Here is a 59,119-nt window from a genome sequence, read left to right on the forward strand (position 1 = left end):
AGAGGGATCAGACCCTATTAATATCTGAGATAGTAGGGACCAGACCCTAATAATATCTGAGATTGTGATAGAGAGATCAGACCCTAATAATATATTAGATTGTGATAGAGGGATCAGACCCTAATAATATCTACGATAGTAGGGACCAGACCCTAATAATATCTGAGATTAGAGGGACCGGACCCTATTAATATCTGGGATAGAAGGGACCAGACCCTTTCAAATATCTGAGATTGAGGGACCAGGCCCTAATAATATCCGAGATAGTAGAAGTAGCATATGAATGGGTTATAGCAAGTAAAGTACGAAATACGTATCCTCGGACGCGTATAAGTATGGACGTGAATGTATTGTCTGTTAATTGATTAACTAGAACTCACTCAGCGTAGCTGACTTTTAGTATGCACGCAGATGAGTAGGATGAGACAGTTGGCTTGAGGGAGACACGTGGCGAATAAAGGAAGACTGGCATCGAAGGAAAGAAGAGACATGTGTTATTTATATTTTATGTTTAAGACTTCTGTTATTTCTGTTTAAGACAAGTACTTATGTTATGTAAGAATGATTGACGTTTATGTTCCGCGAAATGTTTTAATTAACTCTGATTTTATGAATTATGTGATTGAGTAAATCCAACCTGAAAGAAAGTAGGGCACCCGGGTCGGGGGCCTTACATCAAGCTAGTCAATTCTTACAAATCCTACTACCTCTCATTTTCAGCTTGTAAAACGAATACTCCGTTATGTTAAAGGTATCCTCTCACATGGTCTCATGTTTGATCGTCCACTCCAAACAACATTAATTGGTTATTCTAATGCAGATTGGGTAAGATGCATTGAAACAAGACGCTCCACGTATGGTAATTCTATCTATCTTGGAGGAAACTTAGTCTCTTGGAGTGCCAAAAAGTAACCTACAATTTCACACGCAAGTTGTGAGTCAGAATATAGAGCCATGGCAAACATCGCAGCTGAAATCATGTGGATCACTCACCTACTTCGGGAACTACACGCTGTACCACTGAATCGTCCCACATTATTGTGTGACAACAAAAGTGCTCTTTTCTTAAGTCAAAATCCCGTACCCATAAAAGCGCAAAACATATTGACATAGACTATCACTTTGTTCGGGAATTGGTGTCTTCCGGTCGATTAACCACTAAATTTGTTCCCACCAAGCTCCAAGTGGCCGACATTTTCACAAAAAGTCTACCGCGACCATTATTTGAATGCTCTCGCACTATGCTAAGAGTCGCCTCCCCCCCACCTGTTTGCTTGACGGGGTGTAATAATCATTAAATATTAATTCAAGATTCAAAATATATTTTATTTTTGGTTAGTCAACATTGTTATCTTTTGTATTTAAGTGAGGAGTAAATCACTCAATAATTGTAGGTTGTAATCCTTGTATTTAAATTTGTATTGTATTGTAATTCATTCAAGGGAAATCAATTCTCTCAATAAACATTATCATCCCTTAATCGACAATTTTATTCTAATAATGTCAACAAAGCACAAGTTATGTTTTTGTAAGTTAAAACAAAACTTTATAACGTTTAATACCCTTCTGTCTTTAAATGCTCTTAAAATTGCATAAAATTAACCCATCTTCTGTCTTTCACTCTATTTCAAAAATACATATGTCTAACTATGAATCTACACAATCATACAAATGAAAATAACAATGTACCGTGACCCAATAGCTATATAAGAAGATAGGTGTGTGTTAAACTTGAGTTTTAGAATTAACATGTAGTGCAATATAATATGAGCTTTAGGTACACAAGTTACCATAAATATTTCTTCCCAACTTTTACCTGTGAATTACAATTGATTCTCATATGTTAGTTTGGGTGAAACCGAGTTAGTTTACAAGAAAGAAACCGGGTTAGAGGTTGAGAAATTGTAATTGGGCCTTTTTGAGTTATATTTATCAATTATAATACTAGAGGGTTATTCGAAATCGTATGTGTGTTCTTGTTTATTAATTCTTGGACTTTAATTGGTATTAGAGCCAAGTTCAAGAACCCTAAATCGACTAAGCAGCCGACGACGGAACCCGCCGCCGCTCTCCTATGCCGTCAACACCAAGCAACAAGGGGAAGGAATCATGACCAATGGCTATGTTCAAAGGGTCGCCACAGCCACTCACGTCACAAGCTTCTTGTCATTGGCTTCTCCTTCGCGATGGAACAAGGAAAGAGGTTCAATTGATGTGAGTTATGATCGCACGCTGGGCATCTTGTTTTGTGATAAAACAAAGAAAAATAAAGGAAGGTGTTTTTTTTCCTCTCATAAAGCTTTTGAAGATTATAAAGAAATATAAAAATTTGTTTTCTTTACTATTGGTTGAACAAAACGTGGTTTGACTACTATTTCTTTATTTTATTTGGGTTGAAAAAACGTGCCTAATTTGTTTAGATAGTCCTTGGTGCTTAATAATGAACATTTGCATCCAAATGGTTTCAAGAATTTCACATAAGGTTTTCTTTTGAATAAAATTTCATAAGGAGTTTTATTGTGATGCTTGTTCAGAAGGACCCTATTCTGTATATAACAAGCAATGTTTATGGCTTCTGCCCAGAAAGTAACAGGCAGTCATGAATCAGCAATCATGGTTCTAGTTCTAGTAGCTTCAGTGGGAGTCCTATTTCTTTTTTCAGCTACACCATTTTGTTTTTGAGTTCTTGGAGCACTAAACTGCTGTAGAATTCCCTCTTCATTGCAGAAATCATACACAACCCCATTTTTAAACTAAATACCGTTATCACTTCTCATGGTCTTCACCTTCTTATCTAGTTGTTTTTCAGTCCTCAGCACACAACTTTTGATTAACTCAGCAGTTTCATCTTTAGTAGCAAGAAAATATACCCATGTAACCTTGAGTAATCATCAATAATCACATGACAATAATGCTTTTTTGCTACGCTTGGAACACTTACTGGTCCAAACAAATCCATTTATAGCATTTCAAGAACTTGATCAATTGAGTTCACAAGTTTTGTCGTATGAGATGATTTGTGCTATTTTTCCTTGAGACATGAACATTTTTCTTCAATGAATAATTCTTATGTAGGCCAACCAATAACATGTTCACCCTTGACCAATTTGTTCATATTTTTCAAATTGACATGACACAATCCTCAAATTTCGAACAACAGATTTTTACCGTAAGGTGTGTGACATACCAGGATTTAGCTCACTTGTTATACCAAACCACATTTGAAAATAATTAAAACACCACTTAAGTCTCATCTAAACATGAGAAAATGAAAACCAACTAAATAGTTTAAATTTTTGCATAGTCATGAAACTGGGCCTACCTCTTGCATCTACTCTTTATAGGAAAAAAGGATACCAATCCGACAAATCATTTGATAAACGCATAAATAGTTGTCTACTCATTCGAAACCATCGCCTAAAATGATGTTCGCCATAAAGGGGATCAGGGCTAAAAATAGTGATGCACCAAGGTTTCGTTAGCGTCAACTCGATCTTGAAGAAGAGGTGATTGTCTTGTTAGCCTTTTTCGCCCTTGAAACCGTTCAACCAACAAGTTAACCGCTATTCTCTCTGCTTCAAAATAAGGTCGTCTTCTTCTGAAGAATCAGCAAACGAATTCTATTCAATTTTTGGTTGATAATTGGGTGTATTGGAGAAAAATGAGTAGAAGATAGAGAGATTTTTTTATAATTTTTTTTTTGTGTGTAAAAGTATGTGTGACTTTTGGTTAATATAGGAAGTAATTTTTTTATGCCCAAAGAGTCAAAATAAGCCAATGCCTCTTTATCTAAAGCAAGCATGCTCGCGATGAGTGACGAAGCTGGTCCGTTGTGGTGTGCGCCAGCCTCATGACTCACGGTGCCTACTTGCGCCAGCCGATGGCTGGCCACAATACAAAGCCTAAGACTACTTTCATTGGCAACCTCATGTTGATGTTGTGACACTATTCAAATAAAAACAATTAAAAACTTTGAAAATTTGTGCAACCTAGTGGTGAAATCAACCCAAGTTGCAACATGGGTCATTGCCATGTATCATTACATCAATGGGCGTATTTTTTTAATTTCTTCTTCTTTTCTTTTTTACAAGTTTTAGCTCTAATCTTGAATCTTAATAATAACTTCTCATAATTAAGTTTTTTAATAAATCTAAAAACATATTTTTTTCCAGTTTTTTTAACACACTGATATAAATTTTATTAAAAAAGTTTGATTTAAAAAAATATATTTTTAATATAAAAAAATATTAATCATCAATTATTTTAAATTAAAACTTTTATTTATTTTTGAAATAAAATTAATTTTTTTATTTTCTAAGCATTTTTAATTAAAAAATATTAATTATAGTTTATACTAATTTAATAAATAATAATAATAATAATAATAACAAGAATTGGGTTACTAATAAGTGTGAAATGTTTGGTTTGGTTAGTTTGAGCAGGAGAAAGAGAGAAATTGATTTTATAATAAAAAGTTAGGTTGGTTTGAATTGTGAATAAAGATAGGGGTGTTCAAAACCGAATATCCGAACTTCGGATATCCAAACCTTTCGGATAGTGGATTTCACTATCCGAATCCGAATCCGAAATTTCAGATATCCAAACTTCGGATACCCAAAATTTCGGATATCCGATCGGATAGTGATTCGGATATCCAAAAGAAAATCTGAAAATAAAAAAAATGTGAGAAAGAAACCACACACAATCTTTTTTGCTCTAACAACCTAACAAGAAAATAACATCAAGATATTCCAATCCAAGCAAATAACAAACAAGCAAATCCAATACAAGCAAACAACATCTGGTTCGAAATTCAAACAAACAAGGGATTCTTGAACAATCCATTGTAGACGGAATAGGGAAAGCAGCGGACGGAGGTGTTAACCGGTGATGGAAGAGTGGAGATGGTGACCGGATCCATGGAGATGGTGACCCCAGTCGTAGAGATGGTGACCGGAGCCGTGCAGATGGACAGGAAAGTTAGAGCAAAGATGGAGATGAGAGAGGAAGGAACTGATGAATGAAAGAGGGGTGTTTTGTTTTGAAATCAGGGTATTAAGGTTAATAATATATATATATATATTAAATTTATATTTCAGATAGTTTGGATATCCGAACTATTCGAAAAATCCCAAAAGTTCTATCCGAATCCGAATTTTCGGATATCTGGGGTTCGGATATCCGAATTTTCGAATATCCGAAATTTCGGATGGTTCGGATACGGATAATTCGGATACGGATTCAGATTCGGATATTTTTGAACACCCCTAAATAAAGATAGTCTAACAAACACAAAATGCTTATGTTTATAAGTTTATTTGCATTAAAATTATCAAATAAATTTCTTTTTCTGTTTTTTTTCCTTTATTTTTTAATCGCTTGCCTAGATGTAGGTTATGTACATGTATGTTTCTTTTAAATGAACCTTAATTTGAATGTTTCATATTGTTTCTTCAGCAACAATCTTACAAATCAAATAATCGGGCATCCATCGACCACAATACCTTTAGCAGTAGGACAAGAAGCCAATGAACAACCATCCGGTTTACTCCCCCACCAATCTAGACTAATACCTTCCATATCCAAACTAACATACAACAACACCCCCATAAATGCCAACCCCGCATCTAACGCACCCGACAACACATAGTTATGGCGTCCCCACCAATCATAGTGATATCTATAAGCCACAAAACCGGACAAAAATCCAATAACAATCCAAGTATTATAGTTTACAGAAGTGGCTGGAGGCATGTAGGTTGTTGCACCCAAAAGAACTGGTGTTGTTATCATTGCAATCCAATTTTTGCTCGGAAAAGCTTTGTGTAAGAACCACACGAAAATAGGAGCCAATGCACCAACTAAAAAGGACCAGTTGATGGACTTATAGTAGCCTAGATCACCAAAGATCAATCGCGGACCGATTAGACCGTATATGACTGAGGCGTCATAGAAAACATGGTCACTCGGGCAAGTCCATGGACTGCCTGGGGGAAGCAAGGCTCGGTCACATATGTTTGGGACTGTGTCCATTAACCACCACGCGGTTCCTAAGTGCGTTAATGCTGATATAAGTGTACCGCACACCTGCATATAAGATGATACAAAATGGTGGAATTATATGAACTTGAGTACCTCCATATTGTCATTACTAGTGAAAGAAATCAAATGCTCCAAAACTAGAGACTAGAATTGTCATTACTTTTATCATAAAATATAATGACAGATTGGATTTTAAGAACCTAGCTATTACTTATATTGACAGATATTAATCGTACCTATATACAACGTAACTAGTGACACCCTAACTTTCACTTTTTACTAAGCACAATGACACTTCAACGGAAACGTAATTTCGTATGACCCTGATTGTGCATTATATTGATCCAAAACAAGGTAAACACTCTGATCGGGATAAAAATCAGTTAACAGTTTATTGAGGGCATGCTAAGTTACTTTTCTGTTAGACCGTGATTACCCTTGATAGCGTAAGTAAACTTAGGAGTGCCACTAGTTATTTTGTCAATACCGATTATTAAATATTAATGAGGTAATGGTTCTCATTATTAAAATATAATTTGTCTAAAATAACTAAGCGGTAAAAGCGGCGGTAAGTTTTTTAAAAAAGTTACAAATGAAAGAAATAAACTTGTCAAGAAATCGGTCATAAAGTATTCAAAAAGAGTAAAAAATAAAACTAAAAAAAATGTGATCACTAAAATATCACAAGCTCACGAACCAAATTTAGCAACTATAATGTAACGGTCGCAAAAATAATTACAAAGAATCAATCACGCCAACTTACTTGAGCTATAAACATCGATCTTGGAGGAATCTTCATGTAATGCCCGAGTTTAAAGTCTTGTAAAAACACAATACTTTGTTTCACACTTATGTATCCATAAACCTTAAAACACATGTTGGCCATCGGGTATCCTGGGTACAAATATCCTATGATGTATTCAGTGATCACATTCAAGCCCGGTGTCTTTTTGGTGAATAACAAAATTACCATGTTAGAACTCCGTAACATCCTTAATCTAGCTCTTCTAATATCGAGTTGAAGATACCTGGTTTGTTGTCGCGGTGATAACCGCAACAGGAAGTGTGAAAAAGAATGCAAGACAACAGGCTAACAAGAATGCCCACCATGGTAGTTGAAGTTGGCTTTTATAGTATACAATCACAAACAACGTTGCTACAATGTTGGTCAACAAAATGAAAGTGAACCACCACTCGGGAACCTGGCTGTATCGTCTCATAAGCTTGGTATGCACATCCGTGTTCTTTTCTTCAAAAGCCGATTTGCTTAGTGCCCATAGTTCTCTAAAACAACATTAATGCTTTGCATAAAACGTGACAAATATAGTATCAATTTTTTCATATCTTCGTACCGGTTAATTGATTAGATTAATTATAAAAAGACAGAATTACAAATTTTATCCTTTAAATAGTTAATTATAAATTAAGTCCTTTAAAATGTTTAGTTTCACTCGATTTTCTTTAAATGAACATTTGCTTTTCTTTTATTCCTTTACACAAACGAACGTTAAGTTTTATGTTAAATCATCTTTTGCATGGGTATTTTAGTCTTTTTACCCACATTTATTATGATTAAAACTAAAAATTAAAGGGACCATCTCCTTCTTTCTCCAACCCTCATTATAACGTATGAACACACAGCCACCAGTCCACCACCACTGACCACACCACGGTGGCGATTCACGACCCCCACCACCACGTCGGCACTCCACCACCTTAACCTTCCCACACCGTCACCTCTGCAACTAACGTCGGAAACACCGTCATCTTTGCCTCATCCTCCGTCTAAGGGTTCAATACTTCAATAGAGGTAATTTGGATTGAAATACTGATCCATGTAGCGCCGACTATTGAAGAAACACTAGATCAAGCTGGATAGTCTGATCCGATGAATCTCCGACTGTGAGTATTATGAAGTGCTATGAGAACATATCCAAGCTAATGCCTCCAAAACAGAACACCATTGAATCTTGTTACGGGAAGGACAAAGTGGGGGGGGGGTCTTCCGTAACCACCCTCCGGCGTGAAAATCAGTACTGTATTCTAGTCGGAAATAATACGAGTACCGGTATATTGCGTAAGGCTTGAGAATGTGAATGAATACCTTGAAGAGATGATCTTATTTATAGCCGAAGGTGGAGGGAAGGTGATTGGTGGAGTTGTCACTATCGAGTTATTCCCTCTCTAACTGAATGGACACATGTCGAGCCTTTATTGGGTGTGACAGCTTGGACCCGTTTATGGGGTAGCCATTACCTGTGCACGTTGTGGGATGGCCATTACGTGTCCAGGTGTCATCTTTCCCTTGGTCGATGTCGCTATCAGGGGGAGTTGAGGGAATCTTCTAGAAACAGTTTGTTACAACTGCTCTTCCATATCACATGAGGATCATGTGCGTGATGAATCCCTTGTGTTGCTTGTGGGTTCCTCCCGTGGATGCTCGTTGGTAATCCGCGGGTTATAACTAGAGATCCGCGAAGCGTGTTTTGGGTCGTGGATGTCTTTGCTAGTCCACGTGTTCCTTGCGCGGATGTCTTTTGACGATCCACGGGTCGGATAGGGAATCCGCGGGTGACGGATATTTCCAGACCATCCGCGGGGTAGCTTTGCTACCCTCCCTCTATAAGTCCCCCCAGTCCATTGTTGCTTCCGTGAATCGATGTCGCGGGTGGAATTATGGACTTTGTTGTGGCCTTTTGTCACGGGTTGCAACTACTGACCCTTTGGATTCCTGTTGCTTTTGGACTGGGGTACTGTTTTGCCGTCTGAGATGTGACGTCTCCTGTCTGAATCGTGTTAGGAGTGGTGCTCGAGGTTGGTGCACGAATTTTTAGGCGGCTGATATAAAATTATTTTGTTTTGTCAGTTCCCGCCTAACGTGTCATCTTCTGATTGGACGGTTTCAGCCTGTGAGCTAGATCCCTCTCTCTTCGCATTAATTGCAATGTGTATCTATAGGGAAGGACGTTCCACTTTCCGATTTACTTGCAAAAATTCTCTCCTCATATTCCTCCTCTCTATTCATCTTCTTCCTTTGACTTTATTATTATTCCGATCAACCATGGCTGGTGGTAAGAAGGGAGGTCGGGTTAAAGAAGCAAGAAAGATTCGTCGAAGGGGCTGGTGGAGAATACTTGCATCAACTAGAAACTTTCTGATTTCCAGGATATCGTCAACCTCTATGGGTTGGCGCCGGAGTGGGAACCGGAGCTTCCTTCTCCTGGTTCTATGGCTGATCAGCCGTCGGCCGGAAAGATTGCTTTGTATGGTGAATCTTTCACCACAGGCAATTTCCGGTTGTCTATCACCAAGTTTTTTGGTGATTTCTGGTTGCATCTGAGATTCATATTTCCCAGTTGCATCCATTCGGAATCATAAGGCTCCAACACTTCGAGTTTTGCTGTAGAGCCCTTGAGGCGGAGCCTACACTGGATCGCTTTCTTACGATCTACAAAATTCAAACCCGCGGCAGCTGGTTTAGCTTCGCTGTCTAGGGGAAGGCGATCGGGACTGAGCCTCCGAGGAGCGCTCATGAATGGAAGAACAAGTTTTTGTGGGTCAATGCGGATGTTATTCCGCTAGTCATGACCCGTCATTCGTTGACCACCAAATTCTCCCTTCCAGCTGCCGATTCGGAAGGCCAGGAGTGGTTCCAGAAGCTGACGTGGACTCCTACTTTGATGGGTCTGATCCCTGAATCTGCGTTGGTTCAGGTGGGGATAAGCCGCCTGTGGCCGTATCCCGCGGAGTGACCATACTTCTCCCGGGACGACGAACGTAAGCCCTTCCCTTACTGTATCCCTTGATGTTGTTCTTTGTACTTTTTTATGTACACTTGTTTTCCTTGTTTCCCTTACAGGGGACAGTTCGTTGTTTGAAGTTCTTATTCCCACCGTCGTGGGGAATATGTTCAAGATGCCCTTGGAGATGTATCAAGAGTTTATTCTTGATCACTTCAAGGGTAACTTCCTTTTTTCCCCACCTGTGGTTGCGCGGAGCCAGTGATCAACGATTCCGCGGTAGCTCAAGGTGTGTACATTCTGAACCCTGAACCTCTTACCGATATGAATTCGGATGGGACAATAGTTCTTTCTTCTAGTAACGAGTCCTCTAGTGAGGATTCGACTAGCGAGGGTTCCCCGCCCGGTACTCTGGAAAGTTTTCATGCTGGCGTATTGCGTGCTATTGCAGATATGATTCGCCGCCGCAAGAGGACGGCGGATACTGCTGGTGTATCCCGCCTTAATAAGGATTCTGATTCCGATGAACCCACTGGTGGGGAGGCTACTGAGAACACCGAGGATCCCGCCGGTGGGGAGGCCTCGGGTACTGCCGATGATCCCGCTGGTGGGGAGGCATCTAAGGGCGCTGATGATCCCATCGGTGGGGAAGCGCCCCGGAACGCCGATGATCTTGCCGGTGGGGAGGCGTTCGAAGCCGGAGTGGAGGGTCCTCCTCCTAAAAAGATAAAGTTGACCCGGCTCCAAGACCAGGTCAAGACGAGGACCACTGTTCGACAGCCTTCAGGTAACTAGAAGCTTTTTCTTCTCGGCTTTATGTTGTAAATGTTTCTAACTCCTCGTTTATGGATTAACAGCTGCTGCTATTCATCGTCCGCCTTCTCCGCCTCCGAAGGTTTTGCAGGTGGGGAGTGACGAGGATGTTCTTCTCAAGGGTGCCGGTACGCAGCCCCCTAAGGTAGTGGTGGAAACTAAGGTTGTGCCCCCTAAGGATACAACTGAGACTTCCCTAGTTTCCACGGGTGAAAAGGGGGAATCCTCGAATTCTTTATCTCAGAATCAGGGGGATTCCCTTTTTCGTCCTTCATGGAATCTTGGCCCGGACGTGCTTGATGTGTGGGTGAAATAATGTGTGTTAAGTAAGTTATATCGTGTATTTTATGTGTTTATATGTTTTGGACACGATTACTTTGAGTGGTTTTACGTTTACAGGTGAGCGGAGCTTAAAGGAGCTAAATTGTCGCATATGAGATGGAGTGGAAATAGAGATTTTATTGCATGGAATGATAGAGAATTTGAACACAAAGACATCGCCGAAAACGGTGCGTAAAACGGTGCTATAACGAAGAAGTTATGGGCAAAACAGTGCAAGGGGGCTGTCACCGTAAAGCAGTGGCTGATGACCGTAGGCTACGGTCCCACCGTAGCTTACGGTGGGGAGACCGTAGGCTACGGTGGCCTGGGCGGAAAAACACCATTTTTAGGTTTTTGTTGACTATTTTAAGCACGGTTCAACCCTATGCCGCCTATCTTCGAAATTATAACATACTTGGACGTTTTTGGAGGCTTCTTCCACCATCTTAACACCTCTTAATCACCCGAAACATCCATGGCATCATCCACCCAAGAATCAAAGAGGCTATTCGAGACGACTATGCTAAGCTAAACCACTCGTGACCATCTCCGGGTGTAGGGTTGAGTTGTTCATTGGATTGTTGGTACTTTAAGCCTTATTTTTAGATCTTGTTTATGTGCTTGAACGTACTTTTGGGTAATCAATGAGATTTGCAGTTTATTAGTTATTGATTTTGGTCATCAACAATTAGGATTGAGTTCTTAGTGTCAGTGGCCTAGTTATCTTTAACCATAGAACTAATATTTCATCATTTCCTAAGATTACAGTCAAGTAGATCATTGTTTAGCTGTGTCAATCAATTGGATTAAGTTCTAACGATCACCATAGTCAAACATTTAGTCTTTTGGTTTATTGATTCAAACAAAGAGTATAATTCCATAGGTTTAATCATTTATCCAATTTACTTCAAAACCTGAACCCTGGAGTTGGTTGCTTTTTAATTATTGTTTACAAATCAAAATCTTTAAAACCGCTTGACATCGTTTGTCCTCCTAGAATAATTAATAATTAAGTATTAGAATTGATTAGCACTTTCCACTGATTCCCTGTGGATTCGGCACCTTACTTGCCCTAGCTAGTGAAGGTATTTTATAAATGTTTTTGATTGAGCCAGCTGCTCCCGGAAGCTGAAGGCAAGGAAGCTCCCAAGGAGAATTAGGAATAGGTTGTACTGTTATTGCATGTATTGTCCTTGATGTAATTATTTGTGTTTATCGAGAAGGCTATCCTGATCGTAGGTGAACTCATGGCTTATGACCTTTCAGCTTGTATTTAAGACTTGTCTTTTTCCTGTCCTTTTTTGTAACTCTCATTCCGATAATGTCTGACTTGTCAGCCAAAACATTTAGTTTATCTCGTTACTGTAGAACTAGCAAGCCGTCAATTATTTTCGGGGGCTAACAGATGTGACAGGTCTGCTCTGGAGTAAAAGTAGGTCTGACAGCTGGCCCAGTCGTCCTTTGGGATTTTAAATTTTCGACTTTTGGTTTTCCCGCCTGACGTGTCACGATTTGCTTGGTAGACAATTGCCTTTCCCTATTCCACACATTAAATGCTACTACTATATATATCTGTCGATTTCTTCTCTTCTCTTTGTATGGAAGATCTGAGGTAGTCTTCGCCGGACTTCTTGCAGTAACCTTCTTCTCAAACCCAGAAACCAATCTTCGTCGATTGTTAGCAACCATAGCTCGCTGTAGTCAATTTCTAGCTGATAATATGATGTCTTCATGGCCCGATTACCAAACCATTGATTATGTCACCATTGATTGGGACACGAAGGGCTTTCAAGAGATCATTAATGCTTACGGCATCGCTGCAGAATGGGAGCCGGAATTTCCGGATCCTGGTTCAACGCCGAACCACCCTCCGGTGGGGATGATGGCCATGTTCGCCGAGTTCTTCATCTCCGGGAATCTCTGATTTCTGGTCACCCGGTTTTTGGGTAAGCTGATTACTGGGAATATAATACATATTTCCCAGCTTCACACATTGGAAATGATGCGTATGCGCCACTTGGAATTCTGATGTCGGGCGCATGGCATCGTGCCTACCATTGACAAGTTTGTTGTGTTCTATCGCTTGTATGGTAGAGGTGGCTGATACATTTGTCTTCCGATTGACCGGAAGACTATTGCATTGGACACGCCTCTTCTGGACCCGCATTGGTCTCTGAAGTTCTTTTGGATTCGAGAAGATGTGATCCCTTTGTCCATGTACTGGCGCTCGGCGGACCAGCCATTGCTTGCCCTCCTGTATGTTGATCGTCCGGAAAGGTACGGGTGGTATCAGCAGCTGACCCACACCGCCACTCCAATGCGCCCCATCCCAGAATCTGCCCTTGTGAGAGTTGGGATGAGCCGCCTGTGGCCTTATCCGGACGACGTGCCATACTTTTGGAAGCCAAATGGATGTAGGTATATTTAAAATATTTGCCAGATTTTCCCGGTACCTTACCTTGGCTTATTTTATAGCTGAAGGTCTTTTGCTGTCTGTTCTTTCCGTGGATGTGCCTGGGGTTATGCACCTTACTGCTCGCGACAAGATAGACCTTCCTATCCTTGATAAGACCAAGGATAGTTTTTTGTTTCCTCACCACATCCGTCAGGAACCCGTGGTTTCTGAGGATTTGTTCGCGACAGGTAATACGTTCTGCACATTCAATCTTATGATCGAACTGCTAATATGTGATCTTGTTGCCGCCTTTGGTCGAAAGAGGAAGGAAACTTCTTCCAGCAGCGCTCCTCTGGTTGTTGCTAGTGGAAAGCAGGATACGAATCCTTCTCCTCCTCCATCTCCTCCGGCTGCAAAGAGGACTCGCCTTTGTGACCGTGTTGCAGTCCGCATGCAAAATATTCCAGGTACCTTTCCAGGGATTGCGTGTATTTAATGTTTAGCCACTGACTTGGCGATTTGCTTTCGTGCAGCCAATGTTATCCTCTTAGATTCTCCTCCTACTAAGAGTGATCCCAGCAGGTTGTCTGCTGCTGTTAAGGGAAAGTCGAAGGAGGACTCAACTTCCTTTGGTGCCCAGAAGTTGCCGACGCCGGAATCACCACCCTTTCCTCCTCCTGTTCCTGAAACTGAGGGCCCATCCAAGCGGATGCCGATACCTCCTGCGCCTCCTAACCGATCGGAGAGGGGGAGGGGGCCGCACTTTGCAAGGGGGGTCACCCGGCATGCCCATCAATGGAATGTGACTCCTTCCTTGCGATTCTTTGACGGGGAGGTGTGTTTCGATTTCTTTCATGAGGGTGTGCCTCATGCGGAACGCGAGTATCAGCGCAACCGGCCCCGGGTATCTCTTAGGAATTCGTATATATACCACCTGGCCAACTTGGTTTCCACGACCCAAGAGATGTACCGGGACTGGAACTTTATGGGCGAGAACTGGGGGTTGCAGGATAACCTCCTCGAAGAGCTCCGAGCTGAAAAGGAAAAATATCGCATCGAGGCTAACACCCAAAGGTGAAAGCTGAGAGATTCTGAACGGGCTCTCGAGCATGACAGGTAGCGTCAAGCCAATGCTGCCAAAGACTGGGAAGAGGCGTGTCAGCGACAAAATGCTTCAATTGAAGCCACGCGCGCTCACACTCGTTCCCGCGATGCTGAACTTGCTCAAGCGAAAGAAATGAGGCAAGCTCTTGAAGCTCGCCTTGCTGCTCAGGAAGAAACTCTCAGCGCTCTTCGTGCTGTCCCTGCTGAAAGGGATCAATTGATTGAAGACCTGATCAGGGAAAACACCAAGTTTATTGGTGAATAGGGCACCTTGAAGTTAAGTGGTGAGGAAGCTTCTTCTGACCGAGCTTGGTTTATGAGAGAAGGTCTTCCCAAGGTATAATCTCTTTCAGAACTTGTAAACTTGTTTTTTGATGTTTGAATGATTTTCGTAGGTTATCTCCCATATCCATAAAGGGGACAACCTAGGAGACTGCCTTGCCAATCTTCTTTGTGCATCCAGAGACTCAGGGGGTAAGGCAGGTTTCCAGGAGGGGGTAGCCTTTGTTCGGGAAGGTTGTTCCTTGGAGGATTTTGACCTTCATGGAGTAGATGTGGATGGGAAGTACGATGCACAAATTGACTCGTTTGACCAACTGCATTTTCCCATCCAAGACGCTATCCAGGGTTTTGCTAAGGCGACGGATGGCGTTCAAACTCCGCAACTATCTTTGTGAAGAATAATTTTGTTGTATATATGTCTTTCTGTTCCTGTAATCCCTTTTTTGGTTGTATATATGACATGGATTTTACATTTTGTCTTGTATGATTACAATATAAATGTGTGTGAGCTAAATCCGTTGTGTATCCAAAATATAGGATTAGGATAAATATTGGCACGCAGGCCTATCCGTTCAGGAACTAAGATGTTAACAATTTTAAAATTGGACTGCTACGCGTTCATCATGTTCGAATTATCGTTAATTTCATGACATTAAACAAAAACTTGGTACGTAGACCGAAACTTAGGGCGCGCAAGCCAATAAAGAGGCACGCAGGCCTGGAAGAAAATTACGTAGATTAAATATAACACCTTCGTAATTGTGCGACGTTCCAGGTTCTGGGATTGGGAGTGCCATCTAACTTTTTTAACTTGTAAGCACCCTTTCCCAGTATTTCGTCCACTTCGTAAGGGCCTTCCCATGTGGGAGTTAACTTTCCCGGTAATTCGGCGTTTGATACCTCATGTTCCGGAAGACATAGTCCCCCTTGTGGAATTCGCAGATGTTCACCGGCGCATCGTAATATTTCTAGAGTTGGCTCTTGTATTTGCTTTCTCGTAGGGCTGCCAACTCACGTATTTCCTCCAGGAGGTCTAGGTTTATTTTGAGTTATTTTTCGTTGTCTTCCATCATGAGAATTCTTGCGGATGGGAGTCCAATCTCGGCCGGAATCATTGCTACTGTGCCATAAGTCAAGCTAAATGGCGTCTCTGAGTTGCTGGTCTTTTTACTGATGCGATGCGCCCATAGCACATGGGGCAACTCGTCGACCCACCCTGTTCGTTTGGTTCCCAATCTGGCCTTGATGCCTTCTTTGATGCTTCGGTTGGCTCGTTCGACTTGTCCATTGGCTTGCTGGTGGGCAACTGATGTGAACACTTGTTTTATTTGCAACTCGGATAACCATTCCTGGAGGCTGCTGTCGGCGAACTGAGTACCGTTATCGCTGACTAGTGTCTGGGGGAGGCCGAAACGACAAATGATATATTCCCATAGGAATTTCTTCACATTCGTTGCCGTTATATGGGCCAATGGTTTGGCCTCCACCAACTTCGTGTAGTACTCTATGGCATCTAACAAGAACTTCACATGCCCGGGAGCCTTGGGGAACGGTCCCATGATGTCTATGGCCCACTTTTGGAAAGGCCATGCTGTAGTGACTGGGACTAGGTCATTCTAAGGTCGCAGCGTTCGGGGTGATTGTCTTTGACAAGCATCGCATTTCTGGATTTCTTTGAGAGCGTCCATGTGCATGCTCGGCCAATAATATCCTGCGTTCATTATTTTTTGCTACCACCATCCTTGGTCCTACGTGCAGCCCGTAGAAGCCTTCGTGGATTTCTCGGAGTACGTAGTTGGCATCGTCGGCATCTACACACCTGAGCAACGGACCAAGGAAGGACTTACGGAAGAGAACGTTGCCGTGAAGTTGATAGCATAACGCCTTGTGGCGAATCTTTCTTGCTTCTACTCTGTCATCAGGTAGGATGCCGGAGGACAAGTACTCGATTAGAGGTGTCATCCACGAGACTGTGCCAGTCTGGATGACCATTACTTGATGTTAAGGTATGGATGGGCTGCCCAAGACCTCAATCCTCACATCTCTGCCTATGTGTTCAAAACTGGTGGATGCCAATTTACTTAAAGTATCCGCGAGTCAATTCTCACTCCTTTTAATGTGGACCACTCTGCATGTAGTGAACTGTTGCATGAGGTCTTTAGCCTGGGACAGATCTGAGGCCATAACGTCGTTTTTAGCCTCATAAGTCCCTGAGAACTGTCCTACAATAAGCATGGAATCGACCCAAGCTTCCAGAAATTTCACACCAAGTTTTTTCGCAATCCGCAGCCCCACCAGGAATGCTTCATATTCGGCTTCATTATTTGTGCTTTTGAAGTTCAATTTGATGGCCTAAGTGAACTCTTGGCCGTCTGGGTTGATCAGCTTTAAGCCCGCGCCTGATCCCTCCCCCCTTGATGCTCCGTCCGTAAACAGAGTCCATTGTTGACTTTCGTCAGACGGGGTCGGGGGTTGCTGCTCGAACAAGCATTCTTGGACTTTACCCGTTGGTACTTCCGTGACGAAGTCTGCCAAGACCTGACCTTTGACTGCGGGTCTGGGTTTATACTCGATTAAGTGTTCACCCAGTTCTATTGCCCATTTGGCAAGTCTTCCAGACAACTCGGGCTTGGTCAGCACATTCTTCAACTTGTAATCAGTCAACACATATATTGGGTGACCCTGGAAGTACCTCTTCAACCTCCTTGCCGCATACACTAATGCCAAAACGAGTTTCTCAAGCATCGAATACCGCGTTTCGGCATCTGACAGTGTTCTGCTGACATAGTAGATTGGCGTTTGTACTGTCTTCCTGTCTGTTAGGAGAACTGCTCCTATTGCGATGTCGGACGCGGATAGGTACAACGTGAGAGGCTCTCCTTCTTGAGGTGCAGTTAATATTGGAAGTTCCATGAGACACTTCTTTACTTCGAGGAAGGCTTGTTCTGCTTCTAGTGTCCATTTGAAATGTGCCTATTTCAGGCAATTCCGTAATGTAGACACGAAAGGATAGGATTTGGCTGCATGGTTCGCAAGGAACCTATTCAAGGCAACCAACCTTCCGTTCAGTTTCTGGACTTCTTTTAACGAGGACGGGGAGGGCATTCGAGCGATTGCCTGAACTTTGTCCGGTTTTGCCTTGAATCCGTCTCCCGTCACTATCACTCCCAGGAACTTCCCTTCCACCATTCCGAATGAACACTTCGAAGGATTTAACTTCACGTTGATTTTTCGCAATGTGGAAAAGACGTATTCAATGTCTCTCAGCATTTTGATCTTCGTCAATGCTTTTTATGACCAAATCATCCATGTAAACTTCAAGGTTCTTTCCAATTTGATTGCGGAATGTGTTGTCCATCATATGCTAATACGTGGCACCCGCGTTCTTTAGACCAAATGGCATCATTTTGAAACAAAATGTGCCTTGGTCGGTACGAAAAGCGGTTTTGTCTTCGTCGCGGGCTGCCATCCGTATCTGGTGATAACCCTTGTAAGCGTCTAGGAAGCATTTGAATTTGAAGGGCGCGACCGCGTTAACTTTAAGATCGATTTTCGGCAGCGGGTAACAATCTTTTGGGCACGCCTTGTTCAAGTCTTTAAAATCGATACCCATCTGCCATGAATCATTACTTTTAAGGACCATCACTGGGTTGGCAACCCATGTCTGGTATTGGATTTCGCGAATGATCCCAGCACGCAGCAGGTCTTGCACCTGCTTGTTCATGGCCTTGGTTTGCTCAGGTCCCATCTTTCTTCTCTTTTGAATGATCGGTGTATACGCCGGATTGACCCGTAACCGATGTTCTGAAATTTCCCGCGGAACGCCTGTCATATCTGAAGGCTTCCAGGCAAAGATATCAGCGTTTCTGATCAACAGTTGTTTCAAAAAGACCCGTACTGTTTCTAAGATGGTTGCCCCGATAATAACGGTCTGTTCTAGGTATTCCGGATTGACAACACATTTCTCAAGCTCCGTTCGCAGTGTCTTTTTGGGGACCTTCGCAGGCTTCGAACCTTCTGTTGCATAACAATTCTTGTTGACTCGGATAATGGCTATCCCTATTCGCGTGGGCAGTCCCACCGCGCCATGTGTTGTGGAAGGGTTGGCGTTGAAATCACCGATTGCTTCCCGTCCTAAGATTATGTCATGTTTAGATCTCGCGGGTAGGACGAGGAACTCGACATCCTCGGTCCTCGTATGAATTTCGTCACTTAGCGTAACTAGGAATGTTATGACCCCCTTGGGGTGCATAACTTCATACCCAAACCCGGAGACTAAGGCATGCACAGGTTTCAACTTTGCTTTATCTTCATCGTCCAGCTGCTTGAAACATTGTTCGTACATTATGTCGGATGTGCTTCCCATGTCGAAGAAGACATACTGCGATCGATAATGACCAAATAGAGCTGTGACGATTAGAGGTTGCTTCATACATGGGCCTCCTTTCATTCTTGGAAAAGTTACCGGCTGGCTTTTCCACTCATCTTCGTCCGCCTCCATCCGCTTAAACTTCCGAGTAGCCCCCCTTGGATCATGTGCACGTTTAAATCTTTGATCTGCTTTAGCGGGGGACCTTTGTCTGCTAGAGTTGTGTTCTTTTTTGGACCCTATCGCACGTTTTTTAGTAGATGGTCAAGATTTCCGAACTTTATGGTGGATTACGCACTCATTTGTGTCATGTCCGATATCTTCGTGGAACATGCAGTGTTTGTTCGGATTCAGGTTCACTCGCTTGATCAGCGGTTGAGGCTTCCTAAACTCAATGTTTTCCGTTGTTAGGATTTCAGACGGAGTTTTCTTCAAAGGGGTCCAATGCTATCGGTCAGACTTGCCCGCTGTTCTATCTTTTTGTTTCTGCCCAATCAGTGATCTGGCATCAAACTGCTTGGAAGAGCTTTCCGGGGGTTGAATCCTTGACCATATTGAACCCCTTTCTTCCTTTTTCGACTGAGCATTCCGAGGTTCAGTTTTTGTAGCCTGTTTGGGCGCCTCCCGCCCTAACAATTTTTCTATGGCTGCAAAGACCTTGGTCGCGGACATGATTCTGTCCCAAGTCTGAGGCATAACATCCCGACCTGTTAAATATCTAACCATCTCTAGGCTTTTTGCGTTTACTCGGAATGCTCCCCTCAGCATATCTTCACTGATCCCCCCAATATTCAAACTCTTGTTGTTGAATCTGGTGATTAAGCTTTCCAGTGATTCGTTATCTCACCGGACAACACTCAGGATCTTTGAAGGATCCCTGGTGTGCTTACGTTGTTGACTGAAATGCTATGAAAATTTTGCTACTAGGTCGTCCCAGCTTTTAATTTGACCGTCTAGTAGTTTCTCGAACCACTCTCTGGCTGCTCCCGTTAGTGTCAATGCGAACATGTGACACCAATAAGGCAGCGTCCATCCACTTACTCCGCCCAATGCTGTGAAGTTCAGCAAATGATCGCTCGGATCCGTCATTCCATTGTACTTTCCCAAATTGCTCGGGATTTTGATATTCGTTGGGAAGGGGGCGGTTGCTATTGGCAGAATGAACTTTGACTTTTCCGCTAATGCAGCGGGTTGGTACGATTTTGTGAAATCTTCTTCTACATCGCTGAAGTATTTAGCATGCTTCACTAATGGCCTGGGGCGGCTAGAGGTTTCTCTACCATAATCCCAGCTACCGTCACTCGCGTAATCCTCCTCTTGTTTGAAAACCTCTTTCTGTCGGGCATCTCGCGGGGTTATATGGGATAGGGTACGCTGAGTATGGTGACTTCTTTCGCGGATTCTTGTAAGCGACCGACCAGCTGATCGAGAGTTGTCTTCCAACTCTGGATCTTGAGTGCGTCGGACTGCTTGTGGAGGTGACGGAGATGACGAATCATGCGTCAGTGTTCTGGCTTGAACCTGGTCTCTTCTTATCCTTCGCTCATACTCCTCTTTCAATCGTTGTTTTTCTTGTTGGTACCACTCTTCGGGGGTGAGGATGTTTTTTCCAGATCTAGCCTGGTAAACTCTCGTTTCGTCCCCATCAAATCTGGGAAATTCTCCAGCTCCGTCTTCCAGAGCCGGTGTACGAGTGGTCCTTTGGATCTCAATGACATTGTGCCTCGAGAATTCTCCGGCTCTGTCTTCCAAGACCGGAGTTCGGGTATTCCTACGAGGTGAAAAGTCTTCAAATCTTGGAACTTCTCCGGTCCTCTTTTCGAAGGCCGGAGTTCTGGTGCTCCGGCCAAGTTCATCCGACACATGTCCTTCATGGACTGAATCGTCCAGAATTTCAGTACAACGGGATCTTGTCGTGGCAGCCGAAGGCTGTTGGTTCTGACTCATCTTCAGGTCACAGTGAATCGAAAAACCCGTAAAAAACCATGTATCTAGCTAAAACCGGATGGCGCCAACGAAGAAACACTAGATCAAGCTGGATAGTCCGATCCGATGAATCTCCGACTGTTAGTATTCTGAAGTGCTATAAGAACGAACAGATCCAAGCTAGTGCCTGCAAAACAGAAAACCGTTGAATCTCGTTACGAGAAGGACAGTACTGTATTCTGGTTGGAAATAATACGAGTACCGGTATATTACGTAAGGCTTGAGAGTGTGAATGAATACCTTGAAGAGATGATCTTCGTATTTATAGCCGAAGGTGGAGGGAAGGTGATTGGTGGAGTTGTCATTATCGAGTTATTCCCTCTCTACCTGAATGGACACGTGTCGAACCTTTATTGGGTGTGACAGCCTGAACCCGTTTATGGGGTAGCCATTACCTGTGCACGTCGTGGGATGGCCATTACGTGTCCAGGTGTCATCTTTTCCTTGGTCGATGTCGCTATCAGGGGGTGATGAGGGAATCTTCTAGAAATAGTTTGTTACAACTGCTCTTCCATATCACTTGGGGATCATATGCGTGATGAATCCCTTGTGTTGCTTGTGGGTTCCTCCCGCGGATGCTCGTTGGTAATCCGCGGGCTATAACTGGAGATCCGCGATGCGTGTTTTGGGTCGTGGATGTCTTTCCAGTCCACGTGTTCCTTGCACAGATGTCTTTTGACGATCCGCAGGTCGGATAGGGAATCCGCGGGTGGCGGATGTTTCCGGACCATCCGCGGGGTAGCTTTGCTACCCTCCCTCTATAACTATGTAGGCTGTAGCCTCATCAAATGTATTGATGTCGGTCCAACCAGATTATGTAAAGACCGCACCGCACCGCACTAATGATTTCATCATGAAAACTCACCATTTATGAGCTCGTCGAAACTCGGAACCTCCATCCCTTACTCCGGCTACCTGCAACTCATAAAAAACCCTCAAATCATTTTTCCGATCTCTGTTAGAATCTGCTCACCCATCCCAGATCCGCTCCACACGGTGTCGGAGTTTTGCCTTAATCACAATACTCAACCATCCCCGCTTAAAATCACCTTCATTTGATATTCTGGTTGTTCGGCGTGAGCAGAGTGGTGGGCCTTTGGTGGAGTGAAGATGAAGAGTAAGTGGGATTGTTTAATATTTGGGTTTTAATGGAGTCGATGGTGGAGCCGAAGAGGATTTGGAACTGGATAGGGTTGGCGATGGTGTGTAATGGTGGTCCGGTGGTGGGTGGTGCTTGTGGTTTGGGGGAGAGAGAGAAGATATATTTTAGTTTTCATATATATATATATATGGGAGGGATATTTTAATAACCTTGTTGAGTTTTAAGAACTTAAAAACTTCATTATTGACCACACATTTAATTAAATAGATTTGATTACGTGGTTGAGATTAAATATGATTAAAAAATTAAAGTAGAAGAGAAAATAAAGATGTATAGTGATTACACAAATTTAAACGTCCGTTACACATATGTAATAAGTTGACTTGGTGCGTAAAAAAATCTGTACTTTTTTTTACGTATATGCAACCTACATATATTACACATGTGTTAAAAAATTAAAAAAAAATATTGTTATGTTGAGTTATTTCGAGTTTTTAAAACTCAAAGTGTTTCTCATTTGAAATCTCCCCTATGTATGTATATATATATATATATATTGCTTTTTAATGCATATTAATAATAAGTGGTTAAATTACTATTATGTCCATCACATGCTAGGAGTCAATTGACTTTTTGGATTCCCGTTAGTGTAAAGGATAAAAAGCGAGACACACATTCATTTTAAGGACTAAACTTCGGGACATGATTTATGAATCGACTATTTTTAAAAGACAAAATTTATAATTTTGTCTTTTACCCCAATAATGTCATGACTAATTAAAAAATAGAAGATTATTCCCAACTTAAACAAAAGTAGAAGTAATAAAAATACAAGAAATATGTATATTTTTTTATATAATTTTTTTAGTTTCAAAACTCATTTCCTTTCATGTAATTCTATTTTCTTAATATTTGGTTAGCTTGTTCTAATCATCATCTTTTTACAAACTTTTTTCCTTTCAAAAAGAATATATTTATATAATCTTTTAATAATTCAACGGAAGTTTGGTTACGAGTCTTCAATTATTCAATTACTCAAGCTGCGTTGCTGGCCTTTTAGGTTACATATCTAAGAGCATTCTCATCTCACCCCCTATTTTTAAACCAAAAATTATACTAAAACTCACTACATTTTCTCTCTCTATTTCAATCAAATAATACTTTTTATACCTTTTATCATTATCTTTTTTTTTTCTTTCACTCACAACCACTTTCAAAATATATTAAAAAATTATATGGGGTGAACAGTAGCTTTTCAAATATACAGAAAAATCACTACTTTTTCTAAAATATAAAAACTTTTCACTCACAACACCCTAAATCACTCTCTAAATTATAAAAACACCCCTCACATTAAATGAAGGGTTGGATGAGAATGTTATAATGCATTCAAAGTAATGAGGCATATATCTAACACAACCAAGTTGATGGCGGATTGGCACTTTAACTTTTAAATGAGAGGTAATTATGAGTTTAAAGTTTAAACACAAAGCTGTAAAGTGGTTTTCTATAACTTTGTTTACTGTCTTTTTCTATATACCCAAATGCCAAATGCTAAAAAAGGAAAAAGAAAAACAGAAAGAAATTAAAGTTAAAAAACGTTAAAAGGAAAGAAAAGAATTAAACCTTCCATGGAAGATGAATACATGAACCACAGTAGCGGCAAGACACGAGAAACTAGCCGCATAACCCATGACGAGAAAAATGCTAAGGTAAATTTGACCTTCTCGACCATAAGCATCCGAGTCGAAGTGGAAATTGGAGTCGATAATGGCGGAGGTAATATACGATTGCCCTGTGGCGGTGAAGAGATCATCCGAGAATATTGGAAACCTTTTGGCTTCATAGACATTGAACCAATATGCCAAAGGTGTTATAATATAAGTAACCACGCCATAGCCAACTGCAATGTTGGCTGTGGCGAACCATGGGCTAGCCAAGGGGCTACCAAGATAAGACGATATGCTTGACCAATCCAGCCCAATAACACCAACACCGAGACTGTGAAGGCCCGACCCAATTTGTTGGGTTAGTACAGATTTAGGAAAGGTCCAACATAACCACGAGAGGGATGTAAGCATTGGGAAAAGATATCCTGGGAGAACATAGTAAGTGAAACTGCAAACGAACGCAACGAGAAAGAACTTGTTACGTGTTAGCCCGGCCTTTGGTCTCGTCTCTTTCTCATGTAATGTCCTGCAAAAGAACATGATGTAATGCCAAGCTTTGGAATTCACTTTTGAGAGTCTAAAATCTATATTATCTTACCTTCACTCCAACTCCGCCACCTACTAGAAAAATAGTGTTTTCCTACTCATATTTGTGAGACATATATTGTAATTAATATATTTATTCGTGTATTTGTGCTAAAGTTTTCGTAAGAAAATGACCACTTTTCTAGTAGTAATATAAAAATTTTTGTTGGTGAAGCTATTTGAATCTCTTTTTCAAAATGACTTGTTTTTCAACCTAAGCTTATTTTGGGTGGATCCATTGTGACCCAAACTAAGTTTTGACCGGTCACTGGCGGTTTGAAATTTATCACGACACGAAGTTAACATAAAATTTATGGGTTCGGGTTTAGTTTAAACAGGTTAGGGACAACAATTTAGCTAAACATGCTATGTTCGTGTAAACCCAACGATTACACGGGTTGACCCGTTTAATCCACTTCTTTGTTTTTATTAATTTTTTGAAAATGTTTTATATAATAACTAAAACTATTTTTATATCAAAACCTAAAAGTTTTAAAATAGATCAAACATAAAAGCCTAAAAAATTGTAACATGTACAGGTTAAACGGGACATGTGTCATTTTCGGTTCACGCTAGCTGCTACATCACTTCCGAATTCATATTAAACTTTTGGGTTTGTCCTATTTCCCTACCCGTGGACATGACCAGTTTAACACGCCTATCATGCTTAATTTAGTAAACTGATTACGAAGGTGCCCACACTTAAGAATTTTTTTTTTTAATAATAATTGTATTTTTAAGAACTGTCAACTATATAGGTTACCTGAAGAGGGAAACCTGCACAAGATTCTGGGGCCACCCAAAAAGTCAACGTCTTGCCATAAAATATCTTGACAGCACTTACAATATGAATGGCATACGGATTGGCAGCACCAGAGTTGGCAAAGATGGTAATCAAGACATGCTCTTTAACATTAAAGGGTCCAGGGTTAAGGTTAAACTCATACTTTGTTCCCTGGAAGAAAACCCTGCGGGTGATGGTGGCGGCCATGAGGTGGCCGAGCGGGACGACTGCGATCTGGGCGGAGATGGAGGTGATCGAGAGTGGCTCACGCCGGTACCAGAAGAACTGGTTTAAGAATGAAAGTAGGATGCATGATGTTATTCCCAGTACCCACATCCTGAAAGTGGCCACTGGTAAGCTTGGGTCGTCGGTTACTGGGACCGTGACGGCTACTTCCTCTATCGGTGAATTCTCGTGTTCATCGGCCTGAACTGCACGTTTTAAAAGTAACGTGTGTAGGTGACCGTTCATATCTTAAAATAAAAACGGGTTTTATTAATATGAATTAGAATACATAAAGCAAACAGTTTCTCAAAAAAATCAAAAGATGGCAAAATGGTGTATTTTATTTGAGTTGGTGTTATTAAAGGCTGCTTACTGATCAACGGAGATGTGATTTGATGGTTGTGTTCTTCAAAGTTGTTCATCTCTCCTTCACTGGTTCTTAATTTGTGGCTTGGATGATTATTATCAGAAGCAGAAGAAATAATTGAGAATCTATAACGTGTCGCAAGATTTTTACAATGATTTTGAGTGGTCACCGTTTCAATGAATTTAAAGTCAACCACGCTGAGACTGTTTTTTCTAATTTAAAAAAAAAAAAAAGACTTAAACTAAGTGAAATTTCTTTATCAAAATAAACCTTGTGAATTAAATTCTTTTTTACTTGTTTTAAAAACTGTACGTCTGTACTGGTTATTGAGCGAGGTGTTATATCGGTTGATCGTCGTACTGCTTTAAATCGGAGTAAAATTAGTTAATTATAATTTTTTTGCTAAAATATAGAAAAGCCTAAAATTGTAAAATATAAGAATGCAAGAGAATAAAATACTAAATTGTGTAGTTGTAGAAAAATGATGACATGAAAGAAAGGAGTAATGAAAAAGAGAAAGTGAAAATCTCATAATGGTTACAATACAAAAAACAAGCAAACTATATATATAGACAATCATATGTTGATCAGTTCTTCACGTATGAAATAGAAAACATGAATGTCATGATAAACCTATAACTAAAACATACCTGTTATAGCAGAGAGAGTAGCCATGGCTGATGAGAATCCTCGAGACGACATGATAGTCAGTTTGGTCAAGTTCCCCTTTAGGATGTATATATTAATAATGGGGATTAAGGTTCTTTGAGGAAACCAGATATAGAGAGATATAAGGGTCACGAATTTCTTTAGGTTTTTTCTTATGATGCTAATTAATCTCTTCCATGTATTTATATACACCCAAGGGGAAACCCTTGATTAGCAAGTAATGGTAATATGGTCTATCAACAATTATCTAGCTAATATAATAATAAGGTATAATTTAATTATTTTGATCTATTATTATATAAATGATAATGATGGCCATACATAAATATATATATCCATATATATATATATATACATAAATATATATGAGCGTTAGATTAGTCTACAGATGTTAACACTTATTTTAGCTTTAAACTCAAATTGGAGCAGATAAATACAGTAATTGAATTGAATATCAGCTCAATACCCCCATTAATCATACTGCAGTACTTGTTTAAAACCTAAGTAGTTATGATCAAAATTCTATAAGTAAGCCCTTCAAATATTTGATTTGTATACTAATTTGTCTATATGTCATTACGCATGCAGAACATTTAAGAGACATACAAAATCAAAACTAAGGAAATTTTTATTAAATAAAAATATAAATAAGCACAATATGCAATCAAATAAGGTCTTCAGTAAATCCCATATTAGCAACATGTTGTTCAAAAACTTTAGGTGGGAGACCTTTAGTCATCGGATCCGCTAACATATTATCTGTACTAATATGCTCAATACAAAATTTATTTTCCTAAATTTGTTCACACAAGAACAAATACTTTGTATCAAAATATAAACCAGCTCCAGTCGAACTGTTACTGTTCGAGAAACTAACGGCAGCTGAATTATTACAATAAAGCTTCAATGGTCTAGAAATGGAATTGACTATTTTGAGTCCAGAAATCAGATTTTTAAGCAACATTCCACAGTAGGTTGCATTATAAAAAGCTATATATTCTGCCATCATAGTGGAAGCCGTCGTTAGCTATTGTTTATGACTCCTCCATGAGATGGGCCCGCCTGCTAACATAAAGATATACCCCGAAGTGGACTTCTTGTCATCTTTGCATTTAGCGAAGTCAGAATCAGAATAACCTACCACTTCTAAATTATCACTTCTTCTATAAGTTAATATGTAGTCTTTAGTTGCAGATAACGAAGCACCTTCTTAGCTGCTTTTCCAGTGCTTAAGGCCAGGATTATTCTGATAACGGCCTAACATTCCAGAAATATAAGCAATATTTGGACGAGTACAAACTTGAGCATACATAAGGCTCCCGACTACTAATGCATATAGTATCATTCTCATTTGCTCCTTTTCTACCTCTGTTTTCGAACGTTGGAACGCACATAAAACGTCTCATTTAACTACTGGAGCTGCAATTGGGTTACAATATTGCATCTTGTAACGAGTAAGGACACGATCAATGTAGGCCCTTTGAGTTAATCCTAAGATCCCTCTGTATCTGTTTCGGTTAATTTTGATGCCAATAACATAAGAAGCATCTCCGAGATCCTTCATATCGAAGTTATGCGAGAATAATCGCTTCGACTCATGCAACATGTCTAAACTATTACTTGCCAATAAAATATCATCTACGTAAATGACAAGTATAGTAAATTTACTCCCACTCATCTTGAGGTTGGTGCATTGATCCACTTGATTCTTTGCAAAACCTTGTTTCTTCATGACTTCATCAAACTTTAGGTACTATTGACGTGATGCTTGTTTCAACCCATATATTGACTTCTTCAGCTTACAGACTAGATGTTCTTGACCTTTAGGTGTAAAAGCTTCAGGCTGTTTCATGTACAAATCTTCGTCTAAATTGTCGTTTAGGAAAGCGGTTTTTACGTCCATCTGATGCAGCTTTAAATCAAAATGAGCTACCACTACAAAAAAATGCCATATAGTGGCACACGTTTTTAATGGCATCTAACTTTTGTGTCGCTATTTTAAGTTTTAATGACACTTTATGTATGCCACATTTGCTTGACATACACTTTTTTGTGACATTTAGTATTTGTGCCACTAAATTTAGGATTTAATGGCAATTTGTGTATGCCATAATTGCTTGGTACACTTTTTAGTGACATTTAGCGTTTACGTCACTAAAATTTAGCCATTTAATGGCACATAGCGTATGCCTTGTTTTCTAGGAAACATTTATAGTGACATTTGTCGTTTTTCACGTAAATTTAGATTATTAATGATACACATTTTTATTTTAATTACATAATCCAGTATTTATACCATAAAGTTGAAGTTTCATCATGGGAAATCTACTACTTAGTGTTTCTTCATTGGCGCCATCCGTGCATAAAGCTAGAACTTCATTTTTCTCCAGTTTTTTCAAACTTCTAGAAAGATGGTTAAAGAAACTCCGGTAACCACAACCCCAGCTACTGGAGGGAATACCGGCAACACAGTTTTTACAAACACTACCCCGGTTACCCAAGCCGGGGCAAGTGAAGTAAATTTTACGAACACTACCCCAGTTACCCAAGTTGGGGCAAGTGCAGTAAATAATCGCCCACTGGGATTCACCGATACCCAGTTTAAAAAACGAACAAGACTCCCCCGCCAAACTCTCGATGAAGTTAAGGCATGGGCGGAGGCACGACAAAAGGAATTCCAAGCTGAGTTGGACGAACGCTTGCGTTCCGTCCAACAGGCCGACGAATTCGAAGAATACTTGGACAATGACTCGGAGGAATCCGACTCCGACGCGAACCCTCGCCATAGGGCAAAAGGGAAGCGTAAGGAAACGGACTCCCAACCGAGAAGGCATTTTGGACAAGCCTTCAAACCAAAAAGCACAGGTGGAAGTTCACGAGACTTCTCCAAAACGTTCAGACCGAACGTTGCAAATGCGGGAACGTCCAAATTTGCAAGGGACATTGCGGAAGCAATTGCCCCAAAAAGTGCCAAACAAATGCCCAACATAGGCACTTATGATGGTATGTCCGACCCAGACGACCATTTGAACAGGTTCATAGCAGGGGCAACCGTCAGCAACTGGACGGAACCCACGTGGTGTTACATGTTTCAAATGACGCTGGTGGGGGCTGCTAGGGTTTGGTTTGATCGTTTACCGGTTAACCACATTTACGACTGGGCAGACTTCCAGCAGAAGTTTAGCCAACACTTCAGCCAGCAGCGAAAGTATACCGAGGAGCAATGGACAATCCTCAAATGCATACGGGAAGAAGATGAATCTCTGCCAAACTTCATCACTCGCTTCAACTCAAAGAAGTTAAGTTTGGGCAATATCAGCGAGGATCTTGTTCGCGCAGCCTTCATCCAGGGCGCGCAGGACCCAGAGCTTATCCGCACCCTAACGGGTAAAGATGGAATGCCATCCACATGGGATGGCATCATGACAGCAGCCAAACGCTATGCGGAAACGGAGAAGCAACTGGGTAGAGACCTTCCGCAGAGCACAAACCTTTACACCCAGAGGACGAGAGAGGACAACGTCCTCACCGCCCGATTGAACAAAAAACGGAAGCAAGGCATTTGGCAGTCAAGGGTAAACTTTGACACCTCATCCGGCTTACAGCACCGATTGGGTGAAAGGGATAATGTAAAGCTGCACCGGAACTCCAGATGGACGCCACTTACCAAAAGCGTCACTGACATATTTGCTACTGAAGAGCTCCCATGGCCAAAGCCTCCAGTAATCCGACATCGTCACGATGCTGATCGGAGCAAGTACTGTGACTATCACAGAACAAAAGGCCACAACACTGAAGAATGCATAGACGTAAAAGACATGGTCGAAACATTCGTCAGAGATGGGACGCTCGCACACCTCGTGGCGAAATAAAAGCTAAGCAGGCAGGCAGGTGCGTGTGGAACCATGGCTGGGGTAAACATGAATAAAAAATCAGCTTCAATATGGAGACTACATGCTGCGTAAAGAACGAGATCCCGAAACAGGTGCGTGTCGGCTCGATGGCACTCCTGTCCCAACATGGAAGGGAGTTCAATTACACAGTTTGCATGTAATCAATTCCAATTTGTACAGAAAAGGCCAAGAGCCACTTCTAATGGAAATGATTCTCTTTCAAACGTCGAAGCTGATGATTTACATTTATACTTTTGTACACACTAATATGCCGGTTTTCACCGCATAATTACAAAAAACGTCATTGCATGGGAAGGCGGTCCTACCCGCACGAACCCAAAAAGCATGATAAACCTTCACGCAGGTCAGTTGAAGGGGAAAAAAGTTACCATATGAAAGTGCTGGTCTATCCGCATGAATCATTCGAGGGAACTGCACCAACCTATCAACAACCGCGCGTGGGACGGTTCAAAATTCTTAAGAGGAAAAGGTAAACCTATACGCAGGTCAGATATGGGTAAAGTTATGCCATCCTACTAAGTGCAAGTGACGGGTCTACCCGCACAATCACGAAAGAGGAAGCAAAACTTCACACCTATTATCAGCCACGTTCAAAGGTTAACTTATCCTCAACAGGCAAACCTTCACGCAGGTCAGTTGAAGGAGGAGTTCAATTATTCCATTAAATGAAATTGCCGGTCTATCCGCATGAATCATGAAAGGAAAATGAACACTAACCTATCAACAACCGCGCGTCGAACGGTTAAAACTATCCAACACTGGTGACGGCATTCACATTACGTGAAGTCGTTGCGTGGGAAGGCGGTCTTACCCGCACGAACCCAATAACGTGGCAAACCTTCACGCAGGTCAGTTGAAGGAGAAGAGTTCAATTATTCCATTAAATGAAAGTGCCGGTCTATCCGCACGAATCATGAAAGGAAGATGAACACTAACCTATCGACAACCGCGCGTCGAACGGTTCAAAACAAAATTCTTAAAAAGGTAAGAAAAACCTACACGCAGGTCAGGTATGGGTAAAGTTTTGCCATCCTACTAAGTGCAAGTGACGGTTCTACCCGCGCAATCACGAAAGAGGAAGCAAAACTTCACACCTATTATCAACCACGTTCAAAGGTTAACTTATCCTCAAAAAGTAAGAAAAACCTACACGCAGGTTAGATAAAAGTTAAAGTTTAGCCATCCTACCAAGTGCAAGTGACGGTTCTACCCGCACAATCACGAAGGAGGAAGCGAAACTTTAACCCACTATCAACCACGTTCAAAGGTTCTTATTCTAAACACTTGGAAAATTGCTATTTTAAACTAAGTATGCAAGTCATAAGTTTATAAAGCAAAGAATCCAATGAAAGGAATAACAATCGTATATTTCAATGATATATTACAACAGTGGCCGGGTAACTACCCGCCTAAAAGAAATCTATACAAAGCTAAGTCTATCCTAGCAGTGGGAAGGGATCTTCAGGATCAGGCTTCAGGGCCACCTCCGCTTGGACCAGCACCGTCAGAGAGCGGCTGCCCAAGGAAAGCCTTAAGGATGTTTAGCCCATCATCAGCAGCAGCAGCTTCATTCACCTTCTCCACCACTGGATGCGGGAAGGCAGCGTACTGGTTCACAGCTTGGTCATAAGCAGCTTCAGTATTAACATTGAATAAAGGGAAGTTGGAGGGCGGAAAGCCTCTCTCAGCAAACCCTAGACCAAGCAGGAAGCCAGTCTTCTCCCCATCCTCATGAGAAGCGTTGAGGGCTGCGCTCATCGCATCGTCATAAGAGGTCTCTGAAAGGACCCGACGCACAACCTACAAAAGAATACAAGTTAGAACATTTTCTAATTACGAGCGGAAAGCGTAAAGAAAAAGATAAAGATACCTGAGGCAACGCTTCTCGAAGCAGCCATTGGAGGGTAGCTTGACTTTCTTTGTAAGCACGTTCGGCTCCGCTTTTATCAAGGTTGGCAAGTTGAACTTCCTTGGCGGCAGCCTCTTCGACGCTTTTGAGTTTCCTTTCAGTGCGGTCAAGCACCCCCCTCTGGTCAAGGATCTCTTGCAGCTTCTTGGCATCTTCCATTGCCAAGGCGTCATGAGCATGCTGAAGAGCCTTTAATTTGCATTTAAGCTGCTCATTCTCTTCGCGAAGCGGCTCAGCAACAGCTTCAGCCTTGGCAGCCCTCTCAGTTAAGTTTCGCGCAGTCTCCTTAGCCAGCCGAAGCTGTTCATTCACAGCTTGGGCAGCCTTGGAGCGGGCCTCGAGTCGCGCCTGGACTTCAACCTCGAGGGCCTTGAATGCTCTCTCCTTCTCGGCGGCGGCAGCGGCCAACTGCCGGTTCTCCTCCCGCAGAGCCCGCGTCTCAGATATTTCTTTGGCGCGAGCTGCTTTTAACTTGTCGTTTTCACGACAAAGCAGCTCGACGCGGGGCTGCATCCGGGCTTGGAGAACCCGAAGCTCATTGGTTAGCCTACCCTCCTGGTAGCTAGCCATGGCTTCCCCCAACGCACCATGAGGAGCAGCGTGGCGAGCCCAATCCACGCACTCCACAGGGGTGCGAAGGGTTGTTCCTCGGCGTATGTTCCATCTTGGAACATACACTTCATTGGAATCCGACACTGCAAAAAAAAAAAAAAAAAAAAAAACAAAGGCAGTTAGGAAAAGATGACAAAAATATACAAAGGAAAAAGAACCCTACGTACCTGTAGGGTCAATAACAGGCCGATAGCCGCCAAACCCATCACCTGAACCTAAAGGAAATCCATCCAACAGGTCAGGCAGATGGGAAGGTGGCGTAGATCGGCGGGAAGCCCGGCGCGTACCTGATGGTCCGGCCGTCGGTGCCGGTGGCGCAGGTATAGTGGCAGCCGCTGTGGTAGCCATTGTTGGCGTCGCCTCCTCAGCAACAGTAACCGCCGGCTCCGTGAAAGATGCTGTAAAAATTGCACTCACGGCCGGCGGAGACACCTCAGCTGGAACAGCCTCAGGAAGGCTGGAACCAACGGAAGCAGGCGCAGACGCCTGGGTCGACGCCTCGGGAAGGCTGACCGAGCCTTCCCTCATTGGCGGGGGAATACTTGCTCCAACTACACCCGGGAATGCGTCAACATCCACACCTGCACAAGCAAAAGTGTTAGAAAAATTTATTTGAAACAACAAATCTAGACAAGAATTATGGGGGTACTTACGGGGTTTCTTGAGCTTGAACGTACGGACGAGCGGGGGCGAACCCGATGGAGCCGGCCTCTTGACACCGGTAACCGTCGTCGTCGCTGCCTCCCCGGAGGTAACAGCTACAGCCTCCGGAGCGGTGGTCTCCTCACCACCGGGCTTCCCCGCCACCTCTGCACTATCTGACTCCGAGTCAGATAGGACTACCGGGTCGGCCGTAGAGGCCACCTTCTCCTTGCCTTTCCCGACGGCAGCCTTTTTCTTCCGCACCAGTGGAGGACCTTCTGCGGATTCCTCAGAAGAAGAAATGTCAACTCCAGCAGCAGGCACAGCATTGAGAGGTTCAGGGTAGAAGATCGGCTTACCTGGCCGTCGGTGGCTCAGGATCTCTTGGCCTGGCGGGTAAACCTCCACGAACCGACCCGCGGTCTGCTCTAAGATGGGCAACTCGTTCTCGTCCAGAGTACGAGTACCCATCCGCGCGGGACCATCTTCCTCCCGCGGGTTCAGGAGCGACTGAAGATCGTTCCCCTCTGAAATCAACAAGAAAGTTAGAAAAAATCGAAGTCAGCAAAATGAAACAAGACGTACCATAAGGGACAGAGTTCGAACCATATTCAAGGACGATCGGAACCTTATCCGCATTCGCCGCCTTCCACACCCGGCTCATCCCCAGCATCACCATCGCCGACTCCGGAAAACGGAAAACCGGGGACTGGACCCGGGATATCTTCGAGAACCATTCCGCCTCCTCGTAGTTGAGGGCGGGAAGGTTCGGAAGCGCCTGGCCATTCTTGAACTTCATGGCGATGGGGATGGCGCGAGCGGATATGAAGAAGAACTCTCTTCTCCATGAGCGAAGACTCCGCTCGGTGGTACAAATCTTTAAACCCTTGATACGGGTTGTAAGAGTGTACCACCCCTGGATGCACCTCCAAGTGTAGAAGGTCATCAGACGGTCAACGAGGGGCTCAAGGCCCAGTATCCGGCACACCCACTCAAAGTGCCGGACCTTGGCAATGGCCATGGGGTGCACCTCTGTCAGGTGCACACCGTGCCTCTCCAGGACACGGTACACAAACTTTGTCAACGGAAACCTAAGGTTTCCGTAGACAAAGAATGCAGCATAAACCCCGATCTTGCCACTAGGGGCATCGTACACAGTATGGTGGGGTTCAGGAAACTCAGGCTCGAGAGACTCGAGCATGAACTTCCTGACGATATACTGGTACAGATCGACAGGAAGAGAGCACTGGCATTCGCCAGCAGTCTTCTGGTCATCAGCATCATGAGAAGACATGGTGGACGAAAGATGAAAAGAGATTTCAGGGTAATGCTTTACTGAACAGAAAAATTCGCCGGAAATTACTTGAGAAGAAGAGATGAAAGTGGAAAGTGTGAATTGCAAATAACCCTCTCCCCGTTTATATAGTAATCGCAATTAATGCGATGAATTTAATACGGAAGAAAGAGAAATCAAAGGTGCAATGAAACTATGACGCGTGGCAAAAGCAAGCTGGCAACATCTGTCACAAGGACGTATGCCAGAGATTTCGCGGCTACGCGCCCGAAATCCCGTGCCCACGCGCCTGAAAAAGCAACTGGAATGACCACATAATGTCATGTCGCCATAACTTCTTGCACGTCCTGACACAGTCAGAAGAAACCGTCGCACGACGTTTCAGAGGTTTGGACTGTTATCTTTTCACCAACTCTTCGAATTTCAAAATTCAAAATTTGAAAATATTAAAAAGTAAGTGGGAAAATACCCCTTACCCCTTGGCAAGCAAGTAACCGTAAGACGGATGCGGGTACAGTGTTAAGGCAAAACCCTTCACATACCTAGCACCCGCAGGGAATTGAAGCCAAGAAAACCTTGGTGAACGAGTAACCGTAAGACGGATGCGGGTACAGTGTTCAGGCAAAACCCTTCACATACCTAGCACCCGCAGGGAATTGAAGCCAAGTACCTCGGCAACCAAGTAACTATAAGACGGGTGCGGGTAAAGTGTAAAGGCAAAACCCTTCACATACCTAGCACCCGCAGGGAATTGACGCCAGGAATACCTTGGAAGTAAAGTAACCGTAAGACGAGCGCAGGTACAGTGTTAAGGCAAAACCCTTCACATACCTAGCGCTCCGCTGGGAATTGAAACCAAGAAGGATCTTCTGGGCAATGCTTGCGGAAACGGAAATAACATCCCCGCATAGCGGGAACGTCGAGAACTACGTTGTTTGAAGCTCCAAGATGGAATTGGTGGTCTTAACATAATTGATCACTATGTTCAAAACTACCAAAACCTCATGGAAAATACATACAACTGGGACTCAATGCTCCTGACTTGCGAGGAGGTTACAGACCTACCCGCATCATACCCAAAGACCAAGCAGGAAACTCGGGCATTTCTGCAAGTGACAAGGACTTCCGCGGAAAGAATCCCCATGGAAAACCTTACAAAACCCCTTTTCAAAACCCTTTGCTCAAGTCCAAAAGTTCACCTCACTTTATTAAACACTCATGAGAAGAACATTGGACTGGGGGGACTTGAAGAGGTAGGTCCCAGCAGAGCCCAGTCGGACCCGCAAGACTCACCTTAAACAGGGACGTCTGCGCAGAGACCAACTGGATCCGCAGGACCAACCATGCTCAGAGACGTGACGTCCTTACGCGCAGTACGCAAGCTGGTCCCGCAGGAAATGCCTCCCAATGGTGAAGGACTCCGCCTGTCCCCGCAGCCTCGGATACAAGCCATTAGGGAAGGCCACCCGCGCAGCATGGCTACACGCACAAGGCACTTAGCTCTCGTTCAGTGTCACCTGAAGGAATGAGCCAAGCCGGGAGCAATCCCGCACAGAGGCGGGAGGGGGAATACTCCCGCCCAAATAAGCCAGTCCGTATACTGAAGGATCTTTTACTGTACCTGACGAGGTACAGACAAAAGATCTGACCAAGAATGCGACAGCTCACTGACAGCAGCATGGCAGACAGCACGCCACAGCACTGTGACCAATAGCCGCCGCCTACCCACCAACTCCTGCCATACCACGTGCCTAGCCTGTAGTTGGCAGAAGAGGAAGAGTGCACGACACGCATGCTCTGTGTCAGCCGCTACCTATCCACCACTCACAGGCAGGGCACGTGCATAGGTTACAGTTGGTAGCGTGTTGGGCCGGCTAAACCTCTTGGAAACCTACCTTCGGCTATAAATACCCCAATGGTATGATCATCTTATCTTATCATATATACCTGATATCTGCTCTAGCAATCTCTTAATATACTTTTATATTTAAAGAGCAATCTAGTCTGATTCTCACGCCGGAGGGTGGTCACAAGGAGGAACCCCCCCTTCTCAGTGACGAGCTCACGGTGTCTGTTTTGCAGGTTATCAGAAGAACCATCTTCCAAGGGTCTAACCCCTCGTGGGAAACAGCTACCCAACCCCCAGGTTACCAGTAATCTGCCCGGGGTCCGGTTAGTGTTTCTTCAATAATCCAGTATTTATACCATAAAGTTGAAGTTTCATCATGGGAAATCTACTACTTAGGTAAGCTATATCTAATTAGAAAGCCACAATATGAAATTAACTCAATATCGTTACCAATGGAGGACTTTGTCCAAGTAGTATCAAACAGCAAACCAAAATGCAATGAAATAACACTTTTTCTAAGGCTAAGAATCACCCAAGAAACTCAAATCACAAACGTATACACATCAGATGGTTGAATGTAATGACTTTATTCGCTAATATGAGTCTAATTAATTAAAAGTCCAAATTAAAACGTTGATATATAAAAAAGAAAAAGAAAAGGGAAAAAAGATATGAAAAACATATAAGGAATAAACTAGTTTGAGAGGGAATTTTTTTTTAGAGAAATTAGATTATTTGGAAAATCAACTAGTTTGAGAGGGAATTTTGTGAGGCAATGATTATTTGAGAGGTAAATTTTGTGAGGCAAAGGGTATTAATGAGTAATGAGTCAAATTGTGGAGGGAAATCAACTAGTTTGAGAGGGAATTTTTTAGATAAATTAGATAAGCCATAAAAAGACTTTAATGCGGCATGGTCAGAAGCAAAATTAGTATAAAAGTAAAAAAGGAAAACGTCGAATAATGTTATTTGGTCTTTTTTTTAAGTCGGGATGCGTTCCATATCTATAACCATATGAATGCGTTTGGGTTTTATCCTTTGTAAACTTTAAAAGGCATAAAGTACGAATAAAAAAAAGATAATAATACTAAGGAAAACATAGAAGGAAAAAAATATGAAAAATAATAAAATATAACATGTTAAAACTATTTTGTTAATAAATTTGTAAAAGATATTTTCTTATATATAAAAATTTTTAGGGTGAATTACTGAATTGTTATTAAAAAAAAATAGATACAACAGACGATATATTAAAATAACTTTTACTCCACTTTTACGATTTATATAAATTATAATAATTAAGGTTAGAATGTGAAAAAGATACGGTCGAGTGGCTACGTAAAATTCGTGGACCAAATCACTCGGTTACGGCATTAATTTCAATGGCCTATTAAGAACCCCGTCTTCGTTAACGTGCTAGGTGGCGGGGTTTGATGACAGTTAACACTGCTCAAGGCGGTGTAAGGCACTGTTTTAAACGCCACATAAGCATTAACACTAGGGGCATAATAGTACATCGTATGATTAGGGGTGGCAATTTTAATCTAAATCATTTTAAATGGGTAAATTTGGATTGCTTTAAAAATTATATGGGTTAGTTTGGGTCATAGATTTTAATAAGATGAATCAAAATGGGTCATTTAAAATTCCACTTTATTTTCGGGTCAAAATGAGTTGACAAATTTAAAGAAATGGGTCGATATGGGTTAGTGTCTTAAGGAAAAGTGGCGAGCTTGGGTTGAAACGGGTTTTGGATTAGGACGAGTTCGGTTTACGTTTCGAGCCGACACGAGTTTTCGCACTGGACAGGTTGTGTTTTGGTTTCCTTTGTTTCTTTTAGGTCGGGTTCAGAGCACTGGACGGATTCGTTTTCAGCCTTTTGTTTCGTTGTGGTCAGTTTTTTCAGATTTATTTATGTTCAGTTTCAGTTTTTTAGTTTCGTATTGATAGATTTTTTCGGTTTCAATCAATTCGGTTCATTTTTTGTTTATGTTTCGTTTTAGTTGACTTTTGATTTCAGTTATTTTCTCGGGTTTTTTTTTAAGAATGAGGAAACAGAGGAAACGCTTTAGTTTTTTTTACACTTTTCGTTTTTTTATTTATATTTTGAGTTATGATTTTTTTATTAATTTTTTGAATTTTTTTGGAGGGGTTTTTATTGAAAAAAAAAAGAAAAAAAACCATCTGAAACCCCCGTTCTGACATTGACCCATTCCGATCCGGACCCGTTTTGATCCGAACCTTTTTTCCCTAACTCGTTCGGACCCAAACCTTTTCTTCCTAACCCGTTCCGACCCGAACCAAACAATCCTTTTTTTAGTTAACCCATTCCGATCGTAACCCATTTCGACCATAACCAATTCCGACCCATGACCCGTTTCAACCCAACCCATTTGCCACTCCTACACCATATGACCTAATTACTGTCTTTAATAACATGCTTTACATAGAAAAATATAATTCAAAATTTTATTTTTTATTAAATTAAAAATGTTGTGATTTACTAAATTAATATTTTACATCAACTAATATATCAATGTTTAACAATCGTCACTAACTGTGATCGCCATTTAACTTAAAATGACTTTTGTTGTCCATTAATGACAAAGACAATAGGGTGATTAGGGTCCGTCATCTCCATAGATTTAAATTTTTTTCAACAACGATTTTATTGATGAAAAAACAAAATCTAGTATACATCTATAAACGTCATCTCCACTATAGCAGGCTAGTTAGAGCATTCTCAACTGATTCTATATTCGCATCTCTATAATTACACTAAAAATCTCTTATGTTGAATTAAATAATATTTTTTTGTACTTTAATCATTACAGTTTTCTCTCCACCCTATAATTTACAAAAAATCACTATATTTTTCCTAAATTTACAAAAGAGTAAATTGCGGTTTTCGTCCCGGTGGTTTGTCCAAATCTGCGGTTTTAGTCCAATAGTTTCAAATTTGCGATTTTCGTACTTTTGGTTTCATTTCACATGCAACTAAACCCGAATTCACTAATCCCGTTAAGTTAGGTCGTTAAACCTATCAGCGTGTCCTTCACGTGAGGGGCAGTTTTGTTCTTTTTGTCCCCAAATAAACCCCAGTCCTAATTCGCAAGCCCTATCATGTGAGGGGCTTGGGTGTATTTTGGAAAAAAAGACAAAACTGCCCCTCACGTGAAGGGCATGCTGATGGGTTTAACGACAGACGTAACGGGATTAGTGAATTTGGGTTTAATTGCAAGTGAAATGAAACCATAAGGACGAAAATTGCAAATTTGAAACTATTGGACTAAAACTGTAGATTTGGACAAACCACAGGGACGAAAATCGCAGTTCACTCTTTACAAAAAATCACTACCTTTTCCCTATCCACCCTATAATTTACGCTCACAACCACTCAAAACCCCACCCTATAATTTACAAGCTCCCCTCACAAAATTTTGGGAACCGGATGAGAATGCTCTTACGGAGGTATTCCCTAAGGGCGCGTTCGATTCACAGAATTCGTGGGAATTCAAAGGAATTGGAATTAAAATCCTATGACATGGCATGTTCGTTTCGTTGGAATTGGAATCTTAATTTTCTTTTGACGCGTTCGGTTGTCAAAGAATTGGAATCGGTCAGAATATCAGTACCGATAATATTGGCGATATTGACCGATATTAACGGATATATCACCGATATTCCCGATATAAGTGTTTTAAGTCTTAATTTTCAACTTTTAGTGTTCAATGTTGGTGTTTCGAGTCTTAATCAGTTCCTACTTGCTACAATTGTTAGTGTTGCAAAAGGTTAATTTGTTAATATGAGGAGAATATACTGAATTGTTAGTGTTAAAGTGCTATATATATAAATTCTGCATGATATTAAAATTACCGATATCCCATCGATATCTCACCGCGATAACCGAAATCTCAAATATCAGTTCTCGGTCGATATCTGATATTTTCTCGCATTAACTTCTTAGCCAACATTATATAAAAAATTAAAAAAAATGAATATCAATAAAGATAAAATATAATTAATATTTGAATTTTAGAATGGAACAAGTGGAATCCACGATCAAAATAAAATTTTATGGAGGCGGCAACATCTTTTTCAATCCCAAAAACACATGTTCATCGGGTTGGTGGTTTCCGCCTATTCAACTTTTGAATTATTAGCCTCTTTGATCGGTTGCTTCACCCAGTAACGACGAGATCTCCATCGAATAGGTATCAATCAAATCCCCTTTTGCACCTAAACTACTTCAATTCGTTTTTTCAAATTCGTTTACCAGGTATCAATCAAATCCCCATTTTTAGATTTGTTAACGGGTTGTCGTATTCAAACACAGTAGATGAATACTTCGACTATAGTTTTCTTTTTTGCTGTAGTTACATCTAATTAGTCTTCGCATCCGTTACAAAAGGGGTCGCGGGACTTTGACTTTGATTTCAAATTTTGCCTTGACATAAGTTATTAACGGGTTATTGTATTCAATCGAAGGTGTGAGGAACAATAAAAAGTAATAACCTAATGTTAGTTTTGATGTTTGATTTGCAAATGTTATTTTCGGGGTTGGTACCAGTACAATTTAATATTTTGTTGGTACCGAGCTCATCCCTTTTAAGGTCCATGATTGATTCTTTAATTTTAATGGTCTAGGAGCAAAGAAAGAACTTATTATACATATATATATATATGCTTTAATTCAAATTTTCATCTATATGCATCAGTGAGCCTTTATGCATATTAGTAAGATTTATGTTCAATCGCCAGTTAAGAATGGCTCGATCGTATGTGGTTCTGTTGTTCTTCAAACAAGTAAGCAGAAAAACTCTTTTGAAGCAAGAATTTAAATGTATTAAATCACTGATTGGGTGTGTAATTGAATAAGATCGAGTTAGTTGTTTTAGATTGTTTGAATTTGAAATTTTTATTGGGTCTGAACATCTTTTTTAATACATTATTTATGATGAAAAATTCGCAATTGGGTGATCTACATTTCAGTTGCCTGTTGTAGTTTGATCAGTTTACATGCTCTTTTGATTTCTTTAATATGTGGTTTTCTGTTTATAATAAATTGATATAAAAACTCAAAAGCATTAATAGAAGCGACATGTCATTCCTTAGGTATCATATTACATGTTTCTTCTTTTCAGGTTTCAATAAAGAGGGGAGTACCTTTCGCTAATTATCAAAGTATTTGCTACAGCTTGACTTTGTAATTTGTAGATGTGGGCAGGTAAGTGGTTTATTTTTAGATAATACTGCTCAAAATGGTTTGTTTGGGCTGGGTGTGAAGAAAATATAAGTTTTGAGGTCTTTTTTTTTTTTTTCCTTTTTTGTAGAAAAGGTTATACAACGGATTCTTTTTTATATGTATTGTACAAGATGGAAATAGTAGAATTAGTTTTGGTTAGGCCTGGCAAAACAGTTGGGTTAGGTAGCACATCAGAATGTATTTGGGTAGAATGGGCCCGTTCTGACCAAAATAGGTTCGGGATAACGGGTCAATTTTAACAAATCAAATGACCAAAATCAATATATATATATATATATATATATATATATTGCCATAATTTGTTAAAAAAAACTATCTGGATTTTAAAAATGATGTAAAATAAATAAAAAAACTCATTGTTTAAGTCTAGTGATACAAGGTAGAATTCTACAAACCCAAATTTAGAGATTTCATTTTACTAAAATCACATGAAATTTATTAACGTTTCTAGTTTTAGCATAAGGATCTCAAGGTAATGTGCACAAGCTACATTTCCATGAGTATTGAGATAAAAAAACCATAAAAAAAAAAAAACCAACCTTGATTAAGAAGTCACTTTGTTCAATGCAGATTCATCACAGTAAGTTGCACAGCATGATTCTTGACTCTTTTAAACATGTTCTCATTGTCAACTATTTTGAGTTTTTTGCAGTGATATCTATAACATTACTGTAACTTAACTTTGTGTTGGTTCATTGTTGATTGGCTTGTCTTTCACTACTCTTTTTGATTTGCCAGTTTTTTTTACATATGATCTAGCAATCAGCTTCAAAAATGTAAGTGCAACCTTTTCTTAAACACTTATATAAATTTTAATGCCTTCGTACATACCATGAGTCCATGATTACCATCGAAGCTAGCTGAATCAGGAGAACTGAACATTATTGAGTGTAGGTTTTCCGTTACTCCCAGTTTTTTTGCCAGCGCCTTGATCAGCCAAAACTTTCGTTTTATAAGGCAAGAAAGAAGTTTGGAAGATTGATCTATAAATTTTTGTTGACATTACAAGCTAATATGTTGAATTTTTATTCGGGCCAATTATAAATAGCTGCATATTATATTTTGCTTTTTTTTGTATAATTGTTAGGTGTTTGGGCTTTTTTCTTATACATGTTTTTTCTTTTGATCCAAGAACAATTACCTTTAGAAAAAAAAATAACTTTAGAGTTTTTTTTAATCAATACTAATGCTTGTTTATATGTTGATGATGGCAGGATATATGTTATGAGATGCTTTCGAGGTAAGTTTTGTGAAAGCAAAATTCTGACTCAATAGAACGTTTGGACTTATCTTGTAATTGGAATGTGTTACTTATTATTTAGTACTTTTTTTTCTAACATTTGGAATATGTTTCGGATTGAACATATTATGGAAGTTATAAGCTTATAATATTATGATTTCTATATTTACAATATTATGGAACTTTTGTTTTATATTGTAATTATTGTGATTTATGTGGCAAAGTTATGTGCCACTAAAAATAGTACATATATTTAAATAGAAACACTTTTACTAACACAAAGTTTGTGTCACAAAAGTTGTTTTTAGATTGTGACAAAAAAAAAGTGTCACTAAAACTAACACGAATATGTAAGCAGAATTACTTTTTAAAAGCATAAAAATTGTGCCACAAAAAACTTTTTTTATATTGTGACAAAAAAAAAGTGCCACTAAAAGCCTAAACCTTTGTGCGGCATATCGAAAAAGTGACACTAAAAGGCTTTAGCATCACCACTTCTAGTGACACTTATTTTGCGTGCCACACATTCTTACAGAGGCTTTTAGTGGCATCCTTTTGCTTTTTAGTAGCACATTTTGTATGTCAGTATATGGCATTTTTTTTGTAGTGTACTAGGACCATAACGATCCTTAATGAATCTTTTCGAGAGACAGGTGAGAAGGTCTCTTGATAGTCAATTCCCTCTTTCTGAGTGTCGCCCTTTGCAATCAATCTTGCTTTATAGCGTTCATCGTTCCCATTTGGATCAAGTTTTGTTTTAAACAACCATTTACATCCTACGGGTTTGACACCATTGGGCAATTCTACCAAATCCCAAACGTCGTTTTTCTTCATGGAGTCAAGCTCATCATTCATCGCTTTATTCCATTCAGAAGGGTGTTCACTGCTTATGGCTTCATTATAAGAGATAGGATCATTAAGCTTTTCGGCGTCAACTTCAGTCAGGTAGGTGACATAATCATCAAAGTTAGTAGGTCTTCTGGACCTATATGACCTCCTGAGTTGATTAGTGGGTTCAGCATTATCTTGGTTTTGAGTGTTTGATGTGCCTTCATTTTTTGTTATAACGGCTTCTGAGTGTGGAGAAGTTGGTGTAGTAGGTTCAATTGCATTGATACAAGAGGAATAACCGGAGATACAATAATCGACAAGTCTCCCCCCGTATCTTGTATTTATTGCAATTCTTCATAAGGGTTAGTGCTGCTCCCACTGATCTTGTAATCCTCCAGGAACACGACACGCTTGGTTTCTACAATACAAGTGACATGGGAAGGACAATAGAAACGATAACCCTTTGAATTTTCAAGATACTCGATAAAGAAACAGGTAACAGTTTTAGGGTTAAGTTTCTTTAGGAAAGGGTTATATAGTTTTGCCTCAGCAATACAGCCCCATACTTTCATATAATTAAGACTCGGTTTCCTTCCTGTCCAAATTTCATAAGGAGTTTTAGGGACAGACTTAGAAGGAACTCTATTGAGTATATGAGCGACTGCTTTTAAGGCTTCAGTCCAGAGGAATAGAGGTAAATTAGTGTTGGCTAACATACTGCGTACCATATCCATAAGGGTTCGATTTCTCCGTTCAGCGACACCATTTTGCTGAGGAGTACCTGGCATGGTGTACTGGTTCACGATCCCATGGCCCTTACAAAACTCATAAAATGGACCAGGAGCCTGACCCACATTAGTATGTCTTCCATAATATTCACCTCCTCTATCTGATCTGACAACTTTTATTTGACGATCTAATTGTTTTTTAACTTCAGTTTTATAATCTTTAAAAGTTGTAACTGATTCAGATTTTTCTTTAATGAGATACAGGTACATATAGCGGGAATAATCATCAATGAAAGTGATAAATGAAGTATGTCCAATTATGCTAGCAATGGGGTAAGGGCCACTAATATCAGTATGAATGAGTTCTAATAAATTAGATCTCCAAGTGGCGCTTTTCTTATTTGCTGATAACATTTTGCCTTTAAGGCATTTGACACATGTTCCAAAATCGGTGAAATCGAGATGTGGTAAGACTTCATTTCTCACAAGTCGGGCTAACCGGTCTCATGAGATGTGGCCTAGACGTTGATGCCACAACATAGAAGAAGTCTCTAATTCTCGTTTCTCTTGAATCTTTGAGAGTGATTCATTAATATTATACGACAACAAAGATTTAGAAAAATTATTATCTAGTTCTAATCTATAAATACCACCATCCAAAAAGTCATAACCAAACACTTGAGAATTAAAAGAAATAGTAAGTCTGCCATGACCATGAGAAACATCAAAACCGTCCATGTCTAACTTTGGTCCTGATACAAGATTCAGAGTAATCTCAGGAATATATAAGGTATCATAAATTTTAATATATAAACCAGTTTTCATTATTAATTGTAAAGTTCCCACATCCTTGACTTCAAGTTCTTTATCACTCCCCAGTCTTAGTGTTCTTTGGTTTCTTTCCAGCTTCTGGATTGAAAGGAACCCCTGAGTAGAATTGGTCACATGAACCAAAGAGCCAGAATCAAACCACCATGTATTAGCAGGAACAGTTAAATTATAGGATTCAAGTACCACAAAGAGGTCATTACCTTTCTTGATCAGCCACTTCTTAAAGTCTAGGCAGCCTTTCTGCTTATGAATGTACTTCTTACATAACTTGCAGAAAGGCTTTCCAGTGGGGTTTTGAGAGCTGGATGAAGCACCTGTATTAGTCTTCTAAACTTTGGCAAACTCCTTTCTTGGATGAGTGTTCTTCCTCTTCTTGGAACTGGTGGAAAGGTAAGCAACTTCAGGTTTATCCATCTTCATACGCTCTTCCTCTTGCACGCACATAGCAATCAGCTCACTCATAGTCCATTTATCCTTCTTGGTGTTGTAATTGATCTTGAAGGCTTCATAGGCGGCTGGAAGAGAAGTCATGATGAAGTGCACCAGAAACCATCACCGATCTCCATGTCTAATCCCTTCAGCTTATGGGCCACGCCGTTCATCATCATAATATGCCCACGAATGCCACTCCTTCCATCATACTTAGTGGTAACCAACTTGAGAATAAGAGTACTAGCATGCGCCTTAGATGTTCCTTTGAATTGCTCCTCCGCAGAAGCTAGATAGGTTTTAGCATCTTTAGAGTCTAGAATGGATCCTCTTATTGGCATGATAATGGAGTTTTTCATAAGCATTAGTGACATGCGGTTACACCTCTTCCATTTTTCGAACAATAAATGCTGAGCAGGAGTGCTTTCAGTGGTTAATGCCGGAGGTCATCCTCGATTAGAGCATAGTCAAAATCCAGGAAGGCGAGATTAAGCATAAGAGATTCCTTCCAGTAGGAAAGTTATCTCCAATCAATGGTGTAATACCACCATTCGGAGCTATTAATGGAAATTAGATGAGAATATTAAGATACTAAACTAGAAGAAACTTAGAGTGATTTAGGGGAAAATTAAACTAAGCAGGCATAGATAAGGACCATTTAAAATTATGAAGCTGTGATAATAAATGTCTATTATTAACATCAAACTAATAGACAACTTTAAATTAAAAGTTCTACTTAAATGAAATAAAATTAATCACATTTGGGCAGAATTAAATTCTATTTAAGTATATATGCAAAACAATTGTAACACATCACCTTTGGGCAGAAGTGAAACAATAATTTTAATTATACACGAGTTAGTTTTGCTTGATTTAAATGTAAATCATCACCTTTGGGCAGAAGCGATACATTTAAATCATGTTAGGCTAAACTAACATGGCTTGTATTAAGACTTGAATGATATGTTAGATATAATGCATCACCTTTAGGCAGAAGTTTACATCAACAATTTATTCAAGTTTAAGCCTTTTTATGTTTTGTAAAATTAATTAATATATATATATATATATATATATCTATATTTTAAGTGTCTTACAAAACATAATTAATTAATAGCAAACCAACTGTTACAGCAAAAATTATGAGATCTAGGAAATTATGAGTTCTCGGTTAACACTTGAGTTTTCGGTTTTTATCGTGTTTTCGGTTTTATGAGATCTCGGAAATTATGAGTTCTCGGTTAACACTTGAGTTTTCGGTTTTATGAGATCTCGGTTTTAATGAGATTTCAATTTTAGGAGATCTTGGTTTGACCAAGATTTTGGTGGGCACCCAAATCCAAGTTATTTATGGTAATAATATTTTGCTTCAATTCTTAGAGATGAATTTTGTCTCCAAGATTTGTTTAATTTTGAAATTTATATTCTTAATGATCATTCAAAATTTAAAAAATCTTTGGAGATTTGTTTATTCAATTATTTTAGAAAAAACACAATCATAATCCGAATTTTAACCGAAATATGTAATATTTTCGAAAAACTCATGATGAACAAGAAGAACACCACCGAAAACCATAAAGTTTTTTTTAACAGGTTTTAAATGTGAAATTGGTTATAAGATTTAAACAGCTTATATACAACCAGATTTCATTAAGTTCAAAATTTTAATGATAATAAAAAAAATAGAATTATGGTTTATCAGATTTTAGTTCACGTCTTCTGGTTAAGATCCAGATTTAGGGAAAACATAAAGAATTGAAAAATCAACATCGCTATGATACCACATGTTGATCAGTTCTTTAGGTATGTAATAGAAAACATGACTGTTATGATAAACCTATAACTAAAACATACCTGCTACAGCAGAGAGAGAAGCCATGGCTTATGAGAATCCTCGAGACGACATGATATTCAGCTTGGTTGTAACACCCCGGCTTAAGCGGAAACGCACGAGTGTGACGTACAGATTGTTCAAATACATGTGGCACTATTAAGTGACCATAATAACATTAATTCATCAAATAGCCAAGTGCACAAGTTTAACAAATAAACAATACAAGTTCAAAACAAATACAATAACCCGTTTATTAAATACCCTAATTATTCTAAGTGCCTTCAATACTTCAACCTCTAATCACCGTACCTGCAACATATGTATAAAATAAGGTCAGCTAAAATATAGCCGGTGAGTTTCCACAGTTTTAAATATATACATAAAAAACCATACAACTCATGGACAAGTGTTAGTGAGCAAGTAAGTCCTTTCCAATTGGTAATAACGAACGTACTCAGGTAATCGCGCAAGTAAGATCCTTTCCCGTTGATAGCAATCAACGTACTCGGATAATGAGACCCTTTTCCACTCGATGCAAATGGACCAGAGTCCAAAGGGGGGCGTATGATCATACTTAATGAGGCTTCCCAATCATGCAAGTAATGTTCGTGCAAGTAATACAAGTAGCACACAAGTCCCTATACGAATTGTAGTTTTGTAATAGAAGAAACAATGCTTGAATTTTTATAAGGATACATATGCTACCCCAAAACATTAAAACATTAAAAAGGGGTGGTGAAAAACTCACCTTATGAATAAGGTAATAAAAGAAGCTTGAAAGTGTTGAAGGATGCAAACAACTGAACGCGTCAAGAAAGCCGAAACGTGTGATCCGTAATAACTAAAATAAGTAAGAGCAAGACTTAATCGATAACCTTACGGGATTGTATTTTTTTATTGCATATTTTATGTTATTTTATGATTTTTGATTATAATATTATTAACTACGTTTTAACGGGAATTTGGTTAGTAATATGATAATCGCATTTTAATGGCGTGGAGATTAAGTTTGTACGTTTAAATACTTGAACTAATGTTTACAAGTCGAAAAATATAATTTTTGTTTTAAAGAAATGATTTTTAATATATTAAAGTTTACGTCACAATTAATATATGATTTTTAGTTACGGCTTACGAGAATGAAAAACTTGGTTTCTAAGTGTGAAATGGTGAGACATAGTTTATAGTTAATTTACATAATTTTTATTTAATTTAAAAAGGTTTTTATAAGATTTTTATGTTTTTAAGTGATTTAAAAAGGTTAATAAAAGGTTGAAAGTAAATTTTAAAAATCATGTGAGACCCGTGTTTCGAACCCATGTCTTCGTGTTACGAGTTCCGTGTGTTAACTAGTTGCTCTAGGGGAAAGACATCCACTTTAAAAGATTGAATCAATTCAAGTTTATATTACATAACAAAAAGATAAACAAGTTCACGCGTGACCCGGGTTTCGAACCCGGGTCTGGAGACTGGTAACACATGGGCACAACCAGTTGGTCTAGAAGATTATTCAGTTATGGAAAGATTATTATTAATTTTAAACACACATTCACTTCATCTTCTCCAATTGGAAACCCTAGGTTTTCCAATTGGAGAATCCGCTCCATGTGCGATCAAACTAAGTTAGGGGTTTTGTTCCCCATGTGAAAACTATCAGTTTGCATATTTTAATTACCTAGAAAGGTTCTTGTTTGCCGGAGAACAAGTGTCTCGCCGGAAAACTTAAGAAAGTCTCCCAATTACAGATAACCCGGTGTATTAGAGGGGAATTAAGAGGAGTGAGCAAGTTGTAATAAAGCTTAGGTTCGTTTTTATACTAGTACGAGGAGCGTGTATGCGGTAATCGCATTAATGGTGAATCCCGTGAAATCCGGCGACGATTATGGGTTTAATTCGAGGCTGAAGGTTGTTATAACGGAATTAATTAGTTGGTTACAATATTATATCGGTGATATAACGCGTTAATCAAAAGATACGGGTCAAAGGTTTAGGTTTGGTGGTCGTTTGGAAGTTCCGGCACTGCCACTGGCGACGGTGGCCGGAAAAACGGGAAAGAGGGGGCGGGGGTAGGGTTATTAAGAGATTATATATTTTTTTTGAATAATTTTCATTTTAAACCCTCAAGTTTCATAATCTTTTAAGTTGATATTTAATATTTAAATCTTCACTTCTAACATTGGACTTTAATGTTTAAATTATATGGTTTTCGGTTTTGGAAAATTTTCGCGTTTAACCCGTACGTCTTGATTAACGTTAAGGCTAGGAAATTTATAAACACTGGGATAACAACGAATACACAATGAACATTGAACGATAAATGTCAGGAACACTTTATTAATAATAAATAATACATCGAAATAACCCAACGGGTCGGGTTTACAAATACAAATCCGAATAAAAAATTGACGAATGTCATAACATTCCCTACTTTTGAAAATATCGCCCCGAAATTAGTTTAAAGAATACGTATCAAACAAATGGGGATACTTAGTTCGCATTTGGTCTTCTCGTTCCCAACTGAATTCAGCGCAACGTTTAGATTCCCAACGAACCTTTTCCAAAGGTATACAACTACGTTTGGTCTCTTTGTCCATGCGGTCCATGATTTCCACCGGTCGCTGATGCTTGGCCTTAACTTTAGCACAAGTAAGGCACTTTGCGACGTACAATGCAATGTCTTTCTTCATGCCGGGCTATCAAAATGTGGACCGTAAGTCAAAATACATTTTATCCGCACCGGGATGAATAGAATATCGTGACTTATGATCTTCGTCCATAATGAAAGTACAAAGATTGTTACGATTGGGAACCCACAAATGATTAAGGTAATACAACAAACCATCACGCTTAGTTTCGAGTTGAAGCTCAGTGCCACAAGACATTTCGTCGTGCATATTACCCTCGGTGACTGGGACATGTTGGACTTCAAAGATTCGGAGTTAGAGATCGGTTTGCATGGTCAAACTATGAAGCAAGATCGACTTCACGTAAGACTTTAAGTAATTCACGTAAGACTTTAAGTAATTCTGACGAAGGGCGTCGGCTACAACATTCGCTTTACCGGGATAGTAGCGGATTTCACAATCGTAGTCTTTAAGTAATTCAGCCCATCGTCGTTGCCGCATGTTCAGATCATTTTGGTCAAAAATTTGTTGAAGACTCTTGTGGTCGGTGAATACCACACATTTTGTGCCATAAAGGTAATGTCTCGAAATTTTCAATGCAAAAACATCAGCACCGAGCTCGAGATCATGCGTCGTGTAATTCTTTTCATGAACTTTGAGTTGTCGTGAAGCGTAAGCGATGACTTTACCTCGTTGCATGAGGACTCAACCGAGGCCTTGGTTAGAAGCATCGCAATAGACAACAAAGTCCTCGTTGCCCTCGGGGAGAGCAAGGGTCGGCGCATCGCAAAGCGTACGCTTGAGAATTTGGAATGCTTCATCTTGCTTTGGTCCCCGCACGTAAGGTTTATCCTTATGAGTCAAGGTGGATAGAGGCAAAGCGATCTTGGGAAAATTGAGGATGAAGCAACGATAATAACCCACAAGACCATGAAACGAACGAACTTTGGTAGAAGAGGTTGGAGTTTTCCAATTCTTAATGGCTTCAATTTTGGCGGGGTCAACGTGAATACCCTTTTCGTTTACTATGTGCCCTAAGAATGGAATTTCGTTCAACCAGAATTCACACTTCGAGAACTTCGCGTAAAGTTGTTCCTTCCTCAAGAGATCAAGGATGGAATGAAGGTGCTTTGTATGCTCGGTTTTGGACTTAAAATATATGAGAATAACATCAATAAAGACAATCACGAATTTATCTAAGTATGGCTTGCACCGCGGTTCATGAGTTCCATGACTACCGCAGGTGCATTGGTTAACCTAAAGGGCAAAACCCTAAACTCGTAATGTCCGTATCGAGTCTGAAAGGCGGTCTTGGGTATATCATCTTCGTGCATGCGTAGTTGATGATAAATCGAATGAAGATCAATCTTGGAGAAGCAAGAAGCTCCTTGAAGTTAATCAAAGAGATCGTCGATGCGAGGCAAGGGGTAACGATTCTTGACAGTAAGCTTGTTGAGCTCTCGGTAGTCGATACACATACGAAAGGAGTCTTCTTTCTTCTTGAAAAATAACACAGGTGCGCCCCATGGAGATGAGCTAGGGCGAATGAACCCTTTGTCCAAAAGTTCTTGGAGTTGGGTAGACAATTCTTGCATCTCAGAGGGTGCAAGACGGTATGGAGCCTTTGCAACCGGAGTTGCACTAGGCACGAGATCAATGCGGAATTCAACTTCTCGAACGAGAGGAAGACTAGAAATCTCATCGGGAAATACTTCGGGATACTCGCGAACAACCGGAATGTCTTCGATCTTTTGCTCCTTTTTTTCAACAACGTGAGCCACGAATGCTACATACTTCTTGCGCAAATACGTTTGGGCTTGAGAGCAAGTTATGAGGTTAAGACTCGAAGGAGAAGGCATTTCACCAATAACACGAAGAGTTTGACCATCGGTAATCGGAATACGAATGATCTTCTCGAAGCAAACGATTTCGGCACGGTGAGGGGACAACCAATCCTTTCCTAATACGATGTCAAAACTTCCCAATTGCATCGGAATGAGATCGAATAAGAACGTGTGGCCATTAAGATTCATCTTACAACTTCGAATAACGTAATCGATTGTCACGGATTCCCCATTAGCTACTTCAATGGTGTACGAGCTCTTAAGTTTAGATCAGAGTTTAGCAAGCAAGGACTCAAATTCAAAAGACACAAAACTCATATCGGCACCCGTATCAAATAAAATGGTTGCAAATTGGTCGTCTACAAGAAACGTACCGTTTACCACATCGCCATTTTGTTGCGCTTGGTGGGCATTTATCATGAATGCATACCCATGGTTATCTTGCGGAGCTGCAATGGCTTGAGCGGCTTGTTCATCTTGAGGAGCAGGTGCTTGGATAGCTAGCGGGGAAGGAGCTTGATTAGCCATCAATTGAGGAACTTTTGGCTGAATCGCTTGGTAGGCTTGGTAAGCTTGGAGCTGGAATTGCGGAGCAGAAGCCAGTCGAAGTGTGTTCATGTTTGCGAGTCATGGACACGCGTTGCGGAAGTGGCCAGGGTCGCCGCAATTATAGCAAGATCTCATTTGGTTAATGGGTTGCACATATGGTACAGGTCAGTTATTTGGTTGAGCAGCCCGCGGGGGAGTTGTTATGGTGGTTTCGCGACAAGTGGGGCTAAGATGCCCGTAAAGGTTGCAACGGGTACATTGTCGGCAAGAGGCATAGGCGGGATGGTGACGTTGGGAGGTGCTAAAAAATGGGTGAGGTCCACTATAAGGTTTCTTGAGAGGTGGTGCGGGATTGGCTTGGGTTTGAGGTGTGGGTTGTTGGGTTAGCTCATAGTTTTTGCGCTTCTTGTTGCGGTTGTGGGAGGAGTATGCGGGTTTGGATGATTCGGGTTTGGGTTCTTTGAATTCAGCAGCAGGTTATCGGCCGGTTTCTTGGATGATTTCAATGTCAAAGTCCCGGCTTTGACATGGTTGTCGGTTAGGGTTGCGGCTAGATTAATCGCATCGCCAAGTTCCTTGGGAGAACTACTAAAGACACTATCTTGAATTTAACTTGGTAGTCCCCGAATATACTTATCGGTGGCACGCGAATTGGGGGTGATGAGATGCGGCACCAACACACTTAGCTCGTTGAAACGAGAGGTGTAAGCGGAGTGCTCACCACCCTCTTGCTTAAGCTTCCAAAATTGAGTGTCCAAATACATAAGCTCATTTGGTGGACAAAACTGTCGGGTCATGAGATCCTTCAATTCGTTCCGTGGCAAGGCCATGGCAGCTTCAGCACCACGGGTTGACTTTTCCTTGACCCACCATGTAAGAGCACCTTTCTCGAACATACCTATAGCGAATCGGGTTCGCTTATCATCAGGACACTCAATTTGGAAAAACACACTCTCCACATTTTCGTACCATTGAAGTAGGGCAGTGGCATTTTGAGTCTCTGTCAAAAGCGGTAGGTTTGGCATCAGTAAAGTTTTTAAAGGTCACAACGGGAGCTGAAGGCGGGGGAGGAGGAGGGTTAACGTTAGCCATGATGTTCTGGTGCATCTGGGTCATGATATTGGGGAGGACCGCTGTCAGATGCTTAGTGATCTGGGAAGCTATCTTGCGGCTAGAGGTTCCAGATGATCGACGCTTAAGACTGCGGGAATCTATTCTGCGAATAAATGTTTCGAAAATCGTGAGACTCGGAATAGTGCATGATATCTATAAAGAAAGTAAATCTTTTGTAAGTTTTTTAAAATATGAAAACCATAAATATAATAAGTGTTGTGAGGAACTTAGAGTTTTCATGAACCACCATGGACTCTTATGTTCCAACACAAAAATCAAAATTTCAAAAATAAATCGAACCAAAAGCTGAGTATTCGTGTATCACCACGACTTGACAGACTTTTGTTTAAAACACATTGTAAAACATAGAGGGTCGGAGTCACACGTTGCATGAACCACCATGACTTGTGTGACATCCTAAGGGATGCGACCATATCCTTATCACAAAGAGGATATGATCACGGTTGAAAACATAAAGTGGTGACTCGTATGGCGTTTGGGTGGTACATTTTGGCCTAATAAGTTTCATGTCCTTCCCGAAATCTCCAGTGTAACATCTTGGATTTTTCAAACCCGTATTCATTTACATTTAACCCGACCGGGAATATGTTTAGATCTTTAATATTAATCAAAATCAAATATTTATGAGTAATCAAGTTATATAATGTTCACTTTAGGCCCTTCATGTTCTATATGTTGCTTATTTCTTAATTACATCATAAAAGATCCAATAAAAGACAAAATAACAAACCTAAAGGACTAAACTTGTAAAAAAATGAAACTCCACCCATGGTTGGCCGAAGCGCCGCGTGGGAAGCTCCAACATTCCCACCGCGCGGCGCCTTGGGCGGTCTAGGCAGATTCACAACTCGATTTCGTTTTCCTAACTTGTTTAAGGTATAAAATCGTTTATTTTAAGCATAATCGAGAGAATTTAGGGCCAAGTAAACATATTATAACTAAAATACGAGTCCCAAGTCGTTTCTTACCGACCAAGAACAAATCTTTTGGTTTATTTCAGTAATTTGATCAATAAAACTAGATTCGGTTTCCTAAACGAGTAAACCTTCGAAATATAGTTCGTTTTTGTAATCTCCATATAAACACCTCATAAATCTCTGCCACAAACCTGTATCCAAGCCCTAAGGGACTCCTCCAGCCGTCACATGCCCTTGAGCCTCATCAAACTCTTCGGTTTTCACATTATTGTTGAAGATACGCGCATACACGGTTGACTTTGCGCGCTTTAGGATCTTTGATTCTTCGTTTCTCTTGTTGCTTTCACTTTTCGGGTAAGTTGTAAACATAGAAATCGTTCATATACATTCCCTAGTCAATAAACTTCAATCAATTTCGGTGGTTGAAGGGTGTTGACTAGTCAATCGCTTTAAAACTCGATAAAGGGAAAAATAGTCAACAAGTTTGACTATCCGTTTTCTCATACTTCTGGTCGGATTCAATGTTCAGTCCAGAAGACTTTTATTCTCGTAACGTAATTTTAAGGCTACTGACCAAAACCCGACTTCCGACTCGCTGTTCGGATTATGGTCAGTACCAGCTGTGTTTAAATCTTAAATATAACATAACTTGAGTTCTAAACGTCCGTTTGGATTAATTCTAGCGGCCACAAGTTTGTTTTTATTTATGTTATCATATCCTAAAATCTCAGATTCTGAATTATATATATCGTTTGACATATAGTGGACGACTCTTTTATTCGTTAGCTCGTTTAATTGCATTTAGTAATCTCTTAAGGTGAGTTTATCATTACCCTATTTTACCAACTTTTCTAAATATTTTGGGGACATATGCGTACCTATCCATATTTCATACTATATATAATATATATATATATATATATATATATATATATTCAAACAAATGCATACGTGTAATTGTGAGTGACTAAATCAAACATACGTGCTACTTGCTTACTTGTGTTACCAATCATTCATTCGTATAGTGGGTGCTCTTGCTATTGACCAATGCCCGATTCGCTTGGCAACGGTCTACATACTTGTTTATGGTTTGATTATATTTACCGCACTTATCAAGTTATGCTTATTTATTTTGTTGTGTCAAAACTGGTGATAATCTCAATAAACTTTATGTTGACAAACTCCATTTTATACGCATATGCAGGTTTTTGTATTGAAGATTGAAGTTTGGACACGTAGACAAGACCTTACGATGTAATCAAGATAAACATTATTTGAGCTTATATTCATATTTATAAGCTGTTGTTATATTTGGATAATGTGCATATTATTTGAATAAAATAATTAGTTAGATATTGTCAGATTTTATATATGATAGTATCTTCGAGCTGTGAGCAATCAGATCACGCCCTGGCATTTTCGCCTTAGGTTGGGGTGTGACAGATTCGTATCAAAGCTGAAGGTTATATGATATGTCGTTAGAAATGGTCCTAGACATATGTTAGGAACCCTATACGTGCTTATCGAAACTGCCTTATGTGTTATTTAATTGTTTACAGCTTAATTGGATTAATTATTTTAGTGTATTTTATCTTATATATTTATTGTGCACACACACACACGAATTCCAAGGCTATGCCTCACATTTAAAATATTTTTCTAAATCTTTTATTTTGGTAGATTATCTTTTATTGTGGGAAATTCCTTAAGAATTCCCGTGTTTTGTTTTTGCTCCTTCACCTTGAAGCATGGGGGTATGACAAATTTCGTACTTGTAATTGGCTAAACGGTTGCGTGGTAAACATAACCGGCTAGACGGTTATACTTCCAAATTATGTTTTTAAATTATTCTAAATGCTTAGTTGGGTGAAAAATCCATGGAAATCCATGGGCACTCCAACTATCCATTTCTTAAACCATTTTCAATTTGATTTTTGGTTGGAACGTATCGTCCGGGGTGGTTCCCGAGATACTCCAACTACTTTTATTTGATTCGTTGATTCGATATTTAGTTGGGTCGGTTAAATGCCATGTAACGCTCATGGTCCGAACAAATCCATTGATTCGGTAATTCGTTACTTAGTTGGGTCAATTAAATGACATGTACACGCTCATAGGGCTGAACAACTCAATTGTTTATTTCTCATTATTTGAATTGGGCCAACAAAATGCCATGGAACGCTCATAGGAGGCCAATTCACAAACTTTATGTTGGTTTATTTAGTTGAGCCATTCAAATTGCCATGTAAAGCTCATGGGAGGTCAACTAGTTTAATATGTTTGATTATTTTATTCTTGTAAAATTTTATAAACATTGTTCATTTACTTAAATGCTTCAAACATATACATATTATTTTAAATCCCGACTCGTCCTCGAGTATTCACTAGCACTAATTCATATACATACATATACATATACATATACATACGCATCCCTATTATTTCACATCAACTCATTCTCACAACTTACCCATCATCTTATAAAGCTTCATCTTTGGTCCTCGTAGAATGTCTTTTCTAAGCATCAATCATTGTAATCAACGTCGTTCACCTGCTTCTCGTGATTGCCGTTCAACTACTAGAATCGCCAAGGAGTTTGCTACTGTATTCCGTTAACTAAACGACCGCTAAGCTTGACAAAACTAAAATACATCGAACAAGAAATCTTATACTAACTCATATCCGTTAAAATATTATTTAAATCATCTTTTCTTATTTATTTCCATATTCTCAAACTATAAATATTTTATTACTTCTTGTTTTCCTCATGTTACTTTCACAACTTACTTTTCATTTTATAAGTCTTTATTATTAAAAATTCAAATATTATAAATTTCATTGATATTAAAATACATTTTTCATCATTCAAATTTAATTTTCATTATTAAATTAAATCTTCCATTAATTAAATTTTTACCATTAAAATTGATTTTTTGATAAATCTTCATTAAAACTCATCACTCACTTTATTTATTAATTAAGTTTGTTATTTGAAATTAAATGTTGGTTCGTAAATATTTCAACTCCCTACTTTGACTTCAGATACATTTTGAAAATTTTAAAATGTTTTAATGATAAATTCGTAGTGTTAGAATAGTCATGGTGGTTCATGCATTTCTAGCCTCGTGATTATTTTATTATAATATTTCATATCTCATTCCCATCTCCACTATTAATTTGATATTCATTATTTATTTAAATTTTCCATAATAAATCATAGATAATTCAATTTACCCATTTCTTACTATTTATAAAGATTTTGTGAAAAAAAAAAGAATTCATGAATTCACAATTTAATCTAATTTAATATTTTCAATCACATACTTTATATTTTATCTAATTTTAAAGGTTTAATTGGAATAGGACTATCTCGGTCATTCGGGAATATCCGATTCTCAATTTAATCTATTAACGATTTATTCAAATACGTGTATTTTCGCATTTTCATTAATAATTAAATTATTAATTACTAATTTTTATAATATTTTAGAATATATTAATCGAATTAATTTCATCTCCAATTCACAATTTAAAAGGATATAAACTTTACATTAACTTCTCTTTAATCTCATAAGTTCTTAAACTAACTAAACTCGACTCACCAAAATCTTTATTTAAACTTCTACTCTCGATCTTAAGAATTTCATTCTAATGAATACGATCTTTAATGATTCCACATGTTATTAACTATCTTAAGAATTGTGATAAATTAAACTTTTGCGCATATCATCTCATAAACAATCTCCTTTATCTATCACTTTTAACTTCATATTTTACTCTTAGCTTATTCTCGATCATCATAATTCACTTCAAATGTCTGTTTCATGAAATCCATTCCAAACTTTAAAATTTGTAACTTTCCTAATCAAAAGATATAATAGAAATCACCTGGTTTTATTAATCAAATCCGAATGTTTAATAAGTATCTCTTGAATTTATATTTATAGTTATTAAAATGTTTGTTTCTTTCAAAATGATGATTTTAATGTTTTATAAACCATATGATGAAACGAATTATGCGGACCATCCGACGATAAGAGTAATTATGGTCGTGAACATAATTATCCGAGTCCCTAGCATGGAAATCATAATACGTAAAATTATGTGTCATGATTTAGAACCTAAAGTAGCTTGGGTAACTGTACGAATGATGAGATGATAAAGACATGGTGGATACGCCGCTGGTACATCCTATATATAAGTGCCCTTATCGATTGT

At 39.9% G+C, this 59,119-nt stretch overlaps 1 pseudogene; it reads right to left on the reverse strand.

Annotated features, from left to right (window-relative positions):
- Positions 1-5,472: 5,472 nt before the first annotated feature.
- LOC143594856 (oligopeptide transporter 7-like) lies at positions 5,473-26,487 on the reverse strand (annotated as a pseudogene).
- Positions 26,488-59,119: the final 32,632 nt, after the last annotated feature.

This window comes from Bidens hawaiensis, unplaced genomic scaffold (assembly GCF_021521415.1).
Source record: "Bidens hawaiensis isolate Kalapana, Puna unplaced genomic scaffold, B.hawaiensis_p1.1 tig00044246_1, whole genome shotgun sequence".
Taxonomy (NCBI): domain Eukaryota; kingdom Viridiplantae; phylum Streptophyta; class Magnoliopsida; order Asterales; family Asteraceae; genus Bidens; species Bidens hawaiensis.